At 33.4% G+C, this 64,014-nt stretch overlaps 1 protein-coding gene across 1 annotated transcript; it reads left to right on the top strand.

Moving 5' to 3' along the window:
- The first annotated feature begins 21,645 nt into the window (after positions 1 to 21,645).
- On the top strand, positions 21,646 to 52,372 carry LOC105454176 (protein sickie-like). Its single transcript, XM_011696606.1, has 13 exons — positions 21,646 to 21,829; positions 26,929 to 27,082; positions 27,414 to 28,971; positions 29,468 to 29,841; positions 38,293 to 38,444; positions 38,502 to 38,668; positions 46,456 to 46,851; positions 47,180 to 47,407; positions 47,732 to 48,149; positions 48,837 to 48,978; positions 51,199 to 51,437; positions 51,940 to 52,091; positions 52,277 to 52,372. The coding sequence occupies exons 1-13, from the start codon at positions 21,646 to 21,648 to the stop codon at positions 52,370 to 52,372; spliced, it is 4,260 nt and encodes a 1,419-aa protein (XP_011694908.1).
- The last annotated feature ends 11,642 nt before the right edge of the window (positions 52,373 to 64,014 follow it).

The following is a 64,014-nucleotide window of genomic DNA, read 5'->3' as shown; positions in this document are numbered from 1 at the left end:
AACAAGACATATATACGTAATGTGATAATAATTAATTAAAGTAAATATTAATTCTCCAATAAAAATCTGTAAATTTTTGTTTTTTCACTAACTTTTGTTCTGCTGCAATCCAAGTGTCAAGAGCTTCTATGTGTTTTTGTCTTTTTGCATCGATCCCGTAAGGAAGTCGATTGTAGATCTAACCTGATCTCATCTCACGATCGCCGATAAGTCGGTCGATCGAGCAGCAAGCCGGATCAATTCACGACGAAAGTGTCTGTTGGCACGCTAACATCGAATTGCGGAGTACTCGACTCGAAGAAATCTTCGATATTTTTCGGAGTTGCAATCCACAGAACTCGCAATTTGTTGCAACATTACAAAGAAAATTCAAGTTTGAGAATATTTTTCTATAAGACTTTAAAATCAATCTTGGGAACACGAATTTGTGGATCGACCAATCGTTGAGGAGATAACGTGACAATAGCGAGAATTCGAAGAATCAGGGATGAGGCAGAATTGATGAAATATGCATGAATTTTGAGGGTGAATTATTCAACATCTCGTAAAGAAGGAGGCACTTCGAGTGCTTTCGATTTCTCAGGACGATTTCCGTTCGGAAGTCGACGTGTTGAATTTGAAGTCTCTAACGAAACTCTTGTCTTTCAGACAAATTTTTCAAGAAAGCAAAAGTGTAAAAAATGATGTTTTAAATAAAAATTATAAAAGAAAGTACAAGTATTATTACCATTGTATTATAAGAATATACAGTGAAAAAAGTGATATCATATATATTAATAAAAATTGGAATAGGAATAATTAATGTGAAAAAAGAATGCTAAGGTATCGTTTGGACATATATATCACTATTTCTTCATAATACGTAAAAAATAATGTGCCGATAACAGAAGATAAGAAGACTAAACACGCTTATTTCAAAAGTATAATTTAATAAATCCTAAAATTGATATTTAAATCAGTCATATCAAGTAAAATTAAGAATTTATGTAAGCATTTGATATTGGATTTCTCTCCCACGCAAATTCTTCTCATCCAGTTGAATCTCGCTTTCATTCAAGAGATCGAAAAAAACGAATTTGTCTCGGAGCGTGAATAAGTCCAGTATAGTAAACAAGATGGATAAAAGTGCAAGATAAAATAGGATTTGATATCTGACGAAGAAAACGACGCGGACGTTTGGTCGTTTCTAAACAATAAATTTTGCCACTTTGACGACAATGAGGAAACGACATTGGCGAAACGACATCGAGCTCAGTTCGAAGTAGATCTCTTTTATCACCGGTGTCTCGTTCCCACGTTTTACGAGCCCTTATTATAGCGAGGATAATAATAATCTCGCAAGGAAGGGATCATCGGGTCCATCGATACAACTCGATCGTTAACTCGCAATCTCGAGGATACAATAAACAGGATGAACTGATAAATTATTGTTATTACAAACTTTTTTCATACTTTGGTAAAACTACTCCTTAATAATATAACAAAAGAACTTGTAAAATGAAATAGCTGTGAAATGAAGTGAGGTGAAAATAAAGTTTGATATATTATTTGAAATATTTTGATATAATACATTTATAAGAGAATAATTAATATATAAGCGATTTTATTTTTAATACAATAAAATCGTACAGTACTTACATACTATATAAATACTATATAAATACAGTACTTAGTTACTTTAATAAAAAAATATATAAATATAGATTAATAATGATATAACATGAAGTGCAACTTAAAGCAGTTACTCTTGCTAGTTTAAAAAGAGTCATCTGCAAAATATTCGAAGAAAAAAAGGAGAAATAATCGCGAGGCATCATGGGAAATAGCGGAAGCAGTGGTGGTGGCAGTAGCAGGAAGGCACGAAGTTTGCCGAATTCGCCGGAAGCGCACAGGTATCCCAGCATTCTTTTCGCCGAATTAGTTTGAAAAATAGGACTGTAAAATAGGAATAGAAGGCTAAAAATAATCAGAAATAATCATGTAGCTCATAAACATCTGTTTATTTTTAATATCAACAATGTGATACCGTTTATTGTGGGTGGGACTCATATTTATTTGCTATTTCCGACGTATTTTTATTCTTATACCTCATGGTATTTCTATCTTTATTCTTTCGTTCGTTTGGACGAGCGACGACGAAACCGGTTATTCGGTATATTTAGGATTTCCTGAATCGCACGCTACGTACATTGCCGCTACGTGTAAGCCCTTCGAAGAAAAGTAGATGTTAAGGTTTTTTTTTACATATTTAGCTTCTTACATTGATTGCATGAAAAGTAATTAATGTAAGAAGAAAGCAATCAATGTAACATAATTTTCTTCATTAAAAGTAATTAAGAAAATTATGTTTCTCAATAAAGTGGATATTTTTGAACTGATTAATAAAAAACAAAAGTAATGCGATATTGAAAATTAGATAAAATTTTGTATTGTAAATGCTTAAATATGTATTTACAATTTTTATATCTTGTTTAAATAAAAAATAATAAAAGTGAGTAAAATGGCCATTCAATTAATATAAATTATAATTAGATTTGTGGCATTTTTATTTAACTACAATGAACTACAAAAGTTACAAAATTAAGATAAATTGTATATATAATATTTTTATACTTTTATGCGCTCAAATTTTATTTTTTTATATTTTTCTTTTTTATAAAGTTACAAATTAGCAAGTGACAACGCGGCTGCTGATTCGAATCGCGTGTCGAAGGAGACTCGCGACCTGCGACGCGAGATCCTAACCGGTCTCTTCGAGTTCCCGTGGCGATCGGCCGCGACCGACCGGGCGGATCTGGTTTTGCATTTTTCCGTTCTCGATATAGATCTGCGGCGACCGGCCGACTCACGGTACTCTTCTCTCTCTCTCTCTCTCTCTCTCTCTCTCTCTCTCTCTTTCTTTTCTACTATCATGTAATTAGGTATGCTCTCTCGCGTCTATAGGAAATCGCAACCAACCGTCACGAATAATGAGGATTACGGAAAGTAAAAACAATATGTTTTTGTAATAATGTTTTTACGTACTTCAATAGGGATGAAAAATAAACTGCAATAAAATATTACGTTTTCATTTAAAAAATACACTAATAATACATTTTTTTAAGTATATTACAAAATATATATAATATAAAATTAAATATATAAACAAGATAGAAAAGAATTGTTTTTTTTTCAATTTTTAAAAAAATACATATTTGAGATAAGCCTTGTTCACATAAAAATATGTGTATAAAATTTAGAAGTATGAAATAAAAAAAACAGAAATATAAGAAAAGATAATGAATAATATATATTTTCTAATTACTCTAATACAGAAAAATGATTTATTATTGACATTCTTGGGGTGCAATCTGTGGAATAATCGACGATTATTTGCGAGGGAACACTGAGAAGAATACGAAATTTCGGGCGGAATTTTAACAGCGATGAAATGTGAAGGACTGAAGGGTAATAGAATCCTTTAATTAAACCGGCTTAAAAAATTCATTTCTCGTCACCAACGTACAGAGGAAGAAAAGTGCGCTCTTTGGATATTTTGCAAGCATTTTCGATCTTGAACACTCTCAACTGATTCGCAAGATATTCATGTAGATGCGATTGTTTCTGTATGGTCGATTAACAAAGTTGAAAACCGTTTTGTTAATTTTTAGACACAACGAATAATTATATAAAAACGCTTTCAAAGATTTGCGTATAAAAAAATATATATGATTTTTTTCTATTTTACTTTATATGTAGATTGTATAAATCAGAATTTAATTCATATAAATATAAACTTGTATATAAATTCATATAAATATAAATATAAAAATTTATATGAATTATTATATAAAATATAATAATTCATATAAACGATTGATTTACTTTTTATTTTCATTAGTTTATTTTTTCAAAACTGTTAGTGTCTGAACAAATAATTTCTCGAACTTTTCTCGTATTTTTTCCTTTTACTTTCGGCTTCTTCCTTTCTTTATTTAGCGAACGAGTTCAAAGACATTCGTGGGTCGAGAGTGAGTCAATGTTTTCGATGTGAATGGCCGCAGAAATAGATCCTCGGGCAAGCACGTTTTGTGATCGCGCGATTCGCGGGCTAAATTCTGCACGACTGACGCTAGTGAAACGAGAGCGAGCTTGTGTGCCGTCTCGTGTGTCACCGATCGTGCGCATCAAGTAGGAAAAACGAGAATTTACCGCGCGGCGCGTAAGCAGGGATTATCCGAGCTGACAACGTTGCGCTCGTGCGTAATGATTGAATCATTTGGATAGCTTGTTTTAGAGAAATCTACTTAAAACATTCATAAACAATTTTTCTTAAATTAAAACTGAGACAATTTATCATTGCATTAAAGACATCCAAAAATGTTTTGAGGATATCTGAAATCAAAAATTCTTAAGTTATAGAACTTATATAAAAACGAATAATGTTGAAATATCTAATTTGATAATTGATAAATTAATTGTTTAATCTTGTTGATTAAAACGGGGAATAATGTAAGAGTATGAAGAAATTACAGACTCACAATGTTAATTAGCCACTCATTCTCTCATCTATAAGTATAGCTATAATGCTTGTCTCAGGGCTTATTTTGAACAACACATTTAATGATTACATTTTGGTTATTGTAAAGAAGATAAATTTAGATTATTAAACGACATTATTCATTCGTATAATTTTGTGACTTAAGGAGTCTATATCTTTTAAACGAAGCGTTTGCGAGTAAACTTCCACAGGGAAATTTAATTTGTTTTGAAGTCCTAAATTCATATTTTAAGTTTGGCGGTTTAACCCAAGAACACCGTACATATCCACGGTAGACAAAGAGCAACGTTCGATTGGTTCCGAAGCGAAGATCCGGCCGTGCCCTGATGAGAATCAGCGGATCATATTTTGCTCGCGTTCTCCAGGAGATGCTCTTGACAAGTTCGCTTTGATTAATTAGAATGGTGCATTGTTCGCAATGCATCGGCGATGATGCATCGTGCCAAGCAGGGCGGAGGTCGACGGAACCGTTATGCATCGCGATTGTTTCAGATGTTAGGAGAGCCCACTGAGAGATCAAACAGTCTGCCCTTAGAATGCAAAGAACACAACAAAAAAGAAATGTATTTGAAATCCTTCCATACAAAAATATGCGTAAACTATATTTAAAAATTATAGAAATAGAAATTTGAACAGTACAGTTTTTTAAGTAATTTTAAATGATATTATTAACTCTAAAATTAATGGTGGCAATCTTAATAATTATTATTGATGTATAATTATTTTGTTTATTTTTCAGTGAATATTACTGCGAGTTTTATAGGGATTCTTCCATATCTTTTTTATATCACTGAGTAACATATATGACACAGGATTTCACTCATGATGAATCAGTATACCACTCTTCTTTAATGCAAACACTAACACTTCGACTAGTGATTCACTGCACTTATTCTAAGAGAGAGTAAATTTTTATTTTTCTTATTACTTTGTGTATGACATTTAGACACTTTTTACAATCTTTACAGTCTTTTTTAGTATGTAACGTCTCCAAAATCTCTCGGAAATCTAATTTTTTTTTGTATTTTTTAACTTAACGGTATGTATCAGCGTCCTTGCTTGCGTATCGACGATAAACGGTGGTCGTGAAAGAACCGCGGTAATAATATCGCCTCGCGGGGAAGAACGGTTCTGCTCGCCGTCGTGTTTCTTCCTGGAAGCGGTAGTTAAGTCCTACTCTCGAGATTCTCTAAATTTATCCCGCGCTCCACTGGAACAACGAGGCTGCACTCCGCTTCGCGCCGCAGTATGGAATCCTCTTTCTTGGCTCTCTTTCTCTTCGAATAAGACCCGGCAATTACTTCTAATACCCGGAATGAATTATCCGACTCGTTCGCTATCCGCGCCCAACTCTCGCCTCCGCTCCTCTTTGGTCTTTGTTAATGCGACTACTCGCGCGTGACGCCACTGTCAATTTGCAGTGATTTATATTCGTGCTCGAATAACTTGCCGAAAAACAGGGACAACGAGATACAACTCGTAACGATAAAATTACAAAGTTTGCGATAATTACGATCCACTTAAATTAAAATTTTATCATTATAAACTAAAAATCTTTAATAAATTGCAAATGTAATCAATTTTCTATATTCTCTTTACTAGAAGTTTTCTCAGTGATATTAAAAATAATATTTAATTGTAAATAATTGCAGATAATAATAAAGTTTATAATAAAATAAGATAATAACATTTGAAAACAGGATAAATCAATAAATATATATATAAAATTAATTGCTTCTGCAAAAGTTATTAAACTCTGTACAATTTACATTTCTATTTCTTTAATTAATATACTTTCTATTTCTACAATATAAAACAATGAAATTTACCATATTAATAAATTATATAGGTAAAATTATTAGGTAATATTAAGCTCAAAGAAAGTGAGGTGCGCTTAATATTATGACATTCTGTTTTTCAGCGAGAATTGGCTCTAGCTTTCGCAAGATCTCGCTGTAGCGATTGAGAGAAACGTTCTCTCTATATCGCAGCGACAGGATCTCTAATTGGCAATCGTTCGAAAAATCGTACTGGCCGGTCCGATCCCGGCAGTTAGCAATTAAAAGGAATGTCGTCCCTGTCGATATGCATCTTGTCGTTGCTGGTCAACCAGCCTAATCACGCGCTCTTGTTGCCCGCAAGCGTCGAAGGGAGCGGTTCCCTTCCTACTCACACATTTTGCAATTGAATTGCGCATATGGCGCATTTACGTCGTCCATCTAAGCGCGATTATTTGATTATCTTAGCTCTTTATATAAAACTTTTGCGAATATTCATTTATCAGCCATGGAAAATAGTATAGGTATGTAAACAAAGTAATTTATTCAATGTATCTGTATATAATCTGTATAAATATAATTTTTATAATATATCTTTGTCATTTTAATATTAACTTAAGTAAAACAAAAAGAAAGTGTTGAGATTTTTAGAAATATTAATTTATTATTTGCAGGGAAGACTCGCAAACGCCGCCAGAAAGAAAATTAAAATAGTATTTCTATGTAATGGTTTTTATTAATTTTCGCAAACATTAATTTATTATTTACAGAAAATAGAGTTAATTAGCCAAATGACAAGCATGACTATGTCACAATAATGAATGAACAGTGATGAGCTCGCGTCTGCTTGTTATTTGTAATTTTCTCATCAGATTACATTTGGACCGATGCAAACGCGTATCGCCAGTCATTGATAAACGCTAATGAGATACACTGATTAGATAATTAGAAACCGAGGGAACGAAAGTTGCGAAAAAATCGCATATTGTTAATTATGCCAACTAATAAAACACGTGACGTCAAACAAATTGCATTGGTACATACATGTGAAAAATTAGATTGCATGTGATTTGTTCAAATAAAGATTCTTATCGAGCGATCATTGAACGCGATTAATCAAGTCGCGATAATAGTGGCCCTTGCGAAATGCAAACGTGCGGCTGCACGGTAGAAATTATTTAATCTGAGATGCCGTCATAAATAACGTAACGATATAGAGCATATTTGCAACGAGACGATAATAACTGTAGAAAGTATAGAGTGCGAGTACAGAATTATGATTTAAGAAATTATTTTTAACAGAAAGTAGATAAAAATGAATTTAAAAAATTACAAGCATTTATAAGATATTTTATTTTATATGAAATTAAAACAAATCAGTGTCAAATAGCTACTAACTAAAAATTTTAATAATGGATAACGCAGAGTGGACCAAAACAAATGAGAGACAAAGGCGCCATTTACAATCGCAAGACACCCATCTTACACCAATATTAATACGTCGCCGGGGGTAAGACATCGTGGCGACGGTGGCAGTTGCAACGCGCGCCACGGCGCCCGGCGTCGGTACGCACCGACCGTGGCATTAATTTTCGATATTGCTCTCGTAAATATTCGCGACTCGCCGCCGACTATCCTCGTCAGATTGAAACTTCTCTCTTTCTGGGTTCGACGTTGCCGGCGCGTACTCTGCTGCTGGGGGACCACTTTTTTATATATCGACTCTCAGGATCGTAGGTATACATACCTACCAGGAAACGTCAAGGTTTAAAATGGTTTTATAAGAATAACAAGAAAAATTCATTTTGCGATATAGAAAGAATTTAATTTTATATGATTTGGATTTAATTATATACTATATAATTAAATCCGAGTAATTATAGCTTGCTAAACTGACATGAAAGAGATAGAGGGAAAGAGAAAATTATTTTTATTGAAGGTTTACATATCATATTTGTCAGGAAGTTTAAAAAATCTTTAAACTTCATCATTTTATGTTTCAGGAAAATATTAAATCAATTATCATTATAATCATAGAGCATTTATTTGTATCTTCCTCTCGTTTTTGTGTTTTAGAAATTTTGTTACATTTTATATCATTTTTCTGGATTTAGGGCTCTAGAATTTTTTCTTATGTACGGTCCTGCGGATTCTGTTTCAATATATTAGGGGAGGATTCGGAACAGGAAGGATTGGAAAGGATATCCTAAAACGCATCTGCGACAGGCTTGCATTTTTGTCACGCGAAAAAATAAATTTTTTTTTCGATAAAGAACTTTTATTAGGAAATATTTGGTATTATACATAAGACATGTCAAATTGTAATATATAATACAATAAATTAATTTAATATATTAAAGTATTTAACATTAATAAAATATTAATATATATTTTTTTTGATAAGTGATATGATTTATCAAATTCATTTCTGTGTACAATTTATTAAAACAAATCTTTTCAAAAGTTAGCAATTAATTCAGTCATTTATTCATAATCGTAAAAGCAAAAAAGAAACTTTTTAACTGAAAAGTTATTTAACAATCCACACGAGGATTTGACGCAAATCTTACGACTCATCACGTGTACTCATTGCGTGCACACAAGTAAAGAGGAAATTTATAAAACGCTTTCTGTGTGTATCCCCCCGTGATGCATCGCATAATTTAATCCGTCACATATCTTGCTTGTATTGTGCCTTCCTCGAGCTTTATTGTGTCCCTGCACGGCAATCACGGGATTGCATCTCTTGCAGTTTAAAAGAAAGAATACACCGAGAGAGGTGTGCCCCGCGAATCACACTGCACCAGCTGTGCGTGCAATGCAAATGGATGTGCGAGATCCACCGTCTATTATATAAATTGGAAACCGAACTAATGAACTGTACGATATTTGTATCAAATGATTATTTATTTTTCTTTTTTTTTTTTAACTGCAAATCCTTTCATTTATCTATCTAATCTTGTATAAGTATTTTCCCTTTTTTTTCCATCGGAAATAAATAAATTAAAAGACAAATTGAGAAGATACGATTTATGAATGAAAGGACCAGTTTGTTATCATTTTTCTTATCTTTTTCGCAGCTTTGAATCTATGCAGCTGCAGGTTACTAGATTCTTCACTTTGAAGGCACTTGAGTCGATTGACAGCTGCAATTATTTTCATTGCGGCAAAATAGAGGATAAATTTAGGATAAAGCGATGATTTACGCGGGATATCGGATAGCCGGGTTTAGTGTTAAACATGCGGCGCGAATACGAGTCAAAGGCCGTTTCTCTGCCAAGCCGGTTATATTCGCGTGGTTTATAGACGGTACTTGGTAATTCGAGCACAAGAGTGTGTACATGACGTTATAATGGATCCTATATAGAGTTTCTACACATTTATATACATATATCAAAAAGTTGATAGTTTAAAGGAATTTAACTATGTATTTAATTACTGATTTACGCTTTTGTCAGATTGAAATAGCTAACAAGATTGTTAATAATAATTTATAAAACAGATAATTTATGTTATTTTGGATTGAATTTTTTAAATATTATATTACAATGTTTGTTATAATTTATATTTTATAAAATTTTTTTCTTACGTAAATTTACATATAGTAATAAAATATGGAAATATGCAGGGTATTATAAAATACACATAATTGAATATAATGGAGCAGAAAAAATAATGTACAATACAAAAACCACTGTATAATTTAAATCATTGATATTATATATATTCTACGAAAAAATATTTTGTAAATCGAAAATTCATCGTAAATCGAAAGCTGACAACAGAATTCTCTTTCATTTCAGGTTGCCGTCGCCCTATAACAAGCAGTCGTCGGGAGTTGGCGGTGCTGGCGGTGGTCCTGGGGGTGGCACGAGTATACCCCTGCCCGCGACCGTCGCTGCCACCAGGAGATGCCCTCCGGACAAAGTCAGACCGGCTCCAGCACCGACGCATCAATCACAACTCGGTAAGTTCCATCAACCCATCTTTCTCACCCCTTTGCCGCAAACTTTTCGAACATTGCTGTTTTACAGAAAAACATAAAAACTTTACCCTCACCACAGGTGAGCAAGAAGTGTATTTAATATAATTATTTTAATTATAATTATTATAATATATTGGTTAAATTTTTTAAAATAATTATTACATTCTTTATACATATGTTTTAATACACACATATTTTAATTATTAATTTAGATTTATAATTTATATAAAATTATTTTGTTAAAAAATCAATTATACATTTTAAAATAATTTGTTACATTACGTGAACTTGTTAATTTAAATTGCAATGCGTCGGGAATTGCCAGAGAAATGTCCGATTAGTCTGACATCTCGCATTACTCATTTAAAATTTATTTTTGCACAATAAATAAATAAAAAATGCTTCGAATAGAAATGGACGATAAGCAAGGTAGAAATTAAAAAACTAATAATTTATAAAACGTTATAATTTTTAACAATAGCCAACAATTGTGTTCAGATTTATTATTTATTTTGTGGTACAATCGTGACATTTATCAAATTTTTGCAAACAAGAATCCATTAGCAAGCGAATTGTTCAGCATATCTATTTTTCAATGGTTGAATGGCTTTATCCTCAGCCTCTTTTTTTTTTTAAGTCATTTCGTCACCGAAATTTTGTTGCACAGATCCTTTTTAATTGTTTCCGGATTAATCTAAATGCTTTTTAAGAATTTTTAAATTTTTATTTTTATACGCGTCAAGAGAGATACGTTCATAATTAAAAACCGTCTGTAATTTAAATTAAAGACATTTGTAAATTATTACCGTGACCGCCATCTTGAAATAATGTAAATTTGAGGACTGATGTGAAAATACGCGGACTTATGGAATGGCTTTCCTTGCTTTAAACAATTAGGCAATTCTTTCTTTGAAGTCGCATTTCTCTTGAGAACAACGAAAGGATGCGGTGTGCACCCGCGTTAAGAACACCCCATTAGCCATTAGCCCCGTGAATAGCTTTTAGCAACCCTTTGCGCATTTCTGGCTGTCGCAGGAGATCCTGGACCACCATGAAAACTCGTCTCCATGAAGCTCCCCCATTATTGCGAATATATATGGTGGCTTATACGATCGTATCTTCACGTGCATTCTCGTACGCTTTTATTTCTCATTTATCACCTTCGTACGTGCGAGCGTTTATGTACACAAACTTTTCTTTTCTGATATATACATATATATGTATATATATCAGAAAAGAAAAAAAATATATATATATTTAATTTTTATTTCCTTTTTACGCTCTCTTTCTTTTTTCGTATCATATAACTATTGGTAAAAGTAAGAGGGACGATTATAAAAAAATAATAATTGTAAATATTCTATAAGCTAACAATAAGCAAATTATGTGAAAGACAAATTCGATATAGATCGAATCGATTTTTATTTTTAGTGCTCTTTCCGGAATTCGTTTTTGCTCTTATCATAATTCTTCTGTCTATCTTATTTAACTGCACTTAGTCTCTTCCAAAATGATGAATAATCTTCTCTGTCTACTCTCCCTTTTCTCTCTCACAAATGCGTATGATCATCTATCCTCTTTATTGCGTACGCGCTACGCATACGTATAGCGATATTACCTACGAAGGGGACAAGGTGAAAGTGGGGGAAACCCGCTGGGGGTGTTCCCCGCCCCTGCGAGATGGGGTGGCACCCCATAGTTTATACTTTACTCTCAACTCCCGCGTTTCCACGGGCCAGATGTGCTCGGGCATCCGATTTACAGGGGTGCTCAACTTGTAGCCTTTTTTCGAGACAATGGAGGTGAGGGAAAAGAAAGTGAAGGAGAGGACCGGTCTCTTCGAGAGAGGGCGATAAAATGCACGCACGAAGTCTTTCTCTGCGCTCTCGACAGTCGTCTGGTCGGCTCTTTGGTTCAATTGCTTAGTGGGCCGTTGCGAAAAATGCGAATGCTAACCGGTCCTCGTCGTCTTACGATTTCCCTTTTTTCTGCTACAGGAAACCTGGTGTTCGCTATTGCAATGATCAATAAGAGCAAGATAAATTGCTCATTCCATATGTGTTTCATTCATATACTCAACGTATCATCGTTATAAGACTATTTGTTTGAGGATTTGAAAGTGAAAGTAAGGCAAAGCAATTTATATATAATTTAATATATTGATGTTAGTATGTAATATGTAATATTCTTACTTATTTGTTATTAAATTTATAAAAATATCTCTTTTCTCAAATATATAAATTATATGTATGTTATTGAATCTATTGAAAATCTTTTTTTTTTTATTGTATGACAATAGTATTAATAATAATTGACTATTTTAAAAATTTATTTTATTTATACAGGTTTTAGTATTACTTTGTAATTATTATATTTTTTCTTATAGTAGTTTACTGAATAATGAATAAAATCCGTGTTCTTTATCACTTATTTACATAGTTGGGCACCTCTAATGGGTAGTTTTATGAGGGGATGCTGTACTCTCTTTCTGCCTCTCTCTCTCTCTCTCTCTCTCTCTCTCTCTCTCGCCATTCTCCATATATCGTGACGATATCAAAGCACGCGTGTCCGTGTGTCTGGATACAGAATGCGTTTTCCTACGTTCGAAATAGACTTCCACGTCGTACAAACTAGCCGACCGGCCATAATGCACGTGCGCGTACGCGTAAGTGAAACGGCTCGCCCTTCTCTCACGTCATGGTTTACGATATTATTTTAGGCTCTTTTTTTCCATTCGGCTATCTACCGCTCACCATATTGCCGTAGTTAACAGCCTACACGACAACTTTGTCTATGCGTCTAGGTCAGGGTCTCTTGATTTGTATCGCTATCTCCTTTTCGATACATGTATGTTTACAGATTAGAAAAACATTTTTGAAATTTTTTTAAAAGTCTGTAATTCTTGTTATCGAATTTCATAATTTTTTAATACCATGGACTTCCGAAACACCGTGTATACATCTGGCAATTTATTTATTACTGGCAGTATTGTTTGAGTCAAGTCTATAATTATTTGTGCGTATTCATTATATCATAGCCATTAGATAAAGCAACGTTTGTTTGAATTAGATATTAGGATTATGCTTTATTCGTCTACGCACGTATCGATTTCTCCCTTCCTCTCATTCTTTTTTTCTCTCTGCTTCAAAAACTTAATCAATCCTCATAATCCATCGGAACTTTCCGAAGAGATTTCCGGCATGGTGGAAAATGTCCCGAGCGCTGTATTAAGCCGTGTTTAAAGGATACTAACTACCGGATGCATCACGATCGATTAAAATTCTACATATTAATTTCTGCATTAAAAAGAAGAAGAATAAAAAATTACTTTAACTATTATTTAAAATTTTATATTTATAAAATTAAAAATTTTATGAATTTTTGGACACTATATATATTTTAATTAATATTTATTGTATTTAAATATTTATTATTGCTTATTTTTTATATTAACATTAATATTTCTTGGAATTCATTCGTTTGTTGAACTTTTGTAAACAAGATTTAATTCTTAATGCGCATTGTGAGATCACCTTAAGTCCAATAATCCCACGGGAATTTCCCAAAGAGACAAGCGAAGGTAAATAAAAAGAAAAGAGAAAGAAAAAGAGAAAAAAGGAATTGAGGGACCCTTTCGACCATTCGTCAGCTCCGTTATAAACTGTCTTTCGTTCCACGAGTACGCGCGTGTACAAGAAAAAAAGAGACGCTTCCGAGAGAAAGAGAAAGCGCGGAAAGATCGGCGTTGAAGAGAAGAAGTTGAAAGAGGGTGGCAAAGAAGGAAGGGGGAGAACAACGAGAGAAAATTGAAGTCTCAGAGCACACGTAAGACCTGCTGCACCCGGTCTTTAACCCCGAAACATCTCAGAGCGCTACAGGGATTCTCAATTCTAGAAAAAAAATTTTTATTTCTGTTTGAGGATGCAGGTCATTTTGAATTAGTACAAAATTTAAAAAGTAAAATTTTCAAGGTATAAATATTCAAATTCACGAATTACCGAAACGTTGCAAAAATTATTACTTTAAAGATAGAATATTAAGGAAGGTTTATATACCCAAATGTTATAAACATTCATGATATATATTGTCTTTTTTGTTTTTACTATTTTAAAAAGTATTTAATATTTTCGAGTGGTTTATTATAATTAATTTGTATAGATTACAACACTTTATACATGTATAATTCTAACTATTACATAAAAAAAACTCTTATACTGTCGAAATGGGCAATAATTCATGTTATTCGTCATAAATATTAATGTTATTATTCTTAAAGATTAAAAATTTCTATCTAACATTGTGTGAATTAATTTTTTCTATATGTATGCCTTTGAAATTATCTTAATTTTTTTCTATTATTTATTTTTTATTAGAAAATTTTTAGGATTTGAGATTTGGTATATGTCTTTTGAGCACCACTGAACATGGACATTCAGGGACTTTTAAATCTTTCTCTTCCTCTCGCCTTCCTTTAGTCTCGCGCGCGGGTTAAAAATACTATCTTATATACATTCGGGTACCGGTTCGGTACAGGTTTCGAGAATTAGCCTCCCTCGATGAACCCGCTACACTCATTTGAAATATAGGTTTGTGAAGATGGCAAGGGAAGTTGGTGATGAAAAAAGAGGAAAAGTTACATAGTAAAAATATGACGCGATCGGCAGCATTTTACTAAGAATTATGTGCTTCATTGGCGTTACGAGATAATCAGAAATTATAAATAACTTTGAGCTATTATTAGCACAAACGGCACTTTTTTTCTTTGCATGCTCTTCGGGCATTTTGCTTTTACATCCTCTCTTCTCCTCCTCTTCCTTTTTCTTTTTCGTTTAACCTTTTCAATTTGAAATCAATATGATTAACACTATTGATGATTTTTCCTTACAATTCTATTTCCAATAACTCATAATTCCCTCAATATGATAGTTATCATGGAATATACGTGGAAATTGTGGAATAGAGTATATAGGCACGTCCGATGCTAAATTGGCAATGCCAATATTGTATACACGTAACACTAGATGCTGCAAAGCATAATGCATCGTGTAGGGAAACCTCATCATCGATATGCAAGATATACAGAGACATAATGAAGTGATATCACATTGTACGTTATTGCATTAATTTGCATACAGAATGGTAAACGTGGTCGTTTCATTACTTCTAAAATGAAAAAGTGTATTTCTCTCTATGATTATATACATATTTATAAAATTATTATTTACTTTTTAATTTTCGATATACTCGACAGATGTATGAACCCAAGTATTCGTGAATTTGTATATTATCTAGACATCGGCGCGTTCACGTGTGGGATGTTTGTGATTCGTCCTCGTAAAGCCAGAATGAAGCGAGGGTGAAATCCGCTTTGTTCCGGGATTGGAAAACTCGCTCTTTGTATGCGTCTAGCTACGCGGTGTTTTCTACCCCCTTGGCGATTTTCAGCCGTCACCGCCAGCTTTCTCTCGATCTCTCGCGACACCACACTTGCAACCCTCTCAAGCTTCTGTGCTCTTCAGACTTGCATCTCTCAACTCTGCTGCACTTAAACTTGCTTCTCTACAATTCATAACTCCGTATAACTGGAATTTTCTCTCGTCTGTTTATTAGTAATCTTTTGATTTACAATTTTGTAATTGTTTAATTTATTTATAACTAGTACATAACAGGCGCGCGCTGCGTATTGAATCCCATATTCCAATAACATTTATACCAATTTACATTTTAATTAAACAAATTTTAACAATTTTCAATAAAATGACATTTTAATTGGCCATATTAAAACGGCCATTTTTAAATAAAATCACGATTTTTAAAAAAATAGCCACATAATTCATCTTTAAGATAAGCCCAAAAAGAAGTCTATATTTTTATTTTTCTGGAAGATATGAATTTTTAAACATTGGGGAAAAGAGGCTTCAACGCAGGTAACACGGTAATTTTAAGATAGGATTTGTCAAACTGTTATTATAAATTTCTTCTTATGAAATAATATCTTCTAAATTTTATTCTATATTTGATATGACTTAGTTAATTATTTATTTAAAAAATTATAATATTAAAATTACGCAATTATTAAATTATAACATGTAATAATTGTGTAATAGTTACGTTAAACCATATAACAGCTCTATTTGATGATGGCGAATGAAGACGAGCTGTATCGCGATCGAAATATCAATGCTAGAAACATCAACTATCAAAAGCGAAATATCGATATTTACAGAATATGTAAGCTTCTCCACGCGATACATTTCCCATGAGAGACGCAAATATGCACCAATACACATCCCTCGGGATATGTAGCTCGCGATACGGATTTTTATTAATCGCATGCCGCTCTCTTCTCTTCCCACTGCGACAACCTGGGTGAAAAGAAACACTCGCGGGGGTTGAAATACCTTTGAACCTGATCCCTGATATTTTCCTTTTTTCTCTATTTCTTCTACATCTCTCTTTTTGCTCTCTTGCTTTCTCTCGCTCCGTACATGCACGTGAATATTGTGTCCGTTGCATATTTTCTTCCGCACGTTTTCCCTCGCGCATGAGCGCTATATGTTGCATATTTTCTCTTATGTATTCCCTTTGATATTTTCTTCTTTTTGTCACATAGATACTGCGTGTTGCACATGTTTCCTCTAACATATTTCCATTCTCTCTTTGCCTCCCTCTTCCCTATTTGCCCTTCTTTTCATTTTCGTTTCTTGTTTCTTGTCGGGCTCTTTTTTATGCGGGTAGATACTTCTTGTACCTATCTCTTTTTCTCCCGCGTCGTCGCGGTTTTTCCAACGACGTCCTGCCGCGCATTTCCATTATCGAATTCTCGACAGTTCGTCGACTGCTGTTGCTCATGTTTTTCGTGGCTGTCGCATTCGCGTGTGACCTGTTACCACGAGCGCGATCGACCGCGTCTGCTTGGAAATTACAGAAATTAGTAAGTGAATTGAAACTAATTTCAGCAAAATTGATTTTTGATCTGTACGGCGATTGAAAAATAATTAATTATTACTCAAATTTTTTATTTTCCTTTATTTTTTTGAGATTTAATTTAATTTAATTTTTATTTTTATGTTATATATATATATATATGTATATATTATGTAATAATTATATAATATAATATATTAATGTATAATGTAATATATTATGTAATTAAAATTATGTAATATATATTAATATGTAATATATATATATATATATATATTACATATTAATATATATTACATAATTTTTATGTTGTCTTATTATATTAGTTTTTATAAAATTATTTCCTGTAAATTTCATATTTTTTAATTTAATAACAGATCTAATTAAGATTCTTCGGCATTAAGAATTTATCTATTTATGGAGAAATATATTGAGAAACAAAATTATAAATAATTTTATAGAAACGATAAAGAAACATTTTTTAGCGACTAGTTTAAAATAAATTGCAATGAATGAGCGATAAAAGAGCAAAAGCGAATGAATGATTGTTTTCTTTCATATAGATCGTTGTTTTCGAAATACAGGTACCTGCATATACGTATATGCATTCACTATACTCTTTGACATACAATGCTTTTACGTGTACCTAAACAAAAGTGTATGATGATTTTAAAAGAAGCTCGAACTTTGAATCAATCTTTTCACAGTTTTTAAAAAGAAATTAGAATTATTATAATTATCATAAAATTTGTTATATAAACATGACCGATTACATTGTTTCAAGTTTATTAATTATAAAAAATTTTATTGTTTTATTACTTACATAGTATTAATTAATTCTTTGTAGCATTTTGATTTGTTTTTTGTATATTTTATTTTTTGTTCTCTACATTTTTATTTTTTATTTATGTCTTGCACATTTCATAATTTTCTTACGTCTTATACAGTTTTGAAATATAATATAAATTATACATGCTCATGGCCTTTTTCTATTGTCGAGTAATTTACTCTGTTCAACACGGACGTTTCTTCTTACGTGCAATGAGATCTTGAGTTGAAAGCGAGGGTTTCCGAGTGCATCCCCACGATAAATTGCAGTCACACAATATTTTTTTCATTTGGCATTTTTATTGACACTCGGTTGCACCTGTTCTCAAAACGAACATTCTGAAAAAGACACGACATGTGAATGTGACGGAGAGTTCAGGAGAAGAGTCGTCTTGAAAAGAGAACGAGGGTCCTGCAATCGGCAGGCAGGCAGGCATATAAGCAGGATAGGAAGAGAGAAGCAAGCAGGCAGGACAAATAAGGGAATCTAGAAAAAGGGGGGGATTGCAATTTGTGCTGTGAAGCTTGCTGCGAAACGAGACAGCCGACTGACGCGACGGGGTGTTCGTTCCACGCGGGGAAAAAAATGACGTCGATTGCGCGCCATTCTGCTGATGAGCGCCTCTTTGTGAAGAAGAAACGCGCTCCTTACTGCATTCGTTTTACACGGATGCATATTTTCAAAATATCCTGAAGGATATTAGGAATCTGACATTTTGTGACTTCTCTGTTTTGCAACATTTCCGTATCTAATCCCTTTTCTTCTATTTCTTCAGAAAAATTTTTTTAAAGTTTTAGAAATATGTCTTCTTTTGCTATAATAAAACATTATATAATATATATAAATTATTATTGTGTTTAATTATTGAAAGGAATATATTGAACTCGAGAGCTGTGGTTCGCAATCTCGTAATATGTTACAACGCAAATCGAGCGATTGAATGCCATCGACTTTCAATCGAATTCGAAGAACCTCCAAATTCCTCGGAGATTTCCTTGCAATCGTCAAAGCACGGCCATTCGGAGCATCTTCGTCGCAATTGATCAAAGGCGAAATTGCCGGCGTAAAAGTACTTTCGAGCTCGCTTTCGAGCTCTCTTCTATCGATCTCTTTCGCCAACTCCTAATCCTTTTCCATTTGTTTCTCCCTCGAGACTCTCGATCTTTGCTCTCGCTCCCATCGATCTCCCAACTTTTATTCGACGGCTCTGCGAAGTGTCCTTCGAAAGTTTGCGACTATCAGTGGCGGATACAAGGAGTGGCGGAGATGCGATCGCCCCCCCTCCGCCAGAGCTCTCCAAGCAAATTTTGTATATTGGAAAAAGTCGGTTTTAAATGAATTGAGAAAAAAAATTATCAGAGATTATTCGAGACTAAATAATGTTCACTCAATTTTTTTTTTAATAATAAAAAATATTAAAAATAACATTAACGATAATAATAACTAAATATTCACATTTCGTTATACCGCCTCCCCCCCCAAAACAACTCTCTGTATCCGCCCCTGGCGATGATAAAAAGCGAACGTAAAATAAAACGAGCTTCTTCCTTTCTCTTGGGAGAGGGATTTCTTTTCTTTTATTTCTTCTTTTTTTAAGAGACATGGCTGTGTGGGACATTCATTCGCTATTTCAATGCACCGCGTGATTTGCCGGACTTCCTTGCGATCACAAAGATTGGATATTTCCTTTCTTTCATTTATAATAATAAAGATTTAAAATGACTATAATTTTACAAATATGTTTGCAGTTGAAGTGATATTATTATATTATTTTAAGAAAAAAGAATAACAACATAATAGTAACCTAAAAATTTTTTTGTTAAACAAGATAATTTATTAATTCAGAAAAATTCTTTTTTATAAAATAATATAAAGTTTTCAGTTTAATCTTAGTGTTACCTCTTATTTCTTAGACGAAAGATTCGTACAATTTTTTTGCAAGTGACCACTGGTGACACGCTAGGCATCGATTCGAAAGATGGAGCAACCTCCTTTGCTCAAGAGGGCTCTTGTTTATTTGTTCCGCGGGTACCGACAGCTGTTACCGACATTAACTCCGTCTTGTTTCATCCCACGCATCTCTGCACACTATTGTCGTCGCGATTACCCCTCCTGATCGTCGGCTATTATCGAGCGAAACCCTCGAGTCGAGAACCTGAGAGGCGCACATGTTCATTTAATTCATAGGGGAACTAATATAAATCGCAGAATTCAGAAAACTTTGCGGTATAGAAATGTATAATAGATAATGAACTGATTGTAAATTAATAAAATAAAATATTAAATAATTTAATATTAACTGGCGCATATCCCTTCCTTTTTAAAAAATGACATCGATACTCGCATCTTTCGAAGTATCGTTGTCTCTTTTCCGCGATGCCAATTGGTTATCTCGTGACGCTTACTTCGTGAACAGCTGTCATTGCATATTTTGACAGTTGTGTGTATTGAGGTTGATAGAGTGTGTAGCAAATACAGGAAGAAATGAAAAATGCGAAGCGCGCGTATTTAAAATGTTAGTATATAAAATAAACAATTATTTGCATTCAAACTAGAGCAATTGATATAATCGATTTGATGTAATAATTTCTATCAAGTTTTTATCACCTTTCTCAAACTGAATCAATCAAGGCCAGCGTGAAGCGACAGGTGATTCCGTTATCGTGCAGGCAAACCTTCTTGAAGTGCATTCGATGCACCTGGCACGATCACTAGGGGGAGGAAGAAAACAGGATCAGATCGTTGAAACGGACAAGAGGGTTCAACTCACGCGTTACATTATATCTTGCGGGCCTCGGGATCATCATCGTTTATCATCGCGCCTCATCATCATCCGACGTACCGTTACGCTCGCGTGCCCCTACCTGCATCGATGTTCACCGCGATTTGCAATTTCATTATTTTTCATTAATCTTTGTTATGAAGAGAGAGAGAGAGAGAGACCCTTTTTCTATTTTATTTGAAGTACGATAAGATTAACTATACACTTTTCTCTCACTTTGATATAAGTAAATACATGTATCAGAAAGCTACTATGCAAAATATTTTGTTTACTCTTAATTACGAAGATTCTTATAGAGAGAAAATAAGAAAACGCATTAAAATAGAAGAAGGTATTATCAAATATGATTTTTCTGAAAGATTTTGATATAGATTTTTTAATAAAATTACTGGAAAATTTTTAGGAGCTTTTTTGAAGTTTTAAGTTTTTAATTTGTCTCTCTATTTATAACATTTGTATATTTAAAACATTGACAATAGTATTATTACTACTAATGAATTATATCTTCTTTCATTGTAAAAACTTCATTAAATTAACATATATTTAACAAGTTATCCTACACAAAGATAAAACAAACCTTCCTGGAGAATCGAATTTTCTTTCATAAAAGCTCTTTTTAAGAGCTTCCATCCCTCGTGTACCTATTCAACTCCTATTGAAATTAAAGTGGCCAAACGTTGAATTGCGAAGGGTAGGAGGACAAGAAAGACGAATTGATAGACGAAAGAAGAGTCTTCGAAGCATAGTTTATGTGCGGTTTATGTGAGTCACAGCCTATTTGGAACTCAGTTGAGATCCCACGGGATGTTTGTGGGGATCCGCGAATATAGGGACGAAGAGGGAATACGAGGCACAGAGCTTCCCCGTGCTAATTCGACGCACGTGCACGAGAAGACAGAGAAAAAAAGCCCGCAGGAGACGATCGAAATTGAAACAAGCTCTCGATCGCCGTTCCCGTCAATTAGAAGCCTGATATTATCTTTGCATAGTGGGTGCGAGAGGGTTTACTCGTTTTCTTTCTTTCCTCCATAGGCATACACATGATGTTCTGCTTTAGGCTCACTTTGCGATTGCAATAAAAAGGACAAGGTACTAACTTCATTAACGATCGCGTGTAACAGCTTGTCTCTCTCCCGTAACGTCAGATCCGTTTTATTGCCAGCGCGTCGGCTTGTTTGCGAAGAAAATTCGTTTATTTTCCGCATCTCACCGTTCTCCCCCTCGGACCTATATTAATACAGCGAAAATATCATGGGGTGCGACAGGTCCCAAAGGTCGTATTTTTTATGGGCCAAAATCATTATTTTTTTATCATAAAAGTCCACGTATGTAAATCACTATCAATCTAATCATATTAAATTATTCTTTACCATTGTATATTGCCTTGCGATTTTTCTAATGTGTATTGGCCAATCGAAGAATACAAGAATCGAGATACGCATTCTGAACTAATATATCATTTCAAGTTAAGATTCTGGCACTATCCCCCAAATCCAGACGTCGCTTTCCGTTTCATAGACGCATTACGTCCAATCTCTAATTGTCATAATCTAATCTTCGTTTAATCTTCTAATCGAGATAAAAGAATCCATCCCCGCGCGATGCATCGACTGCTAATCGGCCTGGAAGCCCGAGTAAACGGCAGGGTGCGATGTAACACGTGCCAGTTGTCGAGCTGATTCGACAGCTAGTCGATATCGGAACTTTCCTTGAAAAAGGTCAGACTTAGTCATCGAGCAAGCTTCTAAGGGTTCTTCTAATCCTCGATAGTAGCCTTTTCAGGGTGGGCCAAGATGTAACTTGATCCCAAACTGTGTATCTAATCACTCCTACTCTTCCGTTCCGCTCAGCTCAATTCGTCTTTAAAGATAATTTTGGCTCTGCATGCTGTCAGAGTAAATTTTATTTGATAAAGATAGAAAAAAGAGAAAGAGGAGAAGAAAAAAAGGAAGATTGTAAATGATGAAATAATTTAATGATGATAATGATCGTATTTAGAGAGTATGGTAATTATTATGGATACATTTTTAGTGTTGACGTAAGCTTTTACCATCCGACTATATATCGAGAACGAAAAATAAATCTTTTAAATATAAAATCATTATAGCTTATCTTTTTAAATATTATTTCTGTTTTTAAAAATGTATATAAATGTAAAAAGAATATGTAGCACCCAGGTAGCAAGCTAACGTTATTTGTCATCACATTGATGGCATTACCTTGTTACCTGGGAAAGAAGAGGACCCTCTGATTATAATCGACGGAAGGTGATGGAGGGATTTATTCGCTAATTAATGGCCCTAATCCCGATTTTTTTCAGCACAATCGAATCAATTAAGCAAATATGTCTCTTTTATACTTTGTTAGTTTGATTAATACTAGAGACAATTTTTACATCATCCATTTGCTTTATCATATCGGTTATTCTATTACGACACACATGCATTTGCATTATCTTTATCTTTTGCATTTGCGAGAAGAAAACTTCTATCCATGATAAACAAAAAGGGGATTGAAGTGACACTCGATATAGAAAAGAAAAAAATAAATGTTCGACAATTTAAGAGTCGCTCAACGGTAGATCGCACGCTTATCGCGCTTATGCGCTGTAAATGTTCTCTTAGCTTCACATCTACGAGAACAGCTCGTACGTATACACTCACAAATAAATTCTCGATACGCAAGATCGCGTTCCGTTTCACTTCCGCGCGTCTCGAGTTATGGTCCAGATAAAGGCTGAGACACATTTCGTGAATTACATTGAGAGCGAAAAGAGATTTCTTGAGAAGGGGCATACTTATCGATTCTAAAATTTTGCAAAACCGAGAGTGGTAAATTTGCAATACATTTTAGTTAACATACATAATATAACAATATAATTTTACAAATTATATACATACATATATGCGTTTATGTGTATGTGTATACACCATATTTATGTATTTTATTTAATTTGTAAAATTATATTTTTATTCTTTATGTATTTTAACTAAAATGTATATGTATAAATTCACCGCTCTGCGATTTATATATATAAAATGATTTATATATATGTATATATATATATATATATATAAATATATATAATAAATTTAAGACTTATCACCGTGGTTAATCATTTTGGTCTGCCAATCGCGCTGTCACACGCATGTGTGTGAGTGCACACGTGCATTGCGAACGGATGCCCTTATGTGTCACGCTCATGCACCGTTGCAGCGATTCTCTCGTGCTTCGAAGCTCTCTCGAAACAAAGGGGCTAAGGGATCCCGAGATGAGGCTATAGTGGGAGTATATGAGCTCGTATAAAATGTAAGTACGAGTTTATACGCGCGAGCGATTGCGGGAAGATGCGAACTGCAACTACGAACGTTACTTATTATTAGTTTTGAACAGCATAATCTCAATCATTGACAGGACATTTTAAATTGTAATATTCTCCGAAGTGAAACTATTTTTGGAGAATTCTCTTTGAAAGATGGTTAATTATATATAATTCGCTTTTGTAAAGTATTATAAAAATTTTAGAATTCTGTTTATTATTTTTGTGACTACCTAAAATTTTATAAAAAATAGACGTTTTAAAAGTATTTCTTAAAACTTTCTTTACCTTTTAAAAAAATATATGTGTTTATAAAGTATTAAAAAGTGTTCTTTATAAATATGTTTAAATTCTATTGTAATTTTTATTGTTGATTTTATTGCATGCTGTACATAGAAACATTAAAGATAATTTTCGGAATTATGTTCCTACAGTTTTGAAATCAGTAATCAATTTTTTAAGTATTAATTGTCGACGCTTAGCATTAATCATGGGAACTAGTCGGTCGTCCCTTTTGCATTCCCACGTGGGTCGATATTGTCTTATCTTGGGCGGAAGAGGCAATGAGAGAATAGTGGAGGGAGCGCTGAACGTTAGTGTCAGTGAAGTGAGTGAATGAGTGCAGTCACGATCATTGATCTTCTCGCAAGAAATTCTCTATAGGTAAAAGTCCTGTTTTCACCCAGAGTATTTTATCTAGAGATCAAGATTCATCTATCTAAAATTTTGAGTTTGCAAGAAGTCCTTCGGCGGTAGGATATTTTCTTAATTAGAAACCTATAAGAATTCTTTATATTAAACGTTTGAATTATTATTTTCACAAAGAATCTTCTTTATAAATATAATTTTTTGTTAATCAAAATTTTTTTGTGAAGAATTCTTCATAGATATATTTTTTTATTAATTATTTCTATTTCTATTATCTTCTTGTAAAGAAATTTTCCATACATAGCATTATTTTCCAATTCAATTCTTTTTGTGTAAATGTTTCCATCAGGCAAAATATTATCATAATTAGAGCATCAAGAGAACATTCGTCTCTCTAATTCTGTCTCGGAAATCGCAGCGCACTGTCACTAATATCGCGACAGATCGATCGTCTCTTGCGATGAATCATTCTTGTGACAGGCGAGTGAATGCCTAGTCACGTTTTAACTCCCCTAAACTGTCTATCTCTTTTCCACCTCCTTTGTGCACTAGATAAAAAAAGGATCGAATTTATTACGATACCCCGTGTCTGGCGGTTTCAATAGGGCTGTTTCGAACACAGATTCGATCTTTACTTGCTGACGAGAACCAAACGGATGTTTTTGTTTAATCCTGAATGACGTTTCAGCTCTCGACATATTGTGAATATTTTTAAGCTGTGAAAATAAATCTTCGAACTAATTTAATTTCTATTGCGGCTAATAATTTAAAAGTAAAATAACAAATATTTTAAACTTGTCATATACAATAGATTGAAAGAGAATTTTTTATCGTTAAACAATTAAAGCTATCGCAATGAGCACTAAACTAATTAATTAAATAAGGCAGATATAGTTGCGTTAAACACGATAAAAAGTCATGTTGGTCACCAAAAGATTTTTGCATCGTCGAACACTTCTATTCGTCTTGTGTCAACCATATTTATGTCACGTACGTAAGGACAATTGGGACAGTTGACGAATTAGGCACTTGCAACTACTGCAAATCACTGTCGAGCGAGTCAATGAAGAACGTGATTGTCAAACCGACACATATCATTTTGAAATATATTTTTAAGGAATTGAAAAATTTGATCTTTGTCCTTTTTATTTTTTATTTTTGTACATCTAATATTTATAACGAAAATAATTTTTATATAGAAATCAAAAGCGAATTAAAAGATTTTTTATATTATTAAAATAAATAAAATAAATTAATTTTGATTCTAATTTCGTTAATATTTAATTTTATAAAATTACCATTTGTTAAGACATTATTTTAAAATTTATTAAACTTTTTTTCATCTAAGGCTAATTTATTTAGATTTAAAATCACTAATCTTTGTTAAACTCACTAGTTCATGTACAGTCTCCATATTTAATCACTGATATTTACGTTTCAAGTTATCGCTCGGCAAACTGCATGCCGACGCGGATTATTTGACAGAAACAACGTCTACGATTACTCGGGAAGAGCGAATCGGGTGGTAGTATGAGGTAGCGGATTAATCTTCTCGCTCTCGGTAAACACGAACAGTTTATTTTGTCTACGGTGCGCTGCACCGTGCATTGCACCATTCGAATGTATGTACATGCAGTGAGTGGGCTGCTGCAACAGCCGTGCGACTGTGCGTATTTAATGACGCGGTCAATTATTATCGTCTTATTGAAACTCAGCCAACGACAATGTGTTTCCTGACGATAGAAAAATCAGCCATAATTCTTTGCTCTTGTGCTTCAATATTCAATAGACTCAATATTAGAAAGAATGAACATGAACACTATTATTATTTTACATTTATAGAATTAAAATTTTGTTATTATTATCACTTAGTTACTTCCGAATTTATTAAGAAATATTTAGATTAAATTTTATTATTTAAAAAATTAAGGAGGTTACATCGGAGATTACATTCTTCTCACTGAATGCATGTTGTAAATGTCAGCACATGCATATACAAATAATATTATCTTATAACAGACATATGATTATATGTATAAAATATCTTTTTTAATGAAAAATCCATTTAAATCGCAAAAAAATATTCTTAAGTTAATAATTCCTTATATTTCTTTTTTCAGGAGGTCTGAAACACGGGAACGGTGGCGTGGGCAGCGCGAGCAGTTCTAGAAGCACTAGCCCGAGTCAACAACAACCGTCTCAGGGCGGTCTTTCGTTCATTCCGCAACCTAGAAGTCAGAATACGAATCGACAACCCACGGCTACTACACCGAGGTAAAATTGATATTTAAAAAAATAGATATTTTATTGTGATCATGCGTTTAATTGTTATTAAATTTTATTATTTGAAGAAATTAAAATAATTAAAAATTAATTATTAAAGAATAAAAATTAATATAAAATTAAGAAAATTGTTTAGAAATTATCCTTTTATTAAAACTGCATTTGTAACTATGTTGCAAATATGTAACTTATTGTAGGTATTGTAATCTTAAATATTATTATTTGAAGTGTTACTTAGAAAAATATTTATATTTTTAAATAACTAAAAAAATGTTTAGATATTTTTTAATTTTTAATTTGAATTTTTGTAATTAATTTACAGCCCTCGAGCATCTACAGTAGGCCGTCCTAATGGAGGCCTGAGATCGCAACAACAGGCTTTACCATATTCTGGAAATACTGTCCCGGCACCTCAGCCAAATAAGAATTCCGTATTGGACAAGTTTAAACTTTTCAATAATAAAGATAAAAATCAAGAGCGAGGAAAGACTTCGTCCGGAGTTTCAAAACGCACTTCCAGTTCTTCCGGATTTTCTTCAGCTCGATCTGAACATTCAGACAGTTCAACTTCTTTATGCGATCAAAGCAAGACCCAAGCCCAGGAATCGCCAAAGAGTCGTGCTTTGAAGTCAAAACTGCAATCAGCTAAACCGGCAAAGCAGGCCAGTCCAAAGACGAGCAGAAAGGAGCAGAGTAAGGCCCAAAGTAAAATTGCGCGCACAAGCAAAGGTCCGCCGAGCTCGGAAAAGCTGATGACGCTGTATAATAATCCGGTTGTGGAGCAAGATATTAAAATTGCTGGTAAAGCCATCGGCACTAAATTACCGAGTGACAGGAAAACGCCGACTCTTCAAGAACTGGTGAAGCAACCGGTAGTGCAGCCTTCAAAACCGAACCCTTCCGCCCTGACGCCGCCTAGACAAATTAATCTTCAAGATACTAAAAACGTAAACTTGAGGAACGAACTTCCGACGACGAAACTTTCGCCTAGACCCAAATTGGAGCTTCCAGGCAAGATACCGGACTCAAAAATTTATTTGCAAAATGTGAAGCCACCGCCGAATGGTTTGAACAAGGATTTTATGGTGCAGAAAGCTATCCTAGGAAATACCAACGGTATTATCAAGCCATCCGAACCGGGAGAAATGCTTGTTCACGAAAACGATACTTTTAATCGTACTCTAAGCATGAACCAAGCGAACCTATCAGATGGCAAGGATCTTAGAATGAAGCAGAAAGAGCCAGAAGTTTTAGAAGCTAATCACGAACAGCAATCAGGAATGGAAAGCTTTGATTCACCTTCGAAGACTGGAGTATCAAATCAGGAGAAAGTTATTTGTGAAGAAGAAGTAGAATCTATCAATGTTTCCGATAAACAAGATTCTATGTCGAATCGCGTAGACTCAGTAGTTGACGAAAGGTTAACTAATACTGAAGATGGATTAACGAGCATATCCGCGCAAAGCAATCTAAATTTCGGGTCTAATAAACCGTTAGCAGGTTCGAACAGTCCTCTTCATGGCCCGAATCCAGCCGGGCTCAGTCCGGGTTCCAGCATCCCGAAACCTACCGCTCTCGTGAAAGGCACATCGAAACCGTCGAAAGAGAACAACACGGTCAATGGTGTGCCAATGCCGACAAAGCCGAAGAGCGGCGATACTCTCCATCGCAAACTTGATCCCAACACAGTGGCAATGGTGTCGCCGATGCCGAGTATTTCGGACCTTATGTCTGAAAGCTCGCATAGCAATTCTAACAGCACCGGGCAGAGTAATTCGAGCGACAGTAGTGTGATTTACAGACCAAGCAGCGAAAGTGGCAGCGAGATCAAGACGATCCCTAACCGAAAGATTGACACCACGTTTGAGCAGATGGAAAAGGTCAGTGTCTTGGAATTTCTCTTAAGAAATAGTTATCGAATGAAATCTGGGGAGTAGTTATAGATGATCGTAGTTATAGAATTGCTTCAAATTTTAATCGAAGAATTTATTTATTTTTTTAAATTCAATTATTTTTAGTTACAAGAGTATACGTTTAATAATCATAAGATTACACCAGAAAAAGTAAATTTTAGAAAACCTTAAGAAAGTTTCCTAATTTATAATATTATTTTTTTAAATCTCAGATTAATATTTTTTAAATCCTAGATTCTTGTATAGTCTAGATAATTTTAAAACATTTTTTATTTTCTTTCTTTTTACGACATAAATTATCGGTACAATATATGTATATTATTCTTTATTATAAAAAAAGACTAAATAAAATTTAAGGTTTGTCACGCAAAATCAGTTTAAGATTTGATAGATATGAAAATCAAAATAAAAAATTATTTGAATATTAAATTTTACGTTCTCTATTTTCGTTTTCTTTTTGAAGGTGCTGTCGGAAAGCTCAACGTGCGGTGGTGCTCTAGCAGACGATGAGGCCGAGATGACTGTGAAACCCATGCAACCTCTTCTACGCGGGTATACACCCGCGGCCCGTGGCTTGCAGACTCTACCGAGCCGCACCACGGCCCGACAGTACACCGTTCTGCATTCATCATCGCATCATCATGTCGGTGGTCATCACGACTACGCCGACGTAGACGTCGCTTCCGGTTACCTGAGCGACGGTGAAGTGCTACGCGGAGGTGGCATGAGTGTTGGCAGCAGAACTCTTTCGGATCTATGCGACGGATACATGTCTGAGGGCGGCGCATCCCTATACGCTCGTAGAATCAATCCTTCCTATGGACACGATCACGACAGGTAAGTAACTTTTCCTAATTTTTTGAGACGTAATCGGAAAACGTCAACTAATTAAAATCCTGTTCTAAATAAATTTTTTTTATCAATTTATAATATTTTAATATGCAACAACATTATATTTTATGATTTATGTATCAAAACTTAATTTTCTTCGTATAATGATAACAATGATAATAAATTATATTAGTACAAGAAAATAGAATATAATCTGGTATATTGCAACACGTTAAAAGTAACATTGCTTTTGATTTTCTATCAACGTTGCGACGAACTTATACTATTATCGAGATCTCAGAAAATGGATCAGCAAATCAAATCGTCGCGAGAGAGCTATTTGAGTATAGCTTTCCTGGAGTTGCATGAACTTTGCGTATCGTGCAATTCATGACACGCGCGAGGCGTCGCAAAAGTTTGCCGGATTGCCGATCCTTTGGATCATTTTTTATCGTATGAAATATGGATGAAGAAAGTGCAAAAATGTACGACGTTTGCTCGTGCAAGAGAGTGACGATAAATTAACGCCGCGTAGGCGACGCCGAGCGCGCGCCGAGTATTGATCAAGAAAGCTCGAGTCTATGCGTCTCGCGAGCTTTTCGGTGAAAAGCCCGTCACCCTCGCAAAGTCTTACATCTCTCAGTCTTCGATGCGTCGTATTAATCTTCGTTAAAATCATTGCTAAAATAAATGCTGAAAAAAAGCATTTACAATCGTCATTTAAATAGAAGATATAATTCACAACAGGATTAATATCAAAATATTAAATATTAAAAATTAAGAAATTGATGTAAGAAATCTTTTAAATCTTTCTTAATTAATCTTATTTCACTTATTATAATTCTGTCATATATATATATATATATATATATATATATATATATATATATATATATACGTCTAAAGATTACAGCTTTCTGTTTTCTGGGTGCATTTAGCATAGAAGCACTTTCTATTTTAGACAACGTTTAAACGTTGTCCGGCACAAAGTGGATTCGCGTCGTGACTCGTTCATTACGCTCCGCCACGCCCGTGCCGCTCTCTCCGTGTTTGCAACGAAATACTCACGACCGACCGAGAGAGAGCTTTATTATTAGCAAAGCTCCGGCCTGTGTATGTACATTCAAATTAAGATTTCAAGTAGCCAGCCGAATCCATTAGAGATACGCGGAGACGAAGCGTAGGTGTTCTTTACGGAATGCATTTTCTTTGCATTGAACGTACATGTAGTTTTATTTGTGCCATACGAACTTTTTGCACGTCGATTACGACTAATATTCTGATTAAATCCGATAAATGATTTATACCATCATCAAATTTTCTGCTTTTTTCTTGTGCTTTCTTTAGAAAAAATTAATTTTCTTAAAGTAACTATACTCTTCGTGAACCAACAATTTATGCTTGATTTAATAATGAAAAACTTCATTTTCGGTAGTCTGTTCGCGTTGTTTACACGAGCGTCAAGCGAGTGAGTCATGCGTTGCTCGCGAGGAAAATATGACTGCTACGCGGTCAAACTATGCAGGTCTCTAATTAGGCAAAATTCACGAGGCTAATTCCGGAGGCACTTCCAATTACTCAGCGCTTCATGGACTGCATTTACCGCGATTGAATTAAAACATGGTCAATCATTCGATTAATCCGCGAAAATGATTTTCTCCACAAATATCTGCGGTCTCATCAAGGTCCTAACGCTCAAATTGAAACCCATGAGATATTATAGAAAATTTGTAGAATCTAACATAAAATTATTGGAAAAATTAAATATTTTTTAGTGTCTTTGAAATTATCGATTCCATTCCAGAGGCTATTTCACTTCTTTAATATAAGCAATTATAAAAAAAATTAGTATCTCTTATTTTGATTAACATATTCAAAGCTCATTGAAATAACGTTAAGGAGGGAAGCACTTGTATTTCTTTTTTATTAGAAACGTTTGATTCCAAAATATATATCCAATAATTAAGAAAGAATTTTCTTCAAATGGTATCACAAATTCGCCATACAAGGTGTTGTTTACCATAATGCACTCTGGAAATGCGCCTGAAGATATGGCAGACCCTTTCGCCTAACTTGCTTCGGCATAATCGAGCTCACGGCGCGTATCATCCGCTTGAAACCCGACGCGCTTTTCAGAAATTCAATATACTCAGTCGTAAGACCCTTCCACGACCCTCATCATCATCATCGAGGAAAACCGTGTAGAACCTGCAACAAAGACGTCCTGCATATTCCGACGATTATCGCACAGTCTTGCAAAAGTTTTCCCTCGCTGTCGAGAAAACCTGTCTAAATATATTTAAAGATAAAAGGATCGAATAGGGTTGTATATTATTCAAACAATAGTCTGAAAAGAATAGTATTTTTGTCAGAATATCGCGTTTGTAATATAGTAATATACAATATAGTATATAAAGTGTATCGAAATTGCTGGTAACAATTTTTATACTATTTATTAATATCAGAATTATTTATCAATATTTATTTTAATTAATAACATAATTAGTCAAATAATATCATTTATATAAAAAAATATTAATTTTGATAGTGTTATTATCTTTTTAATTCTTTTATATACATTTTTAATTATTTTTTTATATAAAAATAAATAGTGATTATAATACTCTTTATTAAATAAATAATTATAATTCTTAATATAATAATCGTTAATTTTTTAATATTCTGTTCTATTGCAATATTATATTTACTTTCTTATTGTTAGCAAAATTTGTGCATTTCCGACTTTCTTATATACCTAACGAAAATAATTATTCTTTTTCAGTCTCTTATAATTTATTTTCTTTTTATTACTTTTATTTTTCGAAATACAGTGGTGTATTAGATATATGTATTTACTCTGAAATCATAGTTACTCATTGATAACTTTCGGTTATGTCTTTTGAAGCGGGAACACACGCTCCCATTTAGGGCACGATATATTCTCGGATGCGCGCGGCACGAACGGAGCGAGACATAGCGAACGAGGCTGTGTTACGTATAGCGTATGCAAAAAGATAAGCGCCTTTGTCCGTTCTGACAGCAGCCTCTCAGCATTGTCCTACGACTCCTTTCCGTGCCGTAGAATCCGATCGCGACGTGACGCGTGCCTTTTCCTCGCCCTCGTGCATTCTGACGATGAGATGACGATGCCGCCATATATCATTCCGGCGCATCTCATTGGACATACGCCAGATTCTTTGTGGGAACGAGTTTAAACAATACGACATAAAATACTTCTAACTACTTTTTATATTTTTGAAATCCCAATATGAACTTCGGAAAAAATCTTTTATGTCATCTTGTATGCGGCCGACAAATTTCAAGTATAAAACGTACTCTCTAGGTAATAGTTCATCATCGTGAAAAAGAGTAAGCTTTTGCATCTATATATAGGTGTAGTGAATTTAAAGTTATGTTGTGCGTTGTGCGAACAATTTTGATAGTAATATTTGATTGGCCGTAAAAATAATATTTTTCAGATATTGTAAAATTTAAATCTTTGGCTGCTTCTTCTAACTCGTAATCTTGAAGATGTTCAAGTGTCTTTTCGTTATGTCCGCCTTCTCAAACATAATTAGCCGCACTGATAAATGGTATTAATTTGATGTTATAATGTATTGGTATTACGTTATCTGGTAAATTATAACTGATTTTAGTCTGAATTAGTTTAGATCGTAATACAGGAAGATTTGTCGAATTTTTATCAGCCATTACAGCGATGAATATTAGGCTATTAATTAATAACAACATTAAAAATAACATGAAAAATTTTGTTTCCACCTTGTATATTGAAATATATTTTATTTGAGATATCATTCTTTATAACAATTAATTGCTGGTACAAGCTTAATGCTGTAAGTATGTTATTATTTGGAAAGATCACCGAAGACTAATAACGTGTGTGTTCTAACTGATATATGTAAGTACACTTTGTCTTGTAAACAATTTCGATGGTTGGATATTTTGCTAGTTGATGAATACCATTAATCAATATAGCTAAATATATCCTTGTAATTTCATATTTTAAATTAATTTTATAATTAGTATAAAAATAATCAAGAAATTGCATTTTACATTTCCCTTCTTTCTTTAGAGTTTTTTAATTATATATGCCTCATTAATTTTTTATATCATCTTTTTAGTAATAAATTATGAAATTAAAAGTACTTTTATTTAAGAATGATACGAAAAATTTAAAGATATATATATATATTATTTAAAAAATCTACAATTGTGAGATTCGTGAAATATAAACGCAAAGTTGATCTTCTGGATTTAGTTTATTTTTAGCCTGAAAATAAAATAATGAAAGTTTACATGCCAGATTATGTATATTATATAAAAATCTTTTTTTTCTCTCTCTGTCTTCGAATATTTATTTTTGATTGCTATAAAGATACGGACGAAACTAGAGACTCTTGGGACACTTCTCGGAACGCAAGATCCATTCATCTAGACGAATCGTGGCGGAGACGGACAATATTTATTCGTAGCGGTCGCGACGCTTGCGTGGACGCCGTGACGTCATGACGATCGATTCGGCGTCGCTGCGCGGTGGCGCGATCTGACGGTGTCAGGGAGTTATTTCCAGGGCGGTTCGAGGGGTTGTCTCGCGGCGGGGTTGCTTTCCCAACGACAGAGGCAAGAGAGTACGTGCCGAACCGCCGAGGGTGGGGAGTGTCGTTCTCGTCGTCAACGTTGAAGATACGCCAAGTTTATTTCGTATCAGTGATAATTTTCACTCCGGCTTCGTCCCCGTCGCTCGGGGAAGTTTCTTTCAGTTTCCTTGATGTGACTGTGTTCTAAGTAGCAAGGGTGGAAGACCCGGAAGGGTGTTCAGAATCCGCTGGAAGAAACGCGGCGGCTCAAACTGAACGGTAATCTTGTGTTCCTGTTTGTTCGAAGCTTTCTGTTGGCTAGTTGTAACGTTGGCTGAATGCGGGGATGAATACGGGGTGTGGAAGATGAAAAAATTGAAAGAGCCAAAGTGAAAATCTGGAAGGAGTATGATCTCGACGTGTCACTTTAGATCATATAAATATATACCGATCGTGTTTTCTCAAACAAGGATTCTTTAACATTTTACTTGTGATGACAAAAAAAAAATCCAAATCTATTCCGAGAATTCTTTATTAATCAAAACTCAATAAAAAATATTAAACCCGCTTTCTTGAATTTATATTCCTTATTATGATAATTTTTAAATGTAGTTTATATAACAAAAAATTATACAATTTTGACACACATTAATTCCGTAATAAGTAAAGCTTCAGAAAAATTTACTTTTTTAGAAGATGAATACAATTTAGTATACTTATTAATTATTATTAATTTCAATTTATTATTTCTCTATTTATAATAATAATTTAATGTACTAAAAAATATTTCACAATCTGACATAACATTTGTCTAAATTCCTCTTAAATTACTTTAGCTTTTACTTTTGCTCGTACAACAAAGTAATATTGTACTTTCCGGAAGATTTATCATCTAATTATAAATACTATAGCTACAAACTTGCAATGACTATCACGCGAGTTTCTCAAGATAGCTTCTCCTTTGTTCTTTTCTCTGCCGAGTTCTATCATAGAATACGAGACAATATCTTGAAACTAGATGTAACGTTAGAGCTTATAGAATTCATGTTCGTCATGATATTAAAAGACTTTGCGATGGAGACAAGTCTTTTAAAACTTGTTAAACATTTACAGAGTCGTAGATTTGTCCAAATTTTGTCAAAAATTGATAAATTATAAAATTTTTAAAAAATTATAAATTATAAACTTTATCTTCTAAACAAAATTATCTTTCTTCTTTAGCAATTTACAATCCGCTTTCGCTTCCTTTTCCCCAATGACAAATTAAATTAACTTGAGCACAATACTAAGATTACGTTGACGTTCTAGGAAAGTCAGAACTTTGTTTTTCGCGTTTACAGATGACTTTCGCGAGGCTTTCTTTTCTCGAATTTCTTCCATGTTTTGCGTCTTTGGCAACTTTTTAATTATTGACACTAATTGTCCTCGTAATCAAGAAGTTTCGCGAGTAAGTAACGAATTCAAGAAATGACATCCGAAGTTTTCACTCGCAGTTCAAGTTTCTTGTGAGAGCAAAGTTATCGCAGGCGTACTCGAGAGTTGCCGTTTCAATTTCGTTTCCGGTCAAAGGCTTTCTGCAAATATTTAATCTGCACAAAGTGATCAGCGAGCTCGTCGATCACGGAAGTAGAAAACGATTTAGAAGTTAATACAGTGAAAGAAAAAATATTCTATCGATCACGCTTGATGAAAAAGAAAGTCGCTTGTAATTTACTATCGACTTAGCTCATTAAAATTTAAAAATAATAAAGATAATCTCAAATTAAAATTTGCTTAAAATAAAATTAAAATTATCATTTATTTAAATAAATTTAAAAATTCATACATATCATAGCTTAATCGAACTTGTTTCAGAAATGCGACAATTATTCGTAATGAAAATATTTAGAATTTACTTGTAAAGATTTGAATTTTATTTAATCACATGAAACATACATACACTATACAATAATATCAAGGAAACAAAATAGAAAAAACGAAGATTCTTTTTTTTTTAGTGAACATTAATTGAACATATTTCAGTAATTACGAGACTTCTCTATGCTGGCATGGTGTGATAGCTCCTGTTTCTATGTACTTCCGTTGAAATTTCATTTAGCCCTTTTTTCCTCCAAAATGTTGAGCTGGTGAATCAGTTTGGCCCCCGACTTGGTGTCGGGGCTAAGTACGTTTTTTTACGAGACGCATTAACCCTCGACTGGCCGCTGTAAGGACCGTTAAAGTAACGATCTCAACCTAAAAAGGCACGTGCAAGATAAATTTATAGAGCTTGCTATAAAATCACGCGAGAGTTTCATCGTGAACGCGTTTATTATTTCTTTTTCTTCTGACGCGTTTGTATAGTGGTAATTTTAACCCTTGCTTCAGAAAAATGGGTTTTCTATGAGATTGATAAATCTTGTTTATCTAAATTGATAGTGATTGATGAAGAATTGATTCTTATATACATACATACGCATACATACATACATACACATATATATATTATATCTATAAAGAGATTGCAGAATGCAAAAGAAAGATAACCCTAAATCAAATAATTTATTGTGTATTTGTGTAAGAAGTTATAGAAATTTTCATTGTTTAAATCCATGGCCTTTTTACTATTATAGATTTATGATTTATTTAATTTGGGATTAAATTTTTTTTTGCATTCTGCAATCCTTTTATCTTTACAATCATAGTGCTCAATCACCATTGAATCATTTGAATTATACGTATCATGCATATCTACATGAATAAAGTATTTGTGATATTTTTTACAGCAAAGTATAGCATTCTATTGCGAGAAAATTCAATCGCGATATAAACAAATGCGCGAAAAATATCCATAGGCAATTCTCGCCTGTCGCACAAAAGCAATAGAACGCATTCTCTCGCATGTAGGATTAATAATTATATCGTCGTGAATCACATGCAGAGGACACATATCGCCTCCACGCCAATATACGTTCGAAAAAAATATTTGCGCGCCTCGTCCACCATAAATCCGAACGCTGAATAAAACCGTCATATTCCCTTGTGTCATCGCATTGTCGCATGTTTTGTCAAATCAGTAAAAGTTACTGCTTTGATCGAACTATTCGATTTTGAATTTCCAAAAAAAGATAATAATGATAGATAAATATCAGAAAATGCAAGTTCTTTGCTAATTTAACATTTTGTTCATTGATGTTCCTTTCTTACATCATAGCTATAACGAAATTGTAGCGATGTTATAAATGAAATACATTTATCATGTTATGCAAATGAATCATGCATGATGATTGCTGTCTGCAGCTTGAGAAAAATAACATCAGCATAAAAGAAAAAATTTGTACACAAATAGAGAAAAGTTTAATTTATATCGAGAGATTCATATCGTACAATAGAAAACAATTCAAAATAATCGTTGAATATATTTTGCTTTAGTCATGACTATTGACTGCTACGAGAATCTCAAGAAACAAAAACAAATAAAATTTTATCACATTATGTGATTAAACCACAATACTGCATTCCGAATAATGATAGCGACGCAGTAGAAAAAGTCCGCAACACAAATTTTATACCATAAAAAAGAATTATTTTAAATAATTGCAAACACAAGAGAGAGAGAGAGAGAGAGAGAGAGATCTTTTTTTTAATAATAATGTAAATATAATAATTATACGAGTAGGTGACTCTTAGTGCCTTTCTTTTACTAATTATTTTTATTTAAAGAGTATTATATAATATATTCTATTTATAATAATTATATTTTTTCTACATTAATAATGAACATTACACAAATAAGCGAAACAATTTTTTTTTGCATTGTATGATTAAATAGTAACTGAATTTTCCGGATAATAATAGCGACATTTGCATTGATTCGTAGGTACGTGGGTGGTTCGCGGCGAGAGCTGTCGGGGGTGAAGGAACTGGTGACCTCGAGGCGGGTGCAGAAGAATCGGCCGTCGGGGATCGCGAGGTCGGATGGCGGCTGCATCGGGGGCGTCAGTCCGGGAAGCGGCGGCGGTGGCGGTGGTGGTGGCGGCGGCGGCGTCGGCGTCGGCATCGGCGGCGTCGTCGCCGGCGGTCTTCTAGGCGGCTGCAGCGGCGGGAACGACGCCTTGGCGGAGCTCACAATCGAGGAGCTGGCTTCCATTCCCGCCGGAAATCACACCTCCGCCAATCACACGGGACATCCCTCTCATCACAAGGTCAGCGAACTCACGAATTCGGAATCGATAGCGCACGGTTTGAGCATGAGGGTGAGGGAGAAAGAGAAACGCGCGACGGGGCATTCGGAAATAGCTTCTATTAATTCTTATTTTCCAATTAGCCGAGTCATGCTCTGGTTAATCGCTGTCGGTGTCGTTTTCTCGTATTATCATCTGCCAAGCAAGAATTTAGATTCCTCGAAATGAAAACTTTCGAATTGGCGATAAAAATTTCTTCCAATTTTATTTCAATACTATATTTCAATCTTATTTTTTTATTATTTTTAAAGTTCTTTATAAGTGTCTTTTAATCCTCTCAATTATTTATTTTATTTTTTATTGAGGAATATTTACTTTTAAAGAGACTACTGTTAAACAGAAGTATAATTAATATTTCTATCTTTTATGAATTATATTTTTTTCTATTTGTCCTTTTTTTATTAATTTTTCTTTTTTTTTAATATATCGAAATTATTATTGAAATCTTTTTCAAAATAGCATTTGCTATTTATGTAACATGTACTTATTATATAATTCATCAGTTGTTAATTCTTGATGACATATTATATGACTGAAGGAACTGATGCTGCTAATCATTAGATATATATTCTTGGTAATTATTGGGATCATCATCGCGATAATTGGCAGGTATGCGTGTCAATGTGTTTATATATATTTATAGTTGAAAATAGATCAATCTCATACAAATATACTTACATAGAAGTATTTCATACAGAATTATCTAATACATTTATCATATTGATAAAGAATTTGCCATTCCAATGAAACGAGTAGCCTCTTTTACGAGATAAAAACATCCTAATCTAATTTAAATTTAAAATTTTCCGGAAGAACATTTAAACTTCGAACAAAGAACTTCTTTGGTAAGATAAAAGATTTTTATTTAAAATTTTATAGGAGATATTATTATTGTATTCTATATGGAATCATTTCAAGCAGAGTTTTACTTTTTGTGCCAATATTCTTGATTGATATTAAATTTATTTTTAATTAACGCTCAAATGGGTATAGAAGGACAAGAAGCGATGTGTGCACAGGCGTGATCTCGCAAGCCTACACAGAACAATCGAGTCACAAAGCGTGGAGCATGTGTGCACGTCAGCTGTTGCATCGCGCAGCTGTCGTGTACTGGGTGTCCCAGTATCGAAAGAACAATTTTTTCATTCGCGGGTCACTGCAAATTGCTATTTTTAAGCTCCTACGCTTCTTCGCTTTATTATTATCATATACGATAAAATTTTTTTAACACGAACACAGAGACCTGATTTATCTCAAATTAAAAATCCAGAGTTAATAACAGCAAATACACAGAATAAAAGTCAGCGTAGTTATAAAAATAATTACACAAATTGATTCTACGCAATACTAAAATTATAAAAATTCTTTTGAATCTTTTTAAAAGTGAAATGATATGTAAAATACAGTCTTATATTAATATGTTTAGACTCATGAAGCTCACGTGAATTCAGAAATTGATATGTGTGATGCGTTGTATTTGCTAACTCTCCTTTGCTATCTATTTATCTTTTTGAAGCTTTAAAATTTAAAGCCTCCTACTTCTAATAAATAGGGAAAAACATACTATTTTTCCCAATCCTCCTATAACGATAAGAGGATACCTTTGTAAGCTTTTTCATGTTGATACTTTTCTGTCGTCATTGTTATCCTGTTTGTTTTTACTTCCGTTCCCTTACCTCGAAGGACTTGTTTGAGTATACAAACAATGACTGTCAAGTTGTGATCGATATTTCCTTTGCTTCGAAAAATTTTTATTAAAATAAATTCTCAGATATAGATATGACGCGCAAAATGAAACGAAAATGGAGAAAGGAAAAGAGAGAAGCTGAGATTTTATTATTACCAATTATATTTTATTTATCTCAAAACAGAAATAATCTTGTAGTGTTTAAAGAAAAAATTATTTATACATTATTTAATATATATATTTCAAAAAGTAAAATTGCAAATAAGATATTTAAAATTATTACAAAGTATAATTATTATGATTATAGAAATAATAACATAATTATTAGAATACATATATGTATGTTCAATTTTAATTTTATTGTTTTTATTTAAATCACGTGTAAAATCCTTGGAAATTAAAATGTCATTCATATTTTTAGATTTAAATGAATTTAAATAAAAAATCAAAGAGGAAAATATTTAAGAGAGAGAGAGAGAATCGCGCGAGAGAAGAAGAAATTAGTTATACGCGTCTCGAGTAGTTATGCAGCCAGGTCACGGCAGGTTGTCGTCGAATAGAATCGATATTTGCCGAGCGAAATAATAAATGCTTTTTTTCCCCTTCTGCTTCTTTGTTTCTTTCTGCCTCTCTTTTTTCACGGAAAAAGAAATTTAATCGAAGCAACTTTCGACATAACGAAAATATCTTTAACTGGAAATTTAATCGATCAAGAAATACTGTTGTATAAAAATTGCGTTTGTTTCACCTTACCTGCATTAACGGCAAAAAAATAATTTAAGCAAAAAATATATAACTTTACATTGCAGCGCATAATTCCCCGTAGACTTATTTATGGAGATAATTTTTCTGTATGTTCTTTTCACAAAGATGATCGATTTTTGTTGAATTAATCCTTATGAAGACCATCAATAGATAATGAACGTCTTTTATCGAGGTAGGCTACATACAATAATCTTTCCTTCCATTAAAAGCCGATCTATTAATTATCCATGGATCCATGCATTACGTGCGGCTGCAAATCGGCCATTTTAATAGCTTTGAAGTCTGTCATATCGATATAAACGTCCCTTTTAACAGTGATTATTATAATGAAATAATATCCCTTCCCAGCTACCTCTCCCTTTAATTTCGTTCGATGGGCCACTTACCGCGACTGAATTGTGGTCTCTCGGTGCCCGCTGAGCTCGACAGTGGTCTTTAATTAAATATTTATAGCTTTGCCTGTAATATGAATTTATATGAAATAATATATTTAATCTGGCTTTTGTGTACATATATATATATATATATATATATATGTATTTAAAAAGAAATAAAAAGAAATATTCATTTTAAGTGTTTGAAACCTTCAAAATATACATATATATATATGTATATTTTGAAGGTTTCAAACACTTAAAATGAATATTTCTTTTCTTTATGTGTTACATAATTTTATTTAATTTCTGATGTCACTCACTTTAGATTTTTTACATTTGTTTCATATATTGGTACATAAATAACATTAATATTAATATCCAAGATATTTTTTTATTGTTAGTGTTCTCTTAATCTTTATTTCTCTCTTGACGAACGATATAGTAGAGAAAGAGATTATAACGATGGTAAATTTTTCCTTCGGAGGATATCGTTACATTGTCTCCAGATAATCCTCTCTCTAATCCACTAATCTTGGCCTATCGACTCACAAGTCGCATAAGGCCCATTTCGGACGAAAGCTATCGGTACTCAATGTAACAACCCTTTTCGAACCACTTCGAGATAAGGAAATGGGAGCGTAGGGAATCCGACTCACATGGTTTTCTTATCGCTGACCAAGGTAATGCTTTTCTTTTGCACCCTTTTGGGCGTAAATCATGTCGATTAAACGTGATTTAAGGCGAATAAACCCACAAAACACCCTGCCTTCTGAAATAAAATTCTTTTAATTCTTAATAAAAATTTAACATATTTAACATTTTTAAAGGAAGAGAAATAGCTCTCTCTTCTTTTGAAATAAAGAATTTATAAAAATATTCAAATGTAATTTGCGAAATTTTAATATATGTTTTAATATTTGTATATAGAAAATATGTGTCTTTTAGATATAATTAAAAATGTTCATTCTCATGCAATTCTAAAGATAGTGAAAAGCATAGGGAGAGCATTCTTCTTAATTTATTTTTAGTTATAATATGAAGAGTTTGTGAAAAATATTTCTTTTAGTTGCATAAGTATCAAATAATATGTATGAGTGTTAAAAGTTTTGAATTTATATATAAGAAGAAAAGTGCAATTTGAATCTCCGAATATAAAATCAACATGATGATCTCTTATCGCGACTTAAATCTAACCGTTACTCCTGTGGCACCCTATGGTGAGTGGGTGCAGTATTCGGGAGGGCGAGTACCTCCCGTTAGTAATATTACACGATGTGCCGGAGAAGTAGGGGCGAGAGGGCCAGTGAGCTATGGATCGTCGACCCTCGCAGTCGGCGGTTAACGTTCGAATACCTCGTACGTTACGTTCGAAACCGTAATCCAAAGGCGTTGGAGTGATAAAGCACTACCCTTTGTATTGTCCGGGATGAAAATTGTAGTGAACATAAATTGTCTTAATTGGTGGTCCTAATATTGAGTATGTCTTCGTAAAAGTGAAAATGGCGATTTGGTTAAAAACTATTCCTTAAATCTTCCTAAATAAAAAAGGAAAAAATTATCGAATAAAATGAGTTAAATGAATTAACAGATTATTGGCAAATGTAACAGATGCCAAGACGATGATAAATATGACAAAAAATTTAAATTTTGTTGTGAGATTTTCAATTTTTAATTAGTAAATTAGTAAAAGAACTTATAAGTACTTAGAGATTAAATATGGTAGAATCGTGAAGATAAATAATGTAAATTTATGAAACTTAAGTTTAAATTGTTATTGTTGAAAAAAATCTGAAGAAAATTTGTTGCTGACATAAAATACTTATGTTAGATGTAGATACCATCGCGAGATCAATCAACACGTGTTAGGACTTGAAATGAGATGTGAAATTATACAGGAGACAATTGTAGGTCATCCTCGACATCCCTATTTCCTCATGGGGAAAACTGTGTAATAGGCTTGCATTGGGTTTGCTAATTACTATTACATATATGTATATAGACTATATCAATGTGTTAATTCGTGACTGTGGTCTGGATAAACTCAGAATAATATCGATCGTCGATTAATTAACTGTGACATGCTAATTTCGCGAAAAGTTTAATTAATAATGTGTCTAGCTATCATAATACAAAAATTAAAAATATAATATGCATAAGATGTATCAGAAATAAAAATTGTGTAAAATATTATTTTATCTAAGAATAATAATATTTTATGGATTAATTAATATAGTTAATATACTAATTAATATATAAGATTGGTGGAAGGAATTTTAATAACTATTCTTATACAGAATGTAGCATTGCAGTTATAGAACATTTTAGTTTTTTTACGAAAAACTGTTAAAAAGAAAATGGCAATTAGGAATTGCTCGAAAAATTGGAATAAAACAGCAGCGAAATATTAGTAAAATGATAGACGATAAAATAAAATTGCAATAAAAGAGAAAATGTTTGTTACGTGTGAATGATAAGCAGAATTTGCGAACTTCTTTTATTGGAAAGGAATAATGGTGAGTAATTTTTCTAATTTAAAACTACTCAAAAAATGAAATAAGAAACAAAGTGACACTAATTTTTCTTTGAAGACATTTTGAACTTATTTTTAATTGCTTATATCTATGCTATATTAATATTATAATTAGAGTTTTTTCTAAATTTTGAATAAGACTATCTGGAATACAATTTGTGAACATAATTTTGAACAAAAATAAAGGTATACAAGTAACGTCATTGAAGAGAAATCGTCCTTTGTTTGAGAATTATCCTTGAGACGGTCTAATAAATCAATATCATTCCGGCCACCACTCAAGGCATCGTCGCCTTCCCGCGTGGTTGGTGCGCGTTTTACAATCGTAAAAAAGAGATGTTTTCACGTCGACGATTTCGGAAAATAAACCTCGGACCATGCCGTGAAAGGGTTTCGGAAAGCCATCTACTCGGAAGAGGCGCGCCCGGTTTATTTGGTTCTCTCGTTCTCGGTTACGCGTACCTCAAAGGCGCGCGAATGTTTGCTATTTCCTGTCGACGAGGTTGATTATACCTGGTATGCTTTTTAGTACGAAAAAATGATGAAATTTATCGTGAAAAAATTAAATGCAAAAGATAAAAATATAGTAAATTCAGAGACTATACTAAAAGAATTAGTAGAAACGTTGAAAGTAGAATTAGAAAATAGATGTGAAAATGTAAGTCAAATTTTGTTAAATCAATGAAATAGATAAAGTTAAATATAACAAGGACAGAAGCACGATAAATCTAGAAGGAAAAATGATAAATTTTTAAAAATTAATAGCAATGACAAATATTGAAAACACAAAAATATATTATAAATTCTAAAAACAGAAGAAAGTATTAAAAATAGAAAGCTGATGCATTTAGAAATCAGTAAAGAGGAATAATTTTTGAATAAAATCGCCGATTTTTTAATAAATCATTTTACAAAATGAATATTTTTTATTAAAAATTGATATTTCTTTACTAGAGGAAGTAATTCAAGCTTTTAAGCTCTTTCTTTAAACATAGAGAAAAATATAAAGAAAAACAAAAAATTTTAAATGGAAAAAGATGAATAAACCAGTGTGCGTCCTTCTTTGCAAAGGTCAATTGGTAGGAAAAAAACGTGGTTTTTTGATCCGCGGATTTTTTATCTCATGTTTATGGTTTTTTCACCATGCGTACGTTTACGATTCTCGCCTTAAAAGCCTAAAAAGCCTTTCTGCTTCCATCCCTGTGAATCACTTACGTTTCCACGTGGAGAAATGGGAGAAGAACACCCTCATTTTGCCTAGATAAACATTTTGATGTCCAAAGACCTCTTATTTCTTATTCTGTTTTCTAGAAAATTTTACATCGTTTAAAGTATCAATTACGTTTAAATGATTAAAAATCGTTATAATTAAATTATTTCCTTTAATTATTTTTTATCTGAAATTTTTATTTTCTAATAATTTATACACTCCATTTCATTTATGTATATTTTTCATGAAAATGCAAAAGTGTTAATGCATTTTTTATAATAGCTAGTACATAACAAGCGCGCGCCTCGCGCGCGCTGCGTATTGAATCCCAAACATCTTCCAATAACATTTATACCAATTTACATTTTAATTAAACAAATTTTAACAATTTTTGATAAAAAATTAATTTAAAACAAAAATGACGCTTTGCGCGGTACGTATTAAACTCCATACATCTTCCAGTAACATTTATACCAAATTACATTTTAATTAAACAAATTTTAACAATTATCAATAAAATGACGTGTTAATCGGCTCTATTGAATCGGCCATTTTTAAATAAAATCACGATTTTTTTTAAAATAGTTACATATAATTCATCTTTAAGATGAGCCCAGAAAGAAGTATATCTTTATTTTTTTTGGAAGATATGAATTTTTAAACATTGGGGAAAAGAGGCTTCGATGCAGGTAACACGGCAATTTTAAGATAGGAATCTTTTCTTAATATTTCTAGTATCGTATTTATGTGAAGGAAAGGTCGAAGAATACAGAATTTAGAAAATGAAATAATGAAAAATCGTTGTAGCGTCGCGTCATGATGGCGCCCATGTTCTGAATCATGCCACGAAGGTTGTGACTTCTGTCATACTCAGAAAAAATCAATATCTCTGATCTTTCGAGAGTTTTTAATCTTGCTTGGACCCAGATGATGATTAAATATCGACCTTGTTTTATTAGATACTCGCTTTTTTTAAATATTTAATTATAAGAAAAATATCGTTATATTCAAACAATTTTTAAAATTGTTGTATTATATTGTAAATTTTACTTAATATCTCTTAACACACGTAACAATTTTATTATAATATATTTTAGGATATGTAAAGTAATTTCTTTGGAAAATTTCTTTATATTTTAAAAATTTTGAATAATTTGATAAAATATGATTCTAAATTAAAATGTATACAATTTATATGTGATTAACATATATCATTTCTATGACAAACAGAGAGTTCCGGGTGGAGGGGGTGTGATTGTGGGGGGTGGCGGAGGATCGGCCACCCCCCAAGGGGCGCAGCAGGGTAGTCACAATCTAGTGTACCGCGTGGTGGGCTCACGTGGGCATTCCGGCGGTCACCATCCGCACGTGAAAAAGTCCGACAGTTCTCAGCAAACTGAGAGCTCGGCCTTCAAGCACCAGCAGCACCAACAGCATCAGCACCAGCAGCATCAGCAGCAGCAACAGCAACAGCAGCAGCAGCAGCAGCAACAGGGCTCAAACAGCTCTAGCAGTACTATCAGTTCCAACAGCCAGCAATGGAAGAAGTATATCGAAGCGGGCGCCGCAAGAGAGAGAGACAAGGAGGGCGCACCACCCAGCCCTAGTCCTTCTAGAAGATCGCAGGTACTTCTGGAAATATTGAATTTTTTGGACTTTAGGACTTTCTCTCTTTATTCATAATTTTATTGTAGATTTTTATTGTAGATTAATCATTAAAATTGACCTTTTATATGAATATGAATTAAATAATTATTATACTGATGATTGAATAATAATGATTTTCATATAAAGGAAATAGGATTATAATATAATAGACTTATATTATCCTCTGTTTATATATATGTATATGTATATATATATATATATATATATATATATATAAAACAATACTTACTTATTTTAACTATTAATGATATTAATAATAATAATCATGTAAATAATTTAAATGTAGGATAAACATCGGAAACAGACCATGGCCGAATATGCGAATGGCGAGAAACCGCAAAAAGTTTCATCGGGCACATCAACTGGCAACAGTAGCAAAGTTCGTGGGGTACCGCAAAGTTTTGGCTACGTTAAGAGGCATAGTGCGGGCACCAGTTCGAGTCCCAACGGTGTCCAAAATGGTAACAAAGATGCCACCAGGACGGCGCAAGTTAGCGCTGTGCCGAGGACTAAGGTAACGTAAAAATTGTTAAAAGATATATTCTATCAAGTTTTGTTTGATTTTTAGAAATTTTGATTCTTTTTTCAATTCTATTATTTTTCAAAGCTTGTATTTTTGGCAAGAGCAAATAATAACTATGCTAAAGAAAACTTAAAATAAAAGTTCAAACACAGAAATTGATTTCATAAATCAAATAACTCAAGATTAATTTAAGATTTTATTTAGAACTAAACAGTTTTTTCTTAGTTTAGTTCATAGTCAGATTTACTAGATAAGTAAAATAGAGGAATTAAGTTTAATAAATTATATACATATAAGCTGTTCCTTTGGGTACAGGTCAAAGTGTCCGGTGGCACGCAGACGTGCACTACAGAATTGCAAGCAAATTCCTCGGGATCAAATCAAGGTCATCACTACAAAAGCTACAGCCTCACCGGTCCCAGTGCTAGTCAACTCTCACAATCAGTTCGAGATCGTCTCATGCTGGGCTCACAGAGCCTGCCGAAACCCGGTAGTCCAGAATTCACTGCTCTTTTTGCATCTGCCCATCATCGCGAGAGAGGAGCTGGCGTTGGACCAGCGAGCACATCATTTTCGCCCCGGGTATTGAAACCGTCTGACGGCAGTCTCAGCGACACATGCAGTAATTACGCTGCACCTGATCTTCAGGGTTACTACGGCACACCCAACAGCCCCTATACCACTTCATGGATGAGACACAGCAACACTTATACGCCCAGTGGACGATCTCAAGGTAATCCGAATAGTCTTTTAATATTTTAAATTATAAAATTATACCAAGATTCATATAAATATAAATAGAATGAGAATTTGTTCTTTTTCTCTGATTAACATGATTATAATTATTAATTACAGTATATGTAACAAACCAAAAAAAGAACTCATATTATTTAACTCTAGAAAATATTTTTTTCTTAACAAATATATAATAATTGGAAAAAATTTACTTTCAAATACTTTCAAATTATTCGAAGATTCATTATTTATATGATTAACTCAGATTTTCGACATTAAAAGTGTTTTATGCAAACGCATATATTTAACTGTGTTGTATTGATATATTTAACAATATTTACAATATTTAACAATATATATAATATTTAATTTTATTACATTTTACAAAAATTTCTTTGAAAGGAGGACCGACAAATAAGGCCAAATTCTGCCTCACGATCGAACCTAAACTAATCTTTAAAAATCTTAAAAAATTCGAAAATAATCGACACGAAATAGTGGGAAAGTTGTGAAAATAACGCTAACGAATAGTAAGCTATTCAGTTTTAATATTGATTTATACGTAGAATTTAGAAACCAAAAACAGTCTATCCTACACCAACTTTAGGAAATTGCTTTATTTAGGGTCCTCTTTTCTTATTTTAAACTTTTTATTTTTATTTTAAAATTATGACAATTCTTTTAGGAATGGGTTTATGCGAAGCGGATAGCGTGGAATCATTGGGCTCGCATCGCGCGAGCTTGACACATGCTCGTCTCCTAATGCATCAGAGAGATTCTACGGGATCCCCGGCGCCGCCCAGACTAAACAGGAGTAACTCGATCAGGTGAGAAATTCTCAGCGTATCACATCTTGTTTATTGGGATTTCCATTTTCCCGGCTACATTCTTAAGAGATTTTCCGACCGTGATATTTTATTTTAATAATATTTTTATATTTACCTTTTATTACATTACAGAATGAAAGAATTTCATGATATCTAAATCTAAAATTCAATAAATATTTTTAATCAATATAAATGTTTTATCAAAAATATCAGAAATATCTTTAATACGATTAAATAAATACATATATATCAATACATTTCTAGTTTAGTTAATATTATTTAAATATTTATAATTAAAGGAATGTTTTGAGTCGATTGTTCGAGGACTCTTTTGGAAGTCACAATCTGATTTGGGGAATCATAAATGTTGATATTTATAATTGCTTAGATGCAACGTCCTTAGAATGTCTTCAGCATTAAATCTCTCGATCGACGAATTGCTTTTTTCCTTTCTTTGCTATTTCTTTTTCTCTTATTCTTTGATTAGTTGATTCGACCGTGAAATAACGCAGGACAATTTGATTGAACGTTTTAGCCATCTGCGAGACAGGACATTTCCAAGGTAGTGCGAAAATATATGCTCAGCGAGTCCATTTTCCATGCATAAGTATTAAAAAAACATGAACTGATTGTGAGTCGTAATCACATATACACACTCAAGAGTTGCTCTCACAAGCACCTGAAAAACGTATAAAAGCTTTAAAAAGCTCGGTTTTAATCCAATCCGTGAATTCAAAGATCTTTCGCAATTGTATCTTAAAAATTAGACTAAATTTTCAAATTTTTTGTATTTTAATGAACAGAAAAGAGATTTTTTTTATTTCTGAAATTGAAAATTATAGATTCTAAAATTTCGATCATTGACTTTTTAGAATCTTTAAATCCTAGAACTTAAAACATAAATTCTAAAACATGTAAAATTATAGATTTTATGATCTGTGGATTTTTAATCTTTAGAATTTTTGTATCTAAAATTTAGACCCGAGAAAATTAGAGTAGAATCATAGATTTACTAAACAATCTAGAATAAAAAATCTCATAGATTTTAAAATTTTTTAGATTCTTGATTTTTAGATTGTTTTAACAAGATGATTTTTCTAACAAGATTTTATGTTCTCTAAAGATTGCAAGACTCACGCAAATATAATTCACCGAATGTGCCCTACGTGTCTTTGACATATTGTTATTCGTGCAGCAGATTCTATATTGCCTATTATTGTTGCCAAAGTTCGTCATTCGATCGTGTTACTTGTGCAGCATGCATGCGCAGTGATGCTTCATCAATATTTCGGGCCGAGCAATCGAGAGCTATATGTATCCGCTATATATTCATTCTCATATTCGTCGTCGTAGGAATATTACATAACTCTTGGAAGGAGGGTAATCCCGTTTATTTGAATTAAACGAACAACTTAAATAAAAACTATTGGAAATGATAATGAATTTAAATCGGGGTGATGACGCGGATCGATAGCTCTTGCTCGATTTCCGCGAGATCGAGTGTGCGCGATGCTTACAAACCGAACCGGTCCTTGATTTTTTGTCGAGTGGAAATAAGCTTATCTTTTAATTAGAGGTCCCTTCCGGGATCTCGGCTAATTGCGCGCACACTCGGCAGGTAGACAAGCGTGTTCTCGTTGTCGGAGGGTTATCCAAGACACTCGAAACCCTCTTCTGTTAGTTCAAACAGCACATGACTGGTACTCTTGACCCTTCCTCAAGCCGGGAGTAAATCTTCTGTAACATAAATATCGCTCTTCAGCTACAAAAATAATTTATCTGTAATTTGATTAATACACTAAATTATATTTTAATTCTATATATTTTAACAATCAATTTTATATCTTTATTGATTTAAAAAAATTTGAAACATTAAAATATTGAATATATAAATAAAAAAGAATGAAAATTTTAAGTAATTACAAGTTTTAAAAAACGAGAACGTGCTTATTTGATAAAGTAGTAGTAAAAATAAATAGGTTTACAAGAGTAGACTATTACAATAGTATAACTAAAAATATACAGGTCTTTTCTAATATTATTCTATTAAAAACCTATGGCAATTATGTTTACCATTATATTGATTAAATGTGTCGCGCGATGTCGATAAAATATTCCAGACCAAAGGTGATCCTTTTGGAATCTAGTTCGATAGAGTAGCCGTTTAGAGAGATGTCTCGAGGGGAATGTAGAGAACATGTCGCGTTTGTGTTTTTACAGGTCCACTAAGAGCGAGAAGATGTACCCGTCGATGTTGGCTCGTGGAAGCGGCGCCTCGTCATCGGTGGGCGAGGAGGTCGGGATCGGCATGGGAGTCGGAGTCGAGCCGTATTACAGCGTTCCCGTAGGATCGGCGGGATGCACCGGCCAGCACTGGTCCCAGCCGACGTCGCCGACACCCACTCATACTTCACGGCAGCCGCCAAACTTGTACCAGCACGTACACAAGGACGATGACAGTGAGTGTGAATATCGTAAAGCACAGAATATAGTGCAACATTTTTCTGACAACTTATCATGGCAAAGGTACCGATTTCAACGTAACTTTCCTAATTGAATTTTTCACAAATAATTTTTCAAAAATAAAACATAAATATTGCACTGCATTCTTCTTAATGTAAAATAAAATGGGTTAAAGTCTCAAAAGCTGATTATAATTAGTACACTTAGTATATTACAGTACTAAAAGAAAATAATATATAATGAAGAGAAAAAGATAGAAATAAAATTTTACAAACTGCTCGAAGCAACGCATTATTTTTAGGGATCATAGAAATTTTAAAAAATCTGACAAGTTATTCTGTATGCGTGTGCGTGTATATATTTATGCAAATGATACAATTGATTTAGTTTCCAAAATCTGTGACACTTTCAAGCCCAAAAAATGTTATCGAAAATGATTCTAAAATTGAAGATTGAATTTATAAACATGCAATAAGAAGAATTTTGTGTTTGTTTCAGTTCATGGTTCTTCGGTATCCTTGGTGTCTACCGCGAGTAGCCTTTACAGTTCGGCCGAGGAGAAGCAGGCACACGAATTGAGAAAATTGCGTCGTGAATTACTGGACGCTCAGGAGAAGGTGCATTCGTTAACCAGTCAGCTTTCCACAAACGTGAGTACACAGCTTCAAATATACGCAATTTACGATTTTAACTTGTGTGATGTTATTTGAATTTCACACGAATATGAATTCTACGCCAACCTTAAAATGTATTCCTCTCTTATCGTGGTGATTGTTTGTTTCCGCGACAATTAGCACAGAGTTGTATCACCATAATTGCGGATAGTTGCGGATAGCGACTAATTAACACGACCAGATCTGTCACGGTCGCGAACGGGACACATGATGTAGTTAGCTATGTGGAAACAGAGCAAATTGGCGCAGATGATTAGTCGTAATTAATCGACAATTAGTAGACCCATGAGCCCAGTAGACTCTAATAGCTTTGAATCTCCAGAACCTGTTGCGACGATCCACATGACACGCATTCCATCAATAAATTTATTAGCTTCTGTATCGCATTCGTTTTACACTAGAGTATATGTTAAATGTTTAATATCTTTTAAAATTAAAAAAATTGTAATTACAAAGATTTTCCATTAATCTTATATTAATTTATTTTTTATAGATATTCTTAATCTGAATTTTATAATAACTTAATTTTAAATATTTTATTAAAAAATTTAATAGCATGCAAAATTAATATTTTAAATGTTTAGAATTAAAATATTTTAAAAATTTAAAGAAAGAATATTGAGTAGCTCACAAAAAGCTTTTTAATTCCAAAAGAGAATAGAATATCCAAAAGACCGAATATTAAACGTGTTAATATTCAACTGAATATTCAGCTAAAAACGGACATTTTTATTTGAAAAGCGCGCGTTGCGTAGAGTGAGTGATCCCTCGAATTCGCTGCACCTGCAGCCCAATCTTCTTTCTATTTTATATCGACAAGCCGAGACCTCGTGATTCTCGCTGCACCTGCAACCGAATGGCGGCGGGACCACGAGGTCTTGGGTTGTCGACCAATAGAATGGAGCGTCACTCGGGCCCCGTAAACCGCTGCCAAGTGCTGTATGCCGTGGCGGATCCAGCGGATCGCGCTTTGCGCACTCACGCTCAGACTCGGACCACTCAGTTCCTCAGTTGGCGAGTTGGCGTCAGTTGGCGTCGAGATGCGCAGCGTTCTGCGTCGCGTTTATATTTTTCTCCGCGAATCGATCGTGACCCATCAGTGTTTGTTTGCGATCTGGATCAATACAGTGATTTAATATAGTTTAAAAGATTTGTTAACGCATGGATTAATAAAACGACGGCTTTGGATCGAAGGAGAGGATCAGAAAGAAAAGTAATTGCAACGGAATCGTTCGTCTGGATATCTGTCGATATTTTTCGGGTGCATATACGATGCATCAGCCTATCCTCTGATACGTTATCGCACGTTATCGACAAAGATATTTCGAATTATTGAGCATGTGAACATTGGAATGTTGATAACATTTTACTTTAGTTTGTTTACATTTTTTTAAAATGTGAGAAAATAGACACGTGCATTATTTACTTAAAGACTGACTTCTTTATATGATGAACTTGCAACATTAAATTTTCTTTGAGTAACTAAATTTATTCGTGATTATGATGATAACATAATTGCAGATCTTGTTCCCTTATATTAAATAATTCTCTATTGGATTTTCTATTAATCTTGCTATTAACTTAATTATTATCATTTAATTTTTTCTACAACTACTAATCTACAATATTGATTAACGTGACTGACGTAGCAGACTTTATAGAATATATAAATAAATATTTGGTTTAGTAAACAGTTTTAATTAAAAAATATTTGTTCATAAAATATTAATTGCGTGTCATTTATAATTTATATTGTTTTTTAGAATGATGTTCATCCAAGTTGAAAGTTTAAAATCTGAATCAAACGAAGAAGTTAAGAAAAATTGGAGCCATCTTTGATAATTTAATAATTTGATTATACTTTTTATGATAATTTCATTATAGTTAATTTTTACTAGTGAATTCTTGACGCAAGATTTTGCGTTAAATTAGACACCGCGAAAATTCACGTTCATCTTACTAGATATCGCGATTCTCTAAGTATGCCGCATTTCTCTCGCGTTACCCCTACAGCACAGTAACCTCTTTGCGATCTTCAACATCGAGGATGCCCATACACGAGATAATCGAATGCCATGAAAATTCATTTTGGATATAACATCCTTATATCTAAACGAGAAAACTAATTGTGTGTCTCTCTCTTAATTATGCAACTTATTTTAATCTCAAAACGAAGAAGAATTAAATTAATCAGGATTTTATTGTATCATGAAGTTCTCCTATAATTATCCCTTCAATTTATAATTCGATTAATTACTGCACATTAGTTAATTATTGAAGAGGAATCGTTCTAATCAAAAATAAATAGTAATTGGTAGTTTTCTTCATTATCCTTTGATGTGACTGAGAGACGTTGATGTCACATGGAGTAAGGAGACCTCGTCGAGGTCACAGGTTCGTTCATCGCACTCTCGGATGTACACATGTACATATATGGCAGAAATGAAGGGAATCCTAAGTCGTTCTTAGGAGTCGTGAATTTTTGCGCGGTCGCCAGTTACATTGCGCATTCCCGACGCGTAACACTGTCGTCGTCGTATACCTTCCTCTGTGTCCGTTTTTCTTTTTTCCGTATATACGACACCAACTCAATGCTGAAGAAATCTCATGATATCGTACCCGTATATAGTTATTGACACTCTATGTATGGCGAAGTTGTTGCAGAATAAGTGCAATCTCGATATAAGATGCCTACAGAACTTAGTTTTGCTTAAAAATTTTGTGTTGAAATAATACAATTCTGTATCTCAAAATTTGATACATTTTATTTTGGGGGGGGGGGGATACCTTAATTTATTCTAAAGTTCTAATTATATCTTAAAATAAAAATTTCTAATATTTTAGGTTTATATTAGATTTTATATATAACGATAGCAAATCGTGATAAGTGATCGCGTATACCGTGAAAAGCCGATCGATTGACACAATCGGTTAACTAATTAAATTTCTGGAACTATTATTTACTAATACTATCTTTCTTATCGGTATCACATATTGGCGCCAAGCAGAGTAGCACATACGGTCACAACATGCACATACACATGCACTTTAACTAACACTCCACACTCTAATTGTACGTTTAATTGCTCGTAGAACATAAATCGCCGCGAAACGCTTGACGGAGCGGAAAATCCAAAGCGTTCGCTCGATCCAAAATGCGAGCCGAATCATTTCCTGCGAGTCTCCTCCGCTACATGATCGCTAATTGTCCAGATTTTTTCCTTGGATCGTGCTAATTGCACTGTAAACAGACGAGCCGCTGATGCTAATCCATAAAAACGCGATCGCGATTATCTCTTTCTTTATTTTATTCAGGTAAAAAGTGACGAACTTTCATCGTTCTCTAGCATACAAAGATTTCAGGCAATCGTAATTCTCCTAGTTTTCACAGACTTTTAATTATTGGACTTAATTTTTTTATGTAAATTTTGAAAAATTTCTCTTATCGCTGTTTAAATCAACTATTTTTTACTGAAACATCATTAAAACTATAAGTACGTAGGAATATCTTACTTCAGAAATTTTCATATATCTTTTTATTAGTTAAAAATTCTAATGTTACGCGAAAATGCAATGAACCGCATCATAGTTGTAATTAGAGGTTTAGAGAGTGAAATACCTGTATAGACGCTTCTAGCTCCGGAAGCTGGGCAACAGGTAGTAAAACTTTGTAGAAACCGACCACCGCCTCGGGGAATTCGAGAAGATGATTGGCTCGTACATGGAAATTTAAATCTCTGCTCAGCTTGATCCTCTGTTTTACGATCGCGTATCACACGCCCCGTTATCGTAACGCGAAGCAGCCTAATTTCTACTGATAGATCGCGCGTGATAGAATGTATGTTTATTACATCCGACAAATAAATCGCGATCAATTGATCGCATCATCGAGATTTACGGTGAATGTTTTTATAATATGTTTTACAATTACGTCATATTACCGCTTATGCTTCTCGTATTAGTAAAAAAGAATACAAGGTAGTCATATTATAGATTTATATACATTATATTGTAATACAATAATTTTACTTATGATGATAAAAAGTTCAGGAATTATGTTCCCAATAGTTTACATTTCCTGTATTAGTGATTATGCGATCTTATTTGAAACTTTTATTGTTTATTTATTTTTAATAATGCCTGCGAACACTTTATTTTCGACACACATTACAGACTCGTAAACATATGGTACTTAAAAAGGTTCAAGGTTTTAAGTCACTTCAGTATCTAAGAGATTTGAGTTCAGTTTTAAACAAGACTATCGTTTCAAAAGAGGAAAAATAATTTTAAACGTTATTTTTTAAATACAACTTAAAAATTATTAGCACGAATTAGTTTACAAGAGAGACTGTCACGCGTGCATATTTTGATCGTAGAATCCTGCTGATAAAATACAATTATATTTTCAGGAATAAAAGATATCCTGCCGGATAAAATTATAAATCTCTGAACCCCCTTGATTCTTTCGATGAATCGCCGTCGTGAATTTACGAAAGCGATTAGCAAATTCAGAAATATTTATCGGAAAAAATAGCAGTGTAAAAGATTCAGCGCACGTTGTGACGTTGATCCTTGCGAGACATTGTATCGAAAGCAAAGAGCAAAGAGCAAGAGAATACATATGCTGACAATACATATGCTGCTTTCGTTCTTTTGTGTGCAGGCCCACAAAATTTACGACCTCCTCGCTTGACCCCGCGATTTTACGGCGACAACAATCGATCCTCAAACGAAAGCTTCGGGATAAATCCCTTAAATCCCTTAAATTTTCCAAGAATATCGTCTTTCCAAAGAAATTCGATCAACGTGATTTCTTACAATTTCCATAGATTTTCATGGACAATACACAGGATGTCCTCGTAAAATTTTAAAATTTATATATACAATAAAATAAAATTAATCACTATATATATTATTCAATATTTTTGAGAATATTTTATTAAATTTAAATATTTTTTTATAAATTTTTTTATGAAAAATATTTAAATTTAAATATTGAAATGATTTTATATATATAAATTTTGTTTATTTAAAGTTTCTTATGAAATTATGCAACCGCTAAGAAATAAATTAAAGCCAAATTATGTTAAAATAAAAATAGCCTTTATGCATGAATGTAATTACGATTATGTAAAGATATTTACAATTTTCATCTTTCTTAAGTTTTTCATTTTTGAGATTATTATTAAGTACTAAATCTCATATTATATGTAATATATTTCATATCCCACTGTATTATTTGCAGTTATATGCTATTTACTTCATATGTGGTTTTTTTTTAGTTGTTTAGGAAGCTCTTAATAAATACCTTCTGTTAAATTTAATGCACTTTTGAAAAGAGAAACTGGTAAGAAGAAAGTTTCGGTATCTCCCGGATATAACACTCCGGACGAGTCCAACGACTCGTTGTTAATCGCGACTTAGAATGATTCACGTTGCCAGTTCGACTTTTACGAGTGACTTTGCTGTAAATAATTACATCACTTCCGACTATCCTTCGATACTCGATGTTACAACACCTTGACCATGTGGCGCAGAAGCGTTCCTCAATTCAGATAGCGTTTAGATCGATTAATCCTTAGAGCATAATTAAAAACAGAGATTATTCGAGTTGTTACTAGCCAGTCGACCGGAATACATCACTGGCCCAGATACTGTTGCTCTCATGTGTATATATATCATACATATGGCACATATGTATATCCCATTAACGATTCTAGCACACGGTGGCGTTTTTCTTGCGATAATTTAGCGGCCAACGCGCGCATATACTTGCACTTAACTCACGTAATGCGAGAATTTCACCATTTACTTCATTACGTCGCATAATTCGTCACTCTTCCGAGGTACACACTCGCATTGTATTTGCCAATAGTATCGAATACTTTAAAACTTGTAAAAATGCGAAAATAGATAAAAGAAAAGATAAAGTCAAATCCGTCTAAAGTTTTTATTGTGAGCAAAACTCTGTTTAAATTTTATTAAGTATTGACATCTATGTTCTTTTTCTATAGAAGTTTTTCTTAGAAAGGATGATTGACTTTGAAAATAAAATTTTTTACTCAATAAAGAAATAACATTGTATTTACGTTTAAAATTCCTCGTATCTCGAAATTTGAATGCAGTATAGACCAATCATTGATCTGTCTACTAATTAGTAATTCTAGCGCGCATCAGATTTTTATTTTTATTTTTTCCGCTTTTGCGTGGCCGATCACGCGATGCATATATTTCCATTAATTAATCTGTAATCTCTAACCGCACCCATACTACACACACCATATAAAGTAACATACTAATCACAAATAGTAATCAATATCTATTGCTATCAATATGTATGTATGTTGTGTGTGTGTGTGTGTGTGTGTGTAGAATATTTACATTAAATTGGACATTGAATATTAAATGTCGAATTCGTGATAGAGTCAAATAATGCATTTTCATAGATACATTAATGATAAGGATATAAATATTAATATTGAAATATATGTATATACATATATTATATATTGAAATTTAATATTAAATAACTAATTTTAATATCTACTTAATAACAGAAGATTCCTATGTTGACATTGGACTTCGACGTGAAAAGTAATTATGGAAATTATGGAATAAAATAATTTCTATATGAAATATTAAATTTCGACTTCTATTCAGAGGAATAGAGTACTCTACTAGCAAGGACACTCTCTACTAGGAAGGGAACTCAGGGACGTACACGTCGTCTTAGACGAATCATGAACTTGGAGCGAGAGACAGTATATACCGAGGGCACGCGTGGGAGTTCCGTTAATCCTCAGGACTTGCCGAGCGGCGGGCCCATTGGCGCAGTCAGCCATAAATTACAGTCATTATTATCCTCGCGGTCCTCCCGCAAAATGATATCCAGCAGCAACACTCTCTCTGCATCATGAAACTTTTATAACCAGTTTCTCCGATTTTTTTTCTCCGACAAAGTGTTGCGCGAATTCCACTCTCGTGGCTGAACTTTATGATTCAATCCGAATATGGAGTATTTCGATGAGAAGTGAAGTTGACAGTCGAAAAATGGAAAACATGTCTATTTCAGAGTCGATGAAGAGATGAATTAACAGAGGAAATTATTTTAATAGTAGCGCAGTTGATTTTAATAGTGGTATTTGAATAAATAATTTCTCTTAATAATAATGTGTGATGCAAATTTTTATTTGATGATATATTTAAACTTAATTGTTATATAATTATTTTGAATTTTTTAATTTTAAATTTGACTATTATATGCTCGTATCAAATCACAATATATTTATATTTTTAATTTTTAATATTCAATATTTAATATGATTTTTCACGTTCAATGATATTTTATGTTTTAATATTTTTCAATCAATCTGAATGTTAAGATTTTTGAGAAAAAACAATTACCAAACTTTCAAAGGCTATTGATCGGGGTCTACGCCATTGAATCCAAGGGTCTGGCCCGGATCCTGCAGCCTCTCGTGACGAGTACATGCACAAGCTTATCTTTTGTCGACGTTTTCCTTTCATGAAGCAAGACAGCCTGAAACGCTTCCTCAAATCATATACTTCTTCCATCCAACTCGAAATCGATAGTGGATTAGTTAGTATTGATTCGTCTCGATGGCCAATCAGCTATCCAATTATGCGAAACTCTGACAGAGAATTCTCGCGTTTTTCGTGATTGTTACGTTAGTGGAAATAAATTCCGCGAGGATAAAAAAAATCCCAAAGACGTCCTTAGTTTAGGGTTATTGAAATCCCCGTGCATCAAAGATATCGTGAATGACCCGAGAGCCTTGAATTTTTACCTATTTTCTGCTTAGGATATATGTTCAATATTTAAATTGAGACTGATGTATTTAAGCTTTCAGATGCTTGCATTCAAATCTTTTCTCCTTTTCGAATTTATATGTTCTTGAATTCTGAGATATTCATACGAAGAGATGTTGGCTCTCGAAGAAAAGACTTGAAAAGTAAGACGTTTACAAAGGCGGACGTGCGTGTTCAAGGCGGCCAGTTAATATCGAACATTAAGAGGAGAGACAAAAGGCGAAACAACAGCGCGACTTTTAATAAGCGAGACTGCGGGATTGGCTGGGCAGTTGGCTCCAATCAAGTCCCTGGGTCTCTTGGTCTCCGCGTTTATGCCTTCGGGGCCTTTGGCCGTCCATGCTCACGTACATATGTACTGGTCCATGAATTAAACCCACGAGCGATTGTGATGAATCATTATCGTCGCACTTATTATTATTACTGCCATCGCATCTTCATCTTCATTTCTATATATCTCAACTTTATTTCTTCCAATCTTTTCATCATTAGTTTCAAATAGTTATTTGCTATAAACTTTATTGCAGAAATACACGTTTTATTTGTTTTCTAATATAATTAATATAATATAATACAGATGATATCATAACATGTTTTAAAATTAATTTAATTACATAATCTAACATAATGTGCAATAAAAAATATATATACTATATACAGTAACAGCTACTTCAAAAATATAACTATGACAAAAAAAATATTTTATTTTGTAAGATCTTTTATTATTCTTATTGTAAATTAATAAGAAAAAAAATAATGTTTATCGTCTGTCATGAATTCTTTTTGATTGATATTTGTTTAAAATTTTAAATAAATTTAATCAATACAGTATTTAATGATATAATATTAAATTTAGAAGATTTTAAATGAACTATTCTTTCATTAAAATATATCTTTTATTACCGACGGTTTCTGCGAGATATCTGTTTTCAAAGAGCATCACCAAGCAAATTCTTTTACGCATTGTCTTCTAAGAGTCGCGCGATAAAATCGCATCAAGGTTTTACGCGACAAAAAAAACAAGAAGCGAGACTGTTCTAGATAATGTTAAGTCTTCGTGACGCGCGTAAAAACATGTACCGAGGCTGCATTTGTATGCATGCGTGTTGCAAGCAAAGTAAATATCGTCGCGGTGCAGGCTCATTTTGTCGGTGACGTACCTACACCGATTTTACATTCTATTCAGTTGAAACTGATCTTTCTGAATCGTGATCGACCTTGTCTAGAAAATCTTGTCTTGATTTCTGAAGAAAAAAAGGAGCGAACATCGTCGAGCGATCTTGTCGAGTTAAATCATCGATCGATTGATAGCTTCCTTGAAGAATAAGTGGTATTAATCGTCGTGACGATGCGATTGCATCACGTAAAAATAAATGTCCTGTAAATTTTATACTGAAATTTAATGGCTGCAATGTATTATTCTAAGATCGTCTTTTGTTAACAATGAATTATGATCGGTTTAGGCTTAAAGATCTTTCAAATTGTGTCCATTAAACGTCTCAATTTTAATTTTATTTTCTTCTTTAAGATTTATTTTCTTTATTATTCTGTTCTATTGCTGTTTTATTTTATTTTACATTATTTAATGCTATATACATATATATATTAATCCTCTTCTTACTCTTCTTTTTATATTAAGAAATCCGTTAGACTTAACTTGTATAATGCTTTGAGAATTAAGGAAAAGATAAAAATTCTGTAAAATTCTAAAACGCATTTTAGCTCACATCTAAATCATCTCGTGACGTTCTCAACATCTCATTTCGTACCGTTACGATCGCTTCGATACGGTCGAAGCAAAGAGACGTGACTTTCCTTCCTCCCGGTATATCGATCATCAGCTGAAAAAGCGGAAGGCTTAGCCAGACGGAATAGCAAGTTCTCTGCGCGGGTTTCAATTCGATAAATCCCGATTTGCGCGGCGCGCCGAGACTGAGAGATCGTCATCTCGTCTATTTGCGATTTTTTGCCGCTTTGAGCAAGTAGTAGTAATCGTTGTATACTTCGCGTTCGGTGATGAAGCACGCTTCCCGTGATTTATGAACGCTGTTTTACTTTACGGACTCCCGTACAACGACATGGTCTCTCCGTCGCGTTACGTAACGTTTATAACGTCGTGCCCACAATTCTCGCGAGATAGGCCGCATTTATCTCACTCGAAACGACGCGAAATTGCGCGTTAATAATACACTCCACACGTCTAATCCGCTCTATTTGCTACCGATAGTAGAGCTACCGATAGTAGAACTACGATAAAATATCGCGATATTCGAGATCAACACTACAAAAGGACAAACAAAACGTTCTGCAACAATATAGAAGCCATATTATAATTATAACAATACAACAATGTAAATACAGTAAAAAGATATAAGACATATTGATAGTGATTTATATTCCGATTAAATGTCTTATATGCAAACATTAAATTAATTAAAATCTAAACGTAATGTTTTACATTATTAATTGTTTATTAAAATTACGTAAGGTTTTTTTACTTTCTTAAACTTGCAACGGAATCGAATATATTTATTTATTATTTGTTTAATCATTTTGAAGAAGGTTAATTGAGATTCAAAGATTTTTCTCCCTTGGTCCGAAAAGTGTAGGAACCCGATTATTTTTACATGCAGGCGCATCCTTATCTGATGCAGATGTCCTGGATAATCAACGTGACAGTACATTTACCGCACGTTGCGGCACACTCCTGTCGTGTTCTGAAAGCAAATTGCGGATCTTTCCAGCGCATGCCTTGCGCCGATCGCCAAGACCGAGGGATTACATCTCGTCGCAGGAGTCTGTAATTATTTTGTCGGAGTTCCTGCGCGTGTCAGCGCTCGGTCGGCCGTTGTCCTCTTCGCGCGAAGTCCGTCCGCGATCGTTGTCGCACGAGCCATAATCGTTGACTCTCACTTTGTCCTTTGTGCACGTAATGTATAATATGTATCTTGCGAAAAATTATACTTTGCACAAGTTGCAAATGTTACGAGAAGAATTTCTTTTCCGGTGTACGTAAAGAATTGCGAACACGAATTTACAATATACGCGTAGCAAAATATAATATAGTATTGTATAACATTATATTGCAGTAACTGGATGCAAATTTGTACCTTATTTTTATTATGTAGGTAATTAATTAGAAAAGATAATTTTTTTTATATAATTTTATTAGATACAAATACATATTCCTTTTTTATGTTATTTGCTATCTATAAAAAATTGTATGATGAGTCAATAATTGTGAAAAAAATCATGCATTTGAAACTGATTAAAAAATAATAATTATTACATATTTTTTTATTGTCATAATTTATTGTTAATTCTAAATATATATAATATTTATTGATGAATCTCACGGCGGCAAAATGTAAAGAAAGTTTAACGGTGACGAGAGACTGGGAGGAAGTACTATAACAAGGCGAGACATTCGCGACGTATTGACATCTACGGAGATATTAATATTTATGGGCTCTACCAGCCGCCAAAAAGAAAGAGACGCGGGAACTCGCGACAGAGTAAATGCACCTGCATTACGCGTGTGCGTGCGTATGCACGCATACGCGCGCGTGCACGCGGGACAAAGCCTCATTCGCGGCCGCGGATGTCGTTTTATAGAAGAGGGAGGAAACTTCCTTCGAGCAGTACACGCGTGACGTGCAACTTTTATTTGGCTTTAATGACTGTCGTTTTGCATTCCCTTTCTCCCTTTCTCTGAATCCTTTTATTTTCTCATGAAGTATTCAGTATTATATTGATTTCCATGAATTCTAGAAATCAGTAGATTACAAAATTTTATAAAATTTCCCGGAAACGAGTTTCTCGCTCATCCGCGAAATCTCGTATAGATCGCTCAGCTCGGTCTATATCCCGGAAGCTGCGTTCACAAGAGGTTGCTACAAACTACTCGTAATAAAGTTGAGTGTAAAACGAGAAACTATAAAGGCAAAACGAGTTATGTTGAGATGGAGAGTGAAGCAAGAGAAAAGAGAAAAGAGAGAAGAGAGGAAAGAAAGAGGATTTAATAACTGCTAATTATCCGGACGGCAAAAGGTTTGGTGATGACTGGACT

Source organism: Wasmannia auropunctata, unplaced genomic scaffold (genome assembly GCF_000956235.1).
Source record: "Wasmannia auropunctata unplaced genomic scaffold, wasmannia.A_1.0 LD335988.1, whole genome shotgun sequence".
Classification (NCBI taxonomy): Eukaryota; Metazoa; Arthropoda; class Insecta; order Hymenoptera; family Formicidae; genus Wasmannia; species Wasmannia auropunctata.
Note: the sequence above shows the minus strand (reverse complement) of the source record. Positions and strands in the feature narration are given on the sequence as shown.

Excerpts from the sequence above, each read along its gene's own strand:
- LOC105454176 (XM_011696606.1), top strand. The coding sequence starts at position 21,646 with ATGTTTGTGGGGATCCGCGAATATAGGGACGAAGAGGGAATACGAGGC. Across the intron at positions 21,830-26,928 it reads CCTGATATTATCTTTGCATA|GAGGTCTGAAACACGGGAAC; the intron begins GTGGGTGCGAGA and ends TTCTTTTTTCAG. Across the intron at positions 38,445-38,501 it reads CGGCGGCGGTGGCGGTGGTG|GCGGCTGCAGCGGCGGGAAC; the intron begins GTGGCGGCGGCG and ends GCGGTCTTCTAG.